This window comes from Amphibalanus amphitrite, unplaced genomic scaffold (genome assembly GCF_019059575.1).
Source record: "Amphibalanus amphitrite isolate SeventyFive unplaced genomic scaffold, NRLGWU_Aamphi_draft 001607F_arrow, whole genome shotgun sequence".
NCBI classification, from domain to species: Eukaryota; Metazoa; Arthropoda; class Thecostraca; order Balanomorpha; family Balanidae; genus Amphibalanus; species Amphibalanus amphitrite.
Window position 1 is genome coordinate 2,343 of NW_024883100.1, and position 67,641 is coordinate 69,983.

General features: G+C 54.2%; 6 protein-coding genes across 18 annotated transcripts in view; 4 read left to right on the top strand and 2 right to left on the bottom strand.

Moving 5' to 3' along the window:
• Positions 1 to 2,309: 2,309 nt before the first annotated feature.
• Positions 2,310 to 3,434, top strand: LOC122374111 (circumsporozoite protein-like). Its single transcript, XM_043352670.1, has 2 exons — positions 2,310 to 2,869; positions 3,425 to 3,434. The coding sequence occupies exons 1-2, from the start codon at positions 2,310 to 2,312 to the stop codon at positions 3,432 to 3,434; spliced, it is 570 nt and encodes a 189-aa protein (XP_043208605.1).
• A 5,521-nt stretch (positions 3,435 to 8,955) lies between these two features.
• On the top strand, positions 8,956 to 23,817 carry LOC122374113 (integrator complex subunit 7-like). 2 transcript variants are annotated; one of them, XM_043352673.1, is made up of 16 exons: positions 8,956 to 8,973; positions 12,855 to 13,027; positions 14,330 to 14,459; positions 16,222 to 16,345; positions 16,661 to 16,951; positions 17,427 to 17,543; positions 17,754 to 18,091; positions 18,282 to 18,618; positions 19,474 to 19,610; positions 19,900 to 20,101; positions 20,582 to 20,779; positions 21,402 to 21,580; positions 22,069 to 22,294; positions 22,646 to 22,834; positions 23,163 to 23,253; positions 23,482 to 23,817. In XM_043352673.1, exons 2-16 carry the CDS (start codon positions 12,955 to 12,957, stop codon positions 23,628 to 23,630), a joined length of 2,781 nt encoding a protein of 926 aa, XP_043208608.1. In that variant the 5' UTR covers positions 8,956 to 8,973; positions 12,855 to 12,954; the 3' UTR covers positions 23,631 to 23,817. The 2 variants fall into 2 exon arrangements, with proteins under 2 accessions (XP_043208608.1, XP_043208607.1); XM_043352672.1 differs by having other exon boundaries at positions 8,960 to 9,112.
• A 2-nt stretch (positions 23,818 to 23,819) lies between these two features.
• On the bottom strand, positions 23,820 to 27,846 carry LOC122374114 (RNA polymerase II subunit A C-terminal domain phosphatase-like). Of its 2 annotated transcripts, XM_043352675.1 has the most exons (2): positions 25,230 to 27,846; positions 23,820 to 25,161 (listed from the first exon to the last, which is right to left on the bottom strand). In XM_043352675.1, the coding sequence occupies exons 1-2, from the start codon at positions 27,495 to 27,497 to the stop codon at positions 25,057 to 25,059; spliced, it is 2,373 nt and encodes a 790-aa protein (XP_043208610.1). In that variant the 5' UTR covers positions 27,498 to 27,846; the 3' UTR covers positions 23,820 to 25,056. The 2 variants fall into 2 exon arrangements, with proteins under 2 accessions (XP_043208610.1, XP_043208609.1); XM_043352674.1 differs by having other exon boundaries at positions 23,820 to 27,846.
• A 518-nt stretch (positions 27,847 to 28,364) lies between these two features.
• Positions 28,365 to 34,360, bottom strand: LOC122374116 (germ cell-less protein-like 1). 6 transcript variants are annotated; one of them, XM_043352676.1, is made up of 3 exons: positions 34,259 to 34,290; positions 32,873 to 32,920; positions 28,365 to 30,072 (listed from the first exon to the last, which is right to left on the bottom strand). In XM_043352676.1, the coding sequence occupies exon 3, from the start codon at positions 30,026 to 30,028 to the stop codon at positions 28,550 to 28,552; it is 1,479 nt and encodes a 492-aa protein (XP_043208611.1). In that variant the 5' UTR covers positions 30,029 to 30,072; positions 32,873 to 32,920; positions 34,259 to 34,290; the 3' UTR covers positions 28,365 to 28,549. The 6 variants fall into 6 exon arrangements, with proteins under 6 accessions (XP_043208611.1, XP_043208612.1, XP_043208614.1 ...); XM_043352677.1 differs by lacking the exons at positions 32,873 to 32,920; positions 34,259 to 34,290 and adding an exon at positions 34,307 to 34,360; XM_043352679.1 differs by lacking the exons at positions 32,873 to 32,920; positions 34,259 to 34,290 and adding an exon at positions 34,303 to 34,360.
• Positions 34,361 to 39,800: 5,440 nt separating this feature from the next.
• LOC122374118 (histidine protein methyltransferase 1 homolog) lies at positions 39,801 to 51,281 on the top strand. 5 transcript variants are annotated; one of them, XM_043352688.1, is made up of 8 exons: positions 39,801 to 39,845; positions 40,317 to 40,436; positions 41,369 to 41,457; positions 46,473 to 46,623; positions 46,951 to 47,111; positions 47,699 to 47,937; positions 49,763 to 49,878; positions 50,345 to 51,281. In XM_043352688.1, the coding sequence occupies exons 2-8, from the start codon at positions 40,385 to 40,387 to the stop codon at positions 50,383 to 50,385; spliced, it is 849 nt and encodes a 282-aa protein (XP_043208623.1). In that variant the 5' UTR covers positions 39,801 to 39,845; positions 40,317 to 40,384; the 3' UTR covers positions 50,386 to 51,281. The 5 variants fall into 5 exon arrangements, with proteins under 5 accessions (XP_043208623.1, XP_043208621.1, XP_043208620.1 ...); XM_043352686.1 differs by having other exon boundaries at positions 39,810 to 39,911; XM_043352685.1 differs by having other exon boundaries at positions 39,814 to 39,883.
• Positions 51,282 to 52,384: 1,103 nt separating this feature from the next.
• Positions 52,385 to 67,641, top strand: part of LOC122374117 (DNA topoisomerase I, mitochondrial-like) — a 17,464-nt gene continuing 2,207 nt past the window's right edge. The window contains exons 1-13 of one of the 2 annotated variants that reach the window (XM_043352683.1): positions 52,385 to 52,744; positions 53,048 to 53,090; positions 55,171 to 55,306; positions 61,257 to 61,632; positions 62,020 to 62,157; positions 62,582 to 62,719; positions 62,938 to 63,047; positions 64,420 to 64,735; positions 65,002 to 65,181; positions 65,576 to 65,739; positions 65,954 to 66,131; positions 66,481 to 66,870; positions 67,275 to 67,427. In XM_043352683.1, the coding sequence (XP_043208618.1) occupies positions 53,048 to 53,090; positions 55,171 to 55,306; positions 61,257 to 61,632; positions 62,020 to 62,157; positions 62,582 to 62,719; positions 62,938 to 63,047; positions 64,420 to 64,735; positions 65,002 to 65,181; positions 65,576 to 65,739; positions 65,954 to 66,131; positions 66,481 to 66,870; positions 67,275 to 67,427 (2,322 nt within the window). In that variant the 5' untranslated portion in view covers positions 52,385 to 52,744. Of the gene's footprint in view, positions 52,745 to 53,047; positions 53,091 to 55,170; positions 55,307 to 61,256; positions 61,633 to 62,019; positions 62,158 to 62,581; positions 62,720 to 62,937; positions 63,048 to 63,289; positions 63,957 to 64,419; positions 64,736 to 65,001; positions 65,182 to 65,575; positions 65,740 to 65,953; positions 66,132 to 66,480; positions 66,871 to 67,274; positions 67,428 to 67,641 lie in introns of those variants that run through there. The other variant, XM_043352684.1, reaches the window with a different exon arrangement.

The window sequence follows — 67,641 nt, forward strand, 5'->3', positions numbered from 1 at the left end:
TACCCTACCCTACAATACCCTACCCTACTTTTCCCTTCCCTACCCTACCCTACCCTACCCTACCCTACAATACCCTACCCTACCTTTCCCTTCCCTACCCTACCCTACCCTACCCTACCCTACTGTGGTATCGCGAATTGTCCCCCTCCGCCCGGGAGCTGGCGACGCCACTGGCGGCGCCGGCACGCAGACGCGGCGGCTCAAGAGAGTCGGTCTGGCGCGCGTGTCGGGTGCGGTCGTGCGCCGTGTGTGCCGTGTGCGGTGGTCGTCGCGTCGCGGTCAGCACAGACTAGTGTTCGTGTATGAGCCCAGATTGCCTCAGCAATAAACTTGTCTCCACGAGCCAGCCTGTGTGAGGCAGTGCGGAGTAGAGACGTTATACCTGGCGACAAGGAATTCGAACTCGTTGCGGAGGCCGTGGCTGGGCCGTGGGCGACTTCGAACGCTGTGCTGTGCAGTTGTGGACCGCGTTTAGACTGCGACGGAGCCGCGGAGACTGGTAAGCGGCAGTAAACTGCGTGTCCTGCGACTGACGGGGGCGTGGGCTTGTGTTGAGTCCCCCCTGTGTTCAGCGCTGTCCGAGTTTTTGGGCCTCGGCGGCCATTTTCGGACGGGTGCGCTGGTCGAGTTCGCAGGCGCGTGGTCACGTGTCTCGGTGACGTCGCGGTCACGTGACTCCCCCGGAGTGGAAAGCGCGGGAAACGCAGCGGCGGTGCCAGGGATGGGCGGCAGGGAGCCCGAGTCAGCTGTGTGCTGACTGCTGAGTGACCTTGGCCGGCGCCAGCTGACGCTTCAGTCGCGCGGCGGCGGCCGCGGCGTGAGGAGGCTTGAGGGGACCACGAGTGGACGTCAACGGCGGACGGGATGGCGGCGGCTTGACTGAGTCTGCCGGCGGTGGGGCCGTACCAGCCGGGGACGGATTTTCCTCGATGGCTCAACAGCGTGGAGCTGTACATGGCGGCCCTGGACGTCACTGGGGACGAGAGGAAGACGGCGATCCTGTTGCACCTGCTCGGACCCGAAGTGCAGGAGGTGTACGGCACGCTCCCGGAGCCGACAACTGGAGTGACCGGCTGCTATGCGACGTGTGTAGCTAAACTCCGAAGCTACCTGGCGCCGCAGCGCAACGTCATCGCTGATCGACTCGCGTTTCAGCGGTTGCGCATGGTGGAAGGCGAGCTGTTTGACGCGTTCCTGTCCCGTCTGCGCCTCGCGGCAGCTCGGTGCCAGTTCCCGCCCGAGCAGGCCAGCGCGGCCCTGCGGGACCAGGCCATCGCGGGCTGCACGCCTCGCCTGCAAGAGCGAGTGCTGCAGCGGGCCGTGGAGGCGCAGGAGCCGCTCAGCCTCCAAGACGTCGTCAACATATTCCACAATGTGGAGCGGACCGACCGCCTGCTCCGTGAGGTGCGGCAGGACGGCCAGCTGGCCGTACCTCAGGAGGAGCAGCAGGTGCAGGCGCTCGGACAACCCAGCCGAGGGGAGCAGCGCTGTTTCCAGTGTGGCGAGCTGGGCCACTGGAGGGACCACTGTCCCAGCGCGCAGTCGCAGCAGGCCGGCGCGCGGCCCCGGCGGGCCGGTGCGCCGCGCTGCTACCGGTGTGGAGAGCGCGGACACCTGCAACGGGACTGCAGCAAACGACGGGCTGTCAAGTTGATCCAGGACAGCGACCAGGCCGACTGGCAGGTCTGCGCCGTGCATCTGGCGGCAGGAGCGGCGCAGAAGAGCGGATTCTTCCGACAGCCCGGCTCAGCAAACGGCGGTCGGCTGGACAGCCGACGCGGCGGACCGCGCCGGAGGGGCGGAACGCGCCGGTGCTTCAGGTGCGGCGACTCAGGGCACTTGAAGCGTGACTGCCCCGGATGCGGTCAGGTGACGTCTGTGGACACCGTGACGTCCGTGGCGCAGCGGAGGACACAGCGTCAGGACCGGCTGCCACTGGTCACGGTGACAGTCAACGGCCGGCCAACAGAGATGATGGCAGACACCGGGTCGCCAGTCTCGATCGTGGCGGACGGCAGCATCCCGGGGCTGAAGCTGCGACCATCAACGGTGCAGCTGCGCTCGTTTACGGGCCAGACGGTGCCGGTCCGCGGCGAGGCGACCGTAGAGGCGGAGTTCGGCGGCCAGCGGAGGCGGCTGAATGTCGTAGTCAGCGACCGACTCGGACACCACCCGCTGATAGGACGGGACTGGTTGCGCGACATACGCCTCGACTGGCGGTCGCTGCTTCAGGGCAGCGAGGACCGTGGAGTGAGAGACGCCGACAGTCAGAGGGCGCCGTGACACTAAAGGAGCCGGTGGGCGCCGGGATGCTGATGCTGCAGGATCCGGCGGGCGCCAGGACGCCGATGGAGCCGGCGGACACCGGGACGCCGATGGAGCCGGCGGGCGCCGGGATGCCGATGGAGCCGGTGGGCGCCGGGGCGCCGGCGGAGGGAGCGGACACCGGTACGCCGGCGGGAGCAGCGGGCGCCGGGACGTCGGCGGAGGCGGCGGCGACCGGCGGCCCGTCGGAGACGCTCGTGCCAGAAGCTTCGGTGGCGGAGGCCGGATCGGCAGTGTCAGAGCGGCGACCGGCGGCGACGTCCGACGAGCAGGGTTCATCGACGGCTTCACCAGCGGCGGCGTCGGACGGCCCGTCGGCGATGATCGCGCCGATGGCCGCGGTGACGGCGGCCGCGCCGGCAGTGCCAGCGACCTCATCGGAGGGAGTATCAGTGGCGTTGACCTCAGTGGAGGTCGTGTCGGTGCCGGTGACAGCGGAGGTGACCTCAGTGGTGCACTCGGTGACGGCGGCAACGGCGGCGTCAGCCACGCCGATAACCTCGGCGACGGTCGTGCCGGTTATCCCAGCGGAGGCGACGGTCAGGTGGGTGACCTCAGTGATGCCGTGGGTGACCGCGGTGGCGGCGGCGCTAGCGACGCCGGTGACCCCGGCGGCGGCGGCGGCGGCTGCGCCGGTGAGGTCAGTGTGGTCAGTGTGGTGGGACCTCTTGAGCGTGAGCGCGGCGCGCACACTGAGGGCGACCCGCAGCGCCGTTTCGCTCGGCGGCGGAGGCGCCCGAGGCGGCTTACCGGCGTCTGATCGCCGATATTTGAAATGTGATTGGATCTGTGATTGTGATTGTGATTGTGATTGAAAGGTGATTGTTTCACGTAAAGGGGTGAGGTAACCCTGAAGGCGCGCGCCTAAACAAATGATGCTTTGTGCTCATGCCATTGTTTCGTGCGCCTGGGAATATGTTCGTTTAAAGGGCGGCAGGGTGTGGTATCGCGAATTGTCCCCCTCCGCCCGGGAGCTGGCGACGCCACTGGCGGCGCCGGCACGCAGACGCGGCGGCTCGAGAGAGTCGGTCTGGCGCGCGTGTCGGGTGCGGTCGTGCGCCGTGTGTGCCGTGTGCGGTGGTCGTCGCGTCGCGGTCAGCACAGACTAGTGTTCGTGTATGAGCCCAGATTGCCTCAGCAATAAACTTGTCTCCACGAGCCAGCCTGTGAGGCAGTGCGGAGTAGAGACGTAATACCTACAATACCCTACCCTACCTTTCCCTACCCTACCCTACCCTACCCTACAATACCCTACCCTCCCTTTCCCTACCCTACTTTACCCTACCCTACAATACCCTACCCTACCTTTCCCTACCCTACCCTACCCTACCCTACAATACCCTACCCTACCTTTCCCTACCCTACCCTACCCTACCCTACAATACCCTACCCTACCTTTCCCTACCCTACCCTACCCTACCCAACCCGGTATTAGTATATATTAGGTCCGAGTGGACACTTGTGACGCTGTTGATACAAATATGTAACAGCAAAAAAATTTAGGTTTTAGGTAAGGTTAGGTTGTAGGTTTGTAGGGTTTAGGTTTTAGGTTGGTAGGTTTGTAGGTTAGGTTAGGTTAGGTTGTAGGTTTCTATGTTGTAGGATGGTAGCTTGTAGGTAAATAGGTAAGGTTTGGTCAGGTTTGATTATTTATGTTTTTTCTTTTATTTCTAGGACATAAAAGTATCATTTTTGGATTCAGGATGTCAAACAATGTAAGAATATGAAAACTTTATCTTTTAACAGTCACTTGGACTCAATGTATACTTTTACCCCCAACCCTACCCAACCCTACCCTACAATCCCCTACCCTACCCTAACCCTATTCTACCCTCCCCTTTCCTACAATCCCCTACCCTACCCTACCCTACAATCCCCTACCCTACCCTACCCTACAATCCCCTACCCTACCCTTCACTTTCACCAACAGTCCAAGTTTTAGCTAAGTCGGCCCAGAAACGACTGAGATGTTGCAAAAACAAATAAATTGTATTTAATGGCGATTCCCCTTGGCGAGCGGTGCCTTGTGTCGGCCTTCGTTGTCAAAGGTCAATGACCTACCGGCTCAGATGATTTCCACTCAGTTTTTAAGCGAACAACGGAGCCTAAAGCACGTGCCCTCTGCTCGGTGCAGGTCGCGCCCCACCACTTGCACACCGCTGAACCCACACCCTCGAAAACATAAAACGACAATTGAGTGCACGTCGGCTCGACGTCGGCTGGACTTCGGCTGGACGTCGGAACATGCGGGCATATCCGACGTCCAGCCGATGTCGAGCCGAGGTTGAACCAACGTTGGGCCGACGGCGGACCGAGCCTCGGCCCCACGTCGGGCCGACGTCGGCATGTTTACTGGGTAAGGTCACCGATACCATATTTCTGGGATGAATGCTTGATGCTTCCATGCATATGTACTGTTACTTTTATCAATTGGTGACAGTTTCAAGTGATCATTCCATCGGTGTAGCTATGGCGACCAGCATTATTTTCCCGTGAAAGGGTCATCTGACGTGGCCAAGTGACCTGACCTTGAGCGATCGGATCTGAAATCTATAACAAAATGTGCAGAAGAAAAATTCAATTAGATATGCCAAAAGCAGTCCCTATCCGGCGTGGGTTATACGACAGTCAACACAACCAGTCATCAGAAGACAAATGATGACGTCGATCCAGTGTTTCTCAAGGGCGCCTACGGACATGTTTTCTCATTTGAAAGCTCATTTTGATAACAAGCTATGCCGTTTAACCCACCAGCCGCTGGGGGGGCATAAAGTTGCCCCCCCTTTACGTTTTGTGAAATATCTCCGAAACCTGATGAGCTACGAACGTGAAACTTGGCATAGCTTCAAATGAATACCTAGGCAATGTTTGAGGAAAGTTTGGTGGTTGTAGCACCTAAGATGACGTCACAGTGACGTCATAAAGTTTTGTCGTTTTCCGATATGGACCGTTTCTGATGACGCTGAGCATGAAACTCGACTGTAAATGAACTAGACAGCACCTGCTGTCATCCTAAAACATCTTACTACACTTCCATCTAGTTTCTGACCAATAATCGGCCCTTTATATTCGGTCCCATATATGATGTATCGTGAGGAATATGAGAGTCGCAAATCTATAATTTCACTTATGACGTCACTGTGACGTCATTTCAAATGGGATCGACACCAAATTTGGACACAACCTCGGCTAGGTATTCAGGAAGATGTGTGCAAAGTTTCGCTTCTCTATCTCTTCGCGTTGCGACGATATCGTCGCAGAAGTAAAGGGGGGGGGGGGGCAACTTTATGCCCCCCCCCCCAGCGGCCGGCGGGTGGCGCGGAGGCCCAGCGGCCGCCGGGTTAAATTTGAAATACTTTTAAATTTGATTTCCTGTAGGGTACAACAAGCAAAACACAAGACGTTTCGACTTTCGGTGCCATGTAGATTGTAGATATCAATAACGTTGATATGGAGTAAACACCTTTGACGAGTGTGTTGGCCGACGGAATGTGTCCGTACAAGTTTGAGGACCGTGGCGACGCCCCTGAAAACAATTATCGTTGTTTTATCGTTAAACGTTTCGTTATCGCAGTTAAGAAACCATTATCGTTATCGTTTTATCGTTTTATCGCTTTCGCTGTTAAATTTTTGAATATTTTAATCGTTTATCGTTTAACGTTTTCGCTAACATTTCTTATCGTTGTATCGTTATCGCAGGTCCGAAAATTAGTTATCGCGTAAAGCACTGCTTACCAGGGGCACCACCACAGGCCTGTCAGGCACCACCGACCTCGTAAGGGCACCATGGGCCTGTCAGGACCAGCCTCTCTTTGGCAATTCAGGCTTGTCAGGAACTCTAAGGGCCTGCCAGGACTCATGTGAAAAAAATGAAAATAGGGCAACACCTAAATGAAGTGGTCGAAACCAAGATTAGAGATCCGTTGAGTTTTTTTTTTATTTTGGGCTTACGACGGCCACTTGCTATGCGAACACAGACATTGATAAGCTTTGTAGCTGAAGTTGGGCTGCACCATGTGAATACCATATTTTAACTGTACGATCTTTATCTCATACGATTATTTGATGTACGATCATTTTCCTCGACGATCTTTTGCGAATACGATGTTTCGTCCATACGAACATTATGCTGTAGGTACCAGGGCTGCGGAGTCGATGGATTTTCGGCGACTCCGACTCCGACTCCGACTCCGGCTTTCAAAAACCAGCTCCGACTCCGACTCCGACTCCGGGCAGAATTGTCGACTCCGACCGACTCCAACTCCCGACTCCGACTCCGCAGACCTAGCAGGGCTGCGGAGTCGACAGATTTTCGGTGACTCCGACTCCAACTTCGGCTCGGGTTTCTAAAATCGACTCCGACTCCGACTACTCTCGACTCCGACCGACTCCGACTCCGACTCCGACTCCGACTCTGCAGCCCTGACTGTACCTACAATCTTTTTCCCATACGATCATTTGACATACGATCATTTTCCTTGATGATCTTTTGCGAACACGATCTTTTGTCCATACGAGCATTATGTTGTCGTACGATCTTTATCCATTACGAGTTTTTGGCATACGATCATTTTCCTTGACGATCTTTAGCGAATACGATCTTTTGTCCATACGAGCATTATGTCGTACGATCTTTATCCATTACCATCTTTTGCTTACGATCAACTTCCTACGATCTTCTGCATAAGACCTGCTTTACGATCCTTTGTCCGGTAACCCAAATTTTGTTTGATTCAAATCGATTCAATCAAGGGCGAATCAAACACCAGTCTAGCCCGGTCCGAGGTTGGGGGGAGGGGCAAGCTGCTCCGCTTGCCCCCCGTGGTGACGCTTATTAACCCGCGCCCCGCTGGGGCAGAATCTGCCCCCTCCCATTTTTCTGCCAACAACTTCTAAACGCGTTACGCCAGCGACGTCAAACTTTCAGTACCATATCATACATCAATTTGACACGTTCCCTAAAAATTTGAGCGAAATCCGTCGGATTTTTTTTTTTTTAGAAAATGACGTTTTAGTGACGTCATGTTCGCCATTTTCGCCTCAAAAACGGCAAAATTTCAAACGCCGCTAACATCTTCATTTTGAAAGGAATCAAGACGTAACAAGAAAGATAAGGACGTTATTTTACTTTGTCTATCAAATGGCTATCTCGGTTTTTAACTTTGGATTTTCGCCCAAATTTTTTTCTTCAAAAAACTGTTTTTTTTTAAATAATAAAATCCAAAATTTTGAGTGTATAAGAAAACGGGAATATATGTCAGAGTAGTGGTCTGTGCAACTACATACCAATTTTTAGAAGAATCGGCTAAAAAATGTGGGTGTTATTCATAATTTTATGACGTCATGACATACAATTTTTTTGAATTTTTTTTGAAGTTCTAGACCTCGTACGTAAAAAACACCATTCGATTCGCCGTGACAAACTGCATCAGATAGACACCTTTTAGGCCTTCACAACCATCTTCAAAATTTGACCTCACTTGACCTGACCTTGACCTGACCTCGACCTGACCTCGACCTGAAATTCATCCAGATGTGGTCCATATCACTTATTGAGTGTGCCTATTGAAATCTATGAATAAAATGACACATAAAACATGTGTCGCACATTCCCTTTTCTATATTTTTTGTTTTTGGTGACCTGACCTGACCTGACCTTGACCTTGACCTTTGAATGATATTGTATGCAACGAATATTGCCTTTGTAGCATAAGAACACGTTTTGGGCAATCAGTCTCAGTCCATTCTTCGGCAACTACGGTGCAAGCCCCATACTGTAGAAACTTGCATTTTGTACCCTTGACCTGACCTTGACCTGACCTCTGACCAACTTAAGCAAAAAAATGGGCTCATAAGATCTGCCTTGTTGAGAGCTTTCGATTGCAGTTTTCCCCGTCTTTCTACGACCATCGGTTTGGAAGTTCGACAGCTGTCGAACAGCTGTCGAATTCTGCCCCCCCCCCCCCAGCAGGGCGCGTATGGCTGAATAGCCCAGCGGGGCGCGGGTTAATGCCCCCACAACTCTACCCCTCCGAAATTTTATCCTGACTGCGCCTCTGCACATGCACAGTAAGGAACGTGCGGGTCCTTGCAGTTGAACACTAACGCCTCTGCATCAAATGCTTCACAGCTTTAGTTACATGAATTCGCCGACAGATGGCCGTTGATGTCAAGTGCTTGATACACTAGCGCCTCTAGAGCTATCATGGCCCAAATGGAGTTAAGGATATTCTCACTAGATGGCACTGTCAACATGTCGCGCCGTTTTTGTCACAGTTTTTCAAGAAATGTCTACAATATTGCGAACTACGCTAATGTTAGGAATAGCAGGCTGTATGTAAAACGACGTCATAAGTATTAAAAATAAGAGTGTTCAGAATTCCTTCAAATTGAGTAAAATGTTGACAATAATAGCAAAGATGCTCATAAGATCAGCCAAAATTGCGTGAACGAAATTCAAAAGGTCAGAAAATTCTTAGTTACCATTTTATCACCGAAGGTATCGTTCGTTGTATCGATTACCAATGACATCATTTAATACTAGTCTGCAAAAAGAACTTACTTTACAGCACCTATTGTGCACCGTTTGTATTCGTGTATTTTCTTCTTATCTTGATCTGTTGGTTTAGGTGGTTATCTAGACCTAAAGTATTTGCTTTGGGGTCAATATCTGAAATATCCAGTGTAAATAAATTATATCCTGCTAAAATTTAACTGTTGGACAACTGTAGTCTGTCATACCGATATGCATTCGGTTTTATGTTGAAATTTAAGAGAAATCACACCAGTAGGCAGTAAGGCCTGGGCCCTGGGATCAAATGGAAGATGGGCTAAAATAGCCAGGTTAAAGGGACTATCCCACCTTTAACATGGGGTTTGAGTTGAGATAGCCAAGTTTGCAGCGAGGTTCAGAAACCACTATCTATCTAGGTTGCAACCCCCGCTGCCTCTTGGTGTTGAAGAAATTTGTTCCCTTCATTTGAAAATGGGCCTTGTACAAGGCCCTATCTTCAACATGGAGCGACCGTTAGTGTGACGTCACCTCGTTTAGTCATCCTGATTTAAAGGGGTTTGTTCGTTGAAAAATCGCTTAAAACTTGGTCTGAACTTTGTTGTGGTGCCTACAGAGTAAAAAGAATCAGCTTTATGACAGTAATGTGGCCTGGGGAAGGAGGTAATTTTGGGCTGTGACGTCACACCCGACTGGAAAAAATGCCTCCACTACGCTGAAGTTCTCGGCGGAGGTGATGCGCCGAAATTTCGGCGCAAGGGTTTATGCGCCGAAATTATTTTACCAAGCCATGCTTCATGTGCCGAAAATTTTCAAGGCTTACTGATGGCTGCAGGCTGTAGCCACGCACTTTTCGTCGAGGGGGGGGGGGGCTAGCGTGTGTGTGTGACTGTCTTCCAGTGACTACTGTCTACAGACGGTTGTTGGCACGGTCGACGGGATCGGGCAGACAAAAGACATCAGCAGGCCATGCGGGACCGAGCACCAGGGTTCGCTATCACAAAATCTCCTGACTCACAAACTCACTGGCATGTTCCGTAACGTAACCTTTATTTTGTTGCCCGGCTCTGATCAGCAGTAGTGCCCAGCCGGTGACGGACGCCTGACGGGGCCTTCTACAGGCGTGGTGCAAGCACGGCCGATGGGATCGGGCAGATACCAGGCCACGCGGGACCGATTGCCAGCGTCCGCTCACAAACCACACGCCGGAAATACAGGAATCACAACGGTCAATACGCACACGATAGCATACGTTATCTGAACTAGGGGATCCGACAATCCATAACCTCGCTCTGGATCGGTTAACTGTTCCCGCCGTGGGAGAGTCGCAATCAGGTTCACTGAACATGACTTAAATACCCTGAGACGAACACGAGACAAGATAAGTGATATTTAAGATGTTTAACTCCCGAAGACATTTAACCCTCGCCGGCCGAGGGGGGGTTGGTGCCACCCCCGGACGTTTTTTTAGTTAGGTTTCCGACGTATTTTGACCTTTATTTGTTTAACAATTGTTTATCCCATCACTTCCGGCCGATCGTAGCCAGTCCAGGTCAGGCCAAGACAGGTCTGATCTGGGCTGTTTTACCCATGTCAGGCCTGTTTTGGCCTGCGACCGGTGCCTTATCACAGTGGAGGTCATATCCTCTGAATAGTGTGAGGAGTGACCGGTCTCTCCTGTTCCAAAGGGAGGACGAGCCCCACGGTTCTATCGGTTCTTGAGACATGCTCCTTTTCTGTCAAAGAGAATGTTAAGAAGTTGGAGTCAGTCTATCGCCGGCGGGCGAAAGCAGAGGCGAGAGTGTGCATTGAGCTGCACTGGTTTATTGTGCTTTCGGGATGTTCTTCCGTGGGCGCTTCTTCCGACTCTAGTGCCAGTGCCAGCAACAGACTTACCTGGCCGCTGCGGCGCGCACACGGAGGGAACGTCTTTGACGATGGCGACCATGAGAGAAACGTCGTCTCACACTCCCAAGCGCATGTGGGCGAGCGGACGTCCCCAACAGTGAACTGGCCTCGACCGGGCCAAACTGCCCAACCGTAATGTGTGAAGAACACGTGAGCCTGTTATCAACTGCGGCATGGAACTTAGGATACGACTCCGGCTGAACCGCGAATCCTGAATCGCGAGAGAAGGATCGTCGACCGATTCTAGGTCCTGGTGATGGGGAGGGGGGAGGGATTGGGGTGGCCAAGCTCCTGGCCGTTCCCAACCTCCCCTCCATCCAAGCACAGGAGGCCATGCTCACAGCGCTGGGGGCACATGGAACAGCAATCGATAGCTTTTGAACTCTTCTTTTGCTAAGGTCATTATCAAAATTCACCTCAGGTCAACGGTTTAGCCTCTAGAGGTCAAAAACTCCAAAAATAGCTGTTTTTACGAAGTGTTTTTCGACAATAACTTTCGACTACAAAAAGCCACGACATTTCTATTGCCAGAATCGTGTTCCTCTCGACGAGACGCGTCGAATGAACGATAATTTGACCTTGAAAGGTCAACTTGTAAATTTGACCTCTGGTCAAGGTCATGACCTGACCGAAAAAGGTCATGTTGCATATCAGTCGATGCGTCTCAACAAGAGATGCGTCTCAACAAGACAAACACAATGAGACCATCCCCAGCGTTCTATCTCTTTCCAATCGCGAGTTATTGGCAAAAATCTGTTTGTAGCCTCAAATGACCTCGGATGACCTTTCTAGAGGCTATCAACAAAAATGACACCTAGGTCATCACGGGTGGTCCAAATCATTGTGATTCTGAAATATTTGGACTGTTCCTATGCGTACACACGGATCTAGAGGCTTTTTCATTTTTCTCCATTGACTTGTAATGGAAAGGTCACGCCACTGACCTGACCTTAGGTCACGGATATAAAAAATCCGAGATATACAAATTGTAGGCGCCCATAACAGCATGCAATCCACCAAGTTAAAACCTTTCTGACAAACATGCAGGCTGGACATGATTGCAAACTTTTTTAGGCTTGGTCAGTTAACTTGACCGGGTGACCTGACCTGACATGACCTGGGGTCAAAAATTTCACACATTGTCCAAAATTGATGTACCAAAAGCTACCCCAATCGGCGCGGCGCTACGCGCCGCGGTTTTTAATTCACACGCAAAAAACGCGACAGGGTGGTAACATATGCCCCCCCCCCCCCCCACTGGGGCGAAGGTTAAACTTTGGACATTAAATTCTGCCACAGAACCGGAATCGCGCAATCGGAGGTTAGAGGGCATGGTCAGCACAACAAGCTTCGCTTAGCGGGGGCTCTGTCCTTGTGAATCCTTCCAATCCGAAGGTTCGGACTAAATTTATTATAAAAAAAAACGGTGCCCCTCTGCGCCGTGTGCCGAGAAGAGCCTGATGTGCCGGAGCACGTGTTGCTCCACTTGCCGTCCCTCGGTGGCTCCCTCCAGCCTCGAACACACCGCTCCGACGATTTTTGTGGCTCCGGAACTGCCGCCCCCGGCATTGTTTCACGGCACTATGCAAGTGCGCGATGCAAGTGCGCTAAGCGTATTGAGGTATCGGGTTTCCGTGGAAATGAACGACTGATTCGGATGCTGAAACATGGGAGAGCGTCCAAAGCGCCGCAATGCTCTGTTTGGTTGATTTAGCCTTGATCAGCGATCGGTAGACGTGCACATGTGCTTTATTTAGAAGTGGCTTAGTTTTGGCACAAATAGGCGCCCAATTTTTGGCAAAAATCATGCAGAAATTTCAGCTCAAAATAGCTTGCGCCGAATTTCGGCGCAAGAGGGTCTCACGGACGTCTGGCGTAATGTAGGTATGGATGTTTTCCAGTCTGGCCACGAAGTTCCAACTGCCATGGATGATGTTTTAACTCCCATGATTATCACAAATGTCTTTCCTCAGTTGATATAGAACAAAGCTCAACAAGCTATGTTAGGGTGGGCTCCGGGCCGGAGCCTCCGGCTCTGTCAATCCATCCATTCAAACATTTAGCGAAATTGATCACTTTTTAAAGTTCAACTGTGTTATATGTTCCACAGCTCTGAATTGAGTGCGCGGTTCACCGGGTACTCCGACGGCCATCGTTGGATGACGGACAGGCGGACTGGCTGTGCAGCATAGTATTGGAATCCTGCAGCCATGAATGTGGAGCCGACTACTCCTGACGCTGACCAGCTGACTGCCAACACGGCCTTTGTGGCCATTGATAAAGGTTCGTATAAAAAACATCTGTGACATGCAAGATGCTGGAGTTACGCGGCAGCACTCGACCTTCACCCTGAACTATGGGCACAGCTACATTCACCTATCATATGTACTTTGCCTACTACTTAATATATACTTACCAAACAGTTCAATCTTTGATACAGTGCGATAATTCCTTATTCCAGTCAAAAATTAGCTTAAAATTAAAGAATAAGTTAATTATTCATGAACAAGTTAAATGCGCCGTAGTGTGCATTTTCATTTTCATTACGAGCGAGCGAGCGCAGCGAGCGAAGCGAAGTCTTTTCAATATAACGGAAAAATCTCAGTATGAGCGGCCCGGCCCGGCCCGGCCCGGCCCGGCCCGGCCCGGCCTGTAACGCTTTTGAGAGGCTTATATCTCAGCAACCGCTGGACCGAATGGCCTGCGGTCTTTTTTGCTGGGTAGCCCCATCCCTTCTACCCCGTAATTGACTACTTTTGATACATCTCAGTGACCGCCGTGGCACGTGCCACGTGAAAAGTCAAGGGTGTTCAAGCAGTTTTGCAAAAGTAATGATTTTGAGAGGCCCATATCTCAGCAGCGGCTTGAGCGATTGTCTTGCGGTCATTTTTATAGGGTAGCTGCATCCCTTCTACCAAAGGTCGGATACTCTTCATCTATGTGAGTGACCCCCAGTGCACGTGCAAAATACAACAATAAGAGGTGCCAAATTGGTTCCCATTTCAGTAACTCGGTAATTACTGGGGCGATTTCGCTGAAACTTGGCATACAGGTAGGCACCCACCAGGCAATGCATTCCCATGTGTTGCGGTTAGGGTGCTACTGCACGTGCGCACGTGCAGGGGGCGTTTCCAGATCTCGAGAACGGCTGGGCCGATTGCGCTCAAATTTGGTACACGGTTGGGGACCGGTTAGTAGGGTGCCGTGCAAAAGTCATTTTGGACCCCGTTTGCACGTGCGCACGTGCAGAATGGCGCTTCCAGATCTCAGGAACGGCTGGGCCGATTGCGTTCAAATTTGGCACACCGCTAGCGACCGGTTAGAAGGGTGCTTTAAGCCCGTTGGAAGTACCCTATCGCCCTTCCGCACGTGCAGGGCTCACTATCTCGCTCGCTCGTTCTTCGCCCAAAAGGCGTTTTACTGGTGTTATCCTTTCTGAATCAATGGATGGATAATATATATCCATTGATTACCATTGATCCATTGATAATTGATTATCCATTGATTGACAAATGTTATTTGTATACCTAGCTATATGGACGTTTAGTGCACACTGTCCTGACGCCAGTTTTTCCCGTGGCGCAGGACTGCTGTCGGGGAAAGTCAGTGAGCAGGTGGAGGCCATCGTCAAATTTCCATCGCTGTTCGACAGACACCCGTTCCCGCTGCTCATCAACTCGTCCATGCTCAAGCTAGCCGATGTGTTCCGTGTTGGGTGAGTTCTCGCGGCACATGTATATTGTGTATCTACTATCTAGTCTCTCTCTGTCTCTGAAAGAGTCGGTGCACTGAGCACCACCGTTCCAGTCGCGGCTGGGCCGGTAAGTTGAGTCACTGAAAGTTCACTGACCGGATGACCGACTTGCGGCCGGGCGGCTGAACTCAGTATCGACTCACTCCTTTGCAAAGGTCTTTAACCCGCGCCCCGTGGGGGCTCCTGGATTTCCACGCCCTGCTGGGGGGGGGGGGGAACGGGGTGTTTGAACACCCTTTCCAACTAGGCTCTTGGGTCATGTAGCGCTACGGAGAAGGCGGCGTTCGAAAGAACGTTAAAATAATGATTAAGTTACTCCGGTCACAATTTTGGTCAGGTTAAGGTCAGTTACGAGAGGTCATTAAAGGCCAAATTTCGCCGATTTTCAGGTCAAATATCGACAGTTTTCAACAAGCCGACGCATAACTCGGAAACTAATAGAATAACAGCGCCTCGGAAAAGCGCATTTGATACCCCTTTTACCCCTCTTTCTGACTATTTCTCTCAGAGTTAACCAAACATCAACGGTTTTCCCTGCATGAGGCAAAAAATGCCCAAACGGACGATTTTTCTCTTCTTTTTTTGCAATAACTTGACTCAAACCTTGCACGAGCTTACTTTTACCGGCATCGTGTTCCTCTCGTCAAGACGCATCGAATGAACTATAATTTGACATTCAAAGGTCAATTTCAAAATTTTACCTCAGGTCACGGTTATGACTTGGCCGGAAAGAGTCGTGTTGCATATCAGTCGATCCTATCTTCGAGCTGAACACATCTAAGAAATTTTCATCGCTCTAGCATGCCCCTATCAAAAGTTATTCGCGAAAGTCTGTTAGATACCATTTGTGAGTCCGTGACCTGAGATGACCTCAGGAGCATAAGCAGGTGACACTGATCCATTTTCATGTTCATTGCGTGCTAGTTACTTGTAATTCAGTGTTTGAGAGTGATTAGAATGACGTTCGTCCAAAACAGACGGCTTTCAATTTTCTCCTGTTGGCTTATAATGGGAAAATTGACCTGACCCTAGGTCACGGATGTTAAAAATCCGAGAAAATTATTCGGTGCATAATGCTGCTCTGATCAGTCGATGAAAGTTTCAAAGCGATCGGTCACTCGGTGTGGCTATGGTAGACTTGAGGTGAGGTCACTTGAAGTGACCTGGTGACCCGACCTTGAGTGATCTTGGCCTGTTTTTTACAACATGTGCAAAAAAGATGTATGATATGAACGCCGCCATTTTTGAGACATTCGCGAGAAAACCACGGGGGGGGGGGGTTCAAACACCCCACACTCCACAGCATCGCGCGGGTTAACCCCACCGGCACATGGGGGGTGGTTGCCACCCCCCCTCCAGGTAGTTTTTCTGCTCTGCACTGAACATTTGTATTTGGATGTCGTATCCCACCCAAACGACAAATTTTGAGACACCGTGCCAAATCAAACTAAGTTTTATTGTTGAGAATGTGTTGATATTATGGATGTATTGGCCAGGCCTAACAAAATGAACAGTTTTCCACCCGCAGAGCATTGCTGAAGGGTAAGAAGGTCCTCTCTCGACCACGTCCCTGAGTCTGTGGGTGATGGTGAATGTGTTGCCTGGCTCGAAGGACCGGCCGAACCATGCGGCCAGCACCAGCTGCTCTACCCTGGTCGGGCTGGTCTCCGGCTCGAGCGGCGCGCTGACCCACCTTTCCCTCTTTGACCCACACTGCCGGCAGGTCCAACTTCACCCGGCTCTGTATACTGCGGGTCTGCCAGCAGAGCGAGCGGCACCTGGACAAAATCCTCAACGTAGACGAGGTGGTGCGCCGCATCTTCTCGGTCATCCACTCCAACGACCCGGTGGGTGCGCGCGCCGCCCGCGGCCGCCGCGCGCTGCGACTGGGGCACTGGCAGCTGCCGGGTCCGGATCCGCGCTCTGTGACTGAGGGCACTGGCAGGGGCCGGGTCCGCGCTCTGTGGGAGGTCAGACGTATGAGAGCGGTGATACGCGCCCCCGGGACGCCCTCCCGGTCCGTGCATCAGCTGCCCCTCTGTGTTGATGCCGTTCAGCGTGATGGACGGTGGGTCGCCGGCTGCCCATACCTGGCCTGTTGTACCTACCTGTTGCGGGCGGCTGCCCAGTGCTGACCTACTCTCGGGGACGGTGTCCGGCAGGTGGCGCGCGGTCTGGCGCTCAGCACGCTCGGCAGTCTGAGCGCCATCATCCCGCAGAGGAAGCAGGTGCACCACAGCATCCGCCAGTCGCTGGACGCCCGAGACCCGGCCGAGCTGGAGGCGGGCATCCTGGCGGCCGGCCGGTTCGCGGCCGTCTCCAAGACGTTCGCCACTAATATTTCGGAGCGTGTCTCGGAGATGGTGCAGAGCGTCACCACGCCGGTGGACACCAAGCTGAAGCTGCTCAACATCCTGCAGCACATGCACCACGACACGCAGACGGCGGCCACGGTCAGTGCGGGCCCACCGGCGCCTCCCCAACGGACCATCAACAAATCCAACTTAGAATGGCCGCTGTTTTCCTGGACCTTTTCAAAATCATCTTGTTGCTACTGTGGCCTAGCCTCCTAATAAGCACTCGAAATTTGGACAAGAAAATCACTGCATCAGTAACTTCAAGCTCTCAGCGCTCGTTTAACGTCGGGCCAGGTCAGTAGGTACCGGACAGGGCAGCACGCACATGATGTACGCGTCCCTTATCAGCCGCTGAGGCCTGTGCGCGACGGCCCCTCCGACCTCTGACCGATCTGACCGCCTTTCTGATCAGTCTGCCCGTCCTTCTGACCGGTCTGCCGGACCCGCTGACCGGTCTGCCGGACCCGCTGACCGGTGTGCCGGACCCGCTGACCGGTGTGCCCGCCCCTGTGACTGATCCGCCGGCCCCCTGTGCCCGGTCTGATGGCCCCCGTGCCCGGTCCGCCGGCAGGTGCGTCAGCTGTGCGTTCGCCTGCTGCCCAGCTTTCCTTCGGAGCAGTTCGTCACCACCACGCTGCGGGTACTGACCAAGCTGGCGGCCGAGACTCTGGTCGACATCCCCGAGCAGGTCGGTGCTGCGCAGCCGCTGCAGCTCGAGGCTGTAGCGACTATTGCGAATCGACAACAGCCATTAACAACTGCTGGCTGGCATTCATGTATATTTTGAGCCATATGCTCTTCGGGCTCATAACACTCGGCGGGACTGTGATGAGTCAGCTGGCGTGCGGCCCGCTGCGCGTCCGCCGCTGCCCGTGACGCCGAGCTGACCGTGCTGCAGGTGGAGCTGCTGCTGGGCTACCTGACGGGCGACGTGCGGCGCGCCGTCAAGGCGGCCGTGCTCTCCGAGCTGCTGCAGCTGTCGCGCCGCGCCGCGCCGCTCTGGTCGCCGGCCAACCACGGCGCGCTGATCCGGTTCGCGGCCGAGACGCGGCGCACGGCCGAGAAGGCGGCCGCGCTGGCCGTGCTCGTGGAGCTGGCGCGCTCAGTGTCCGTGCGCCAGTTCGACCTGGCGCCGGACGGGCCGCTGATGCGGCTCTGCCAGGCGGAGGCGTACCACGAGGAGGCGGCGGTGGCCGGCAGCGCCGTGCAGCTGCTCACCGCGCTGGCCGTCCACTGGTGAGTGGCCGCGCGCTCCCGGCTCCCGGCGGCGGTGGGATGGCTCCCGGTGGTGGAGGGCTGGTTCCCGGTGGTGGAGGGCGGGGCGGTGGGCTCGGTCAACTCCCTGTTCGGGCGACACTCGGGGCTGTGGGGTGGCCGCCGCAGTACTGTCGACGCTGACGGCCGTGTTGGTGTTGCCGCCTCTCAGCCAGGAGCGCGGCGTGCGGCCGGACGTGACCGGGTCGGCGGTGGCCGCCTGCGACTCGCTGCTGCTGCTGCTGACCTCAGCCGGCGGCGCCGAGGGCGGCCGCCGGCTGCGCGCGCCGCTCCGCTGCGCCGTCTCGCTGGCCAGTGACGACGCCACGGCCGCCCTGCTGCTGGAGTCTGTGGGCGGCCTGGCGCGCGCGGCGCCGGCCGGCCCGGCGCGGCGCGCCCTGCTGGAGGCTCTCTGCGCCGTCGGCAGCCAGCGGCCGCACGTGCTGGCGCCGCTGGCCTCTGACGTGCTGGCCCTGCTGGAGGCGCCCGACACAGACGGCGACACCACGGTGGGTGCGGGCGGCGGCGGCCGACCGGGCATAGTGGACCTTACAGTAGTGCAGTGCATTTCGGCCATTTTGCTGTTTGCACCAAATTCAGTCAATATTGACTTCTATACAAAAAAGGCACGGCATAGGTTGTCTTAACAGCCAGTTTGTTGAAGCCCTGCCGTGTGTTTACAGGGTGGAAAGTAATTAAACGTACATACTTTTTATTCTAGCAATGAAAAAACGGCGGCGACATGACAATTTCATGTGCTCACATATTCTTATTTGTGTGTGATACGATCCATTTTGCCAGTTTTTTTTTTTTTTGGTCGACTGGCGCCGTTTTGCTGCTAACATGGTGACCACCCGTTCGGCAACAGAGTGTTTTTTTTTTGTCGCAATCGGAATTATTTTTTAAAGTCCTCTCCAGTCTTATCGTGTTTCAGCCAAACGTATAACTGAGTAAGGCTGTTGCCAAGACCGGTGCGAGGCCTTTCCGCTACAGTCTAGTCAAAATCATCACAAACGCTCTCTCTGACAACTCCAAATTGCGCTCTTTGCCCATTTCTTGTCTTGTGCAGCGCATGGCGTGTGCACCATTCGAAGTCGAGATGTGTTGAGACCTTCCAGGCCATCATCCAAAGTCAGGTCACTTTTGGCAGATGAGGCGACAACAAACACAACTAATCATGGTCAATGACATCCCGCATTAATACGAAATCGACGGGCGACATTGTAGGACACTACATGTTCGTGTAATTACCTACTTTCCATCGTGTAGTTCCCTGTGGTGTGGCCGCGCTCCGGGCCGGAGGCGGCACTCTGCATTGGGTGCCGGCCGCGCCGTCAGCTGACGGCTGGTCTGTGCGCGCGCAGGTACAGCTGTGCACGCTGCTGCTGCAGTTGCGCGGCGGCAGCGCCGTCTGGCCCGACTCGGAGCAGCGTGCGCTGGCCGCTGCCGCCGTCCGAGTCTCGCACTGGCAGGCCTATAAAATCGCCCGCCAGGCCATGAGGTGAGGTGGGGTGTCCGGATCCCCGCAGAGAGGGATAGGAGGCCAATGGGAGCTGACAGTGGTAGAGTCAGGGGCCGATGCTACACTTGTTTTGTGCCGGTTTTTGTGCTACTTGTTAACTCCAGTACGATTGTTTTTGCCGTTTCTTGTGGCACCTACATTTGAAAACAGGCTGGCCGGAATAGTCGTGTCACTTGCCTCGGACCAGGCCGTGTGCTGAACGGAGTGGTTGTGTCGCCGTTGGGACGGTGCCGGCGCCGTTGGTGATCTGACGCCCGGCCTGTCCCAGGTACGGCCACCACGGCGCGGCCTCCCGGCTGCTGGGGCCGCTGCTGGCGCACGTCTCCACCGAACAGATGCAGTTCTGGCTGAGCGCGCTGCTCGAGATCAGCGAGGCCGAGGCGCTGCTGGCGGCGCCGCCGGCCGACCGAGACATGAGCGTGCTCTCAGAGGCCTCCCAGAGATACGCCCGAGGGCTGGCCACGCTCAGGGTGAGAGGCGGGGCGTCCAGCTGACCCCGCGACCAGCGGGTGACAGAAGGGGCCACTTACTAGCCGCTGCGGGTGACAGAAGGGACTATTACCCGCGGGTGACAGAAGGGCATATCAGCCGCGGGCGACGGGAATTACTACTATAAGCAGCAGATAACGGGAGGGACTGTGATCCGTGGGTGACGGGAGGGACCTTTGTTGCATGTCATGGTGCGGTGAGATCAGAGATGGTCAGTTTTAGTAATCTGCATCAGTAATATGTAAAGTTATCTAATCATTCGCTGTTAGATATTTCTTTGCTTGAACCTAAAATAGCATGAGTGACGCCTCGTTTCGCCGTCAGCCGGTCAGCTCTGTTATTTTGTGCCCTGACCGCAGTCTGGCGCCAGGGTACTGTCGGAGTCGGCTGCCCGGCCGGTGTCCAGTCTGTCTGGGACTGACTACCACCTGTACTGACCTACCCGCGTCGGCCGTCTCCAGGCCTCCACCTCGCCGACGGAGCAGCTCGAGTTTCCCGTCGAGTTCTGCCGCCTGCGGTGGCGCAGCCTGCAGGCTCACATCCGCCTGTGGTCCGCGTGCCGCACACTGCAGACCTCGCCTCCGCCGGCGTGCGTGGCCAACGCTGGCGCGGCCGGCGCGCGCGACGACTCGCAGCGGAGCGGCCGCGTCACTGCTCAGGTGGGGCCGCGGGCGGCGCTCGGCTGGAGCATCGTACTCGGCAGCTGACCGGCCCAAAGTTCTCGTGCCCACCCGACTTTATTTATACATAAACCTTTGTAAGGGACTGAACTGCGTTTAGCCGTCTATAAATCTCGACCCGATCGGCGCACAGCTGCAGTGTTTGTTTTGTTTTGTTTTGTTGGGTTAGGCCCTTTCGGTCCATTAAGACCATTTCAGAGCCGGGAGGATGATAGGATGTAGGGGGAGACATTGGTCTGGGCAGGCACCCTAGTGAGTCACCGGGGCTGAGCCCGTCCAGAGGACAGGCCACTCAGCCCCAAGGTACTCACTGCACCCGGCTACGGGGTGCGCTCCCTCGGGAGCAGCGGTGCCGCTCCAAGGGAACAGCCCGCATGAGATAAAGTTGCCTGTCCAGCCCGGAGGGGGGTTGCGGCGTGGAGGAGAAGGATTTCAGTTTCCTGAGGATAGAAGCATGGAACGATGAGCTGCAGTGTGATGTGTTGGACAGGTCGTGCCCGCAGCTGCAGGGCTGCAGGGCTGTGTATGGCCAGTCGGTGCCCTTTTCCCGTCAGCTGCGGGGATGTCGGCACTCCGTGACCCATCCCCACCCGTTTCTCAGCTGCAGAAGTCGGGCGCCGAGTTCTCCAGCCTGGCCGACGACTACGGCCGGCTGCACCGCGCCTCGTTCGACGCCGACCCCGACTCGCTGGCGGGGGTGGAGCGGCTGCAGCGCTGCTGCCACCTGGTGGCACAGGCCGTCGGCTGGGCCGTGCGGCGCACCAGCCCCGAGACGGTCAGGTGAGCTGCGGGCGGTCCGCGCGGCGCGGCAGCGCACCGACACTGGACGGCCACGGCGCCTCCGTCCCCAGAGCCCAGGCTGATCCGGTCCCCTCTGGGAACTACTCTCGTGGCATGCAGTCTCTTATTGTTCACTATTGTGCGCATCTCAATGGGAGACATAACGAGCAGTGGTCCTCGGGTTTGGAAATACAGCCTCACGGTGCCTTGCATTGTTTTGTTATCTGTTGTTGTGGGATAATGTGTAAGCCTTCCAGAAGCAGAGTTACAATTATACCCTTGCTTACCTAGCCCATCATAATGCATCAACCACGTCCTACTTCCTGGCTATGTCTTGCCACTTGGAACTTAGCGCCTTTGGCGACTTGCTTAGTATTCACAACAATGCCCTCCCGTGAGTCGCATGGGCTGCAGTGCAGCGTCCCCTGGCCGTCAGTCCTCCGGCTGCCGCTCGCCCTGACACCGTGCTCCGTTCCGCTCCCGCGCAGTGCCGCCGCCTGCCCGGCCGGACCGGCGGCCGCCGCTCACCCCGCCGAGGAGGCGTGCGCGCGCGCGGCGGCCGTGGTGGCGCGCGCGCACCAGCTGAGCGGCGCGGCGCGCGGCGTCGACCACCGGCACACGGCGGCGCTGCTGGCCGTCAGCCGACTGCTGACGGCCGCGCCGCTCCGGCTGCCGCGCCGCTTCTTCCAGACGCTGCAGAGGACGGTCATCTCGGTAAGACCGGAGCCGGCCGATACACACGCTGGGGGCTGGCAATGAAGGGCTTGGTGGCGAGTCTCTCTAAATGACGTTCGGGCGTTTTTTTTTGTTGTTGGTTTGTTTGTTTTGTTTTTGTCAATGCTAGCCGGGCGAGCGTGAGAGTGAGCCCTGTACAAACAGAAGTGGGAGGGGATGCTTCCGACTGGGTACCTACTTACCCTCTGAGTTCTGACCGCTTCTGTGCTCTCTGAGTACCGCTGTTCCCTCTCCCTCCGAGTGCCGCTCTTCCCTCTGAGTACCCTCTGAGTACCGCTCCCGTCCCTCTGAGTACGGCTCCTCAGACGGCCCCGGCTCGCCGTGTTGCAGCTGTCGGTGCAGCCTCAGCCGCGCTCGGCCTCTGAGCCGGTGATCGCGCACCCCATCACCAGCCAGCTGGTGGTGAAGATTGACGGCGTAGTGGGCCACGGCCGGCGCGGCGCCGTCTTCCGCTCCATCGCCCAGGTGCAGCTGCGGGTGACGGCCGCGCTGCAGGGCAAGCCGCCGGCCGACTCCAAGGTAGGCGGCTCTGACCACCGCTCGGCGGCGCTACCCTCGGCGGACACGGCGTTTGTTGTTGTATAGGGAGGCAGCGAGTGAGAGGTGGTATTTTGCTGAGTGTCGTGTGAATGTATGTGTGCTTCATTGGGCTCGTCGCAGAATATGTTTTAGTGAACGGATTGCGATTGAAAGAAAGTACGACTGTTGCTCATCCTCTGCAGTATTCTGCAGAACGTGCCAGCATGATAAACGGTCACAGAGGGTTTGACAGTGAGGGCGTTTGATCTCGCCGTCGTGGCGACCCTATCCGCCATTAACTCTGCTGATTGTGCGGTTCGGTCGGCAGGCCCAGGACACGACCATCGCCATGAGCCGGACAGTGGAGCCGCACAACGACTACTTCCACGGCCAGTTCCTGCTCGACCTGCGCCTGCCCGGTGAGCGACGGCATGGCCCGAAACGGACCGACTCGGGAGGACACGGACCGACACGGGAGGACACGGAACGACACGGGAGGACACGGAACGACACGGGAGGACACGGACTGACACTGACCGTACCCAAAGTTAAAACTTTTCGTACCTTGCAGACTCGAATTGGCCCAGTGTCCCCTACTATCCCCAGTGCCAGGGCCTCCGCCTGATGACGTCTACCCCTGTCCACAGGGATCCACGTGGTGACGGTGGACGCCCACATTGTGGATGCGGACGGGATCCAGTGGTTGACGTCATCGACCGAGCAGCTGACGGTTCGCGCCATCGACGAGACGCAGCAGTCGCGACCGTCACGCGCCAACTCGACGCAGCCGCACTGAGCGCCGAGCCGGCCGGAGAACGTCCGGCGCGCGACACCCGCCTCCCAACGGTCCGGCCACGCACACGTGCGAGCGTCGATTGCATTGTTCCTCGGCGGTCGCTCTCCCTGATGGGAGTGCCGTCAGTGGGCCACAGCGACGACTCGGAACGGTATTTCGCGGCTAGTTGACGGCGAATAGACGCCCCGCTTACAAAACATATGTATTTCATGTGGCATCGAGTTCGTTTGCGTTGCGCTGTCTCACGTGCCCGAACAATACATAGCGCTAGAAGCGACAAAAGCTGTTACGTGGGGCTTGCAGTTATTGGCGCAGCGGAACTGGTACAGACAGGTGGCGGAAAAAAGCGGTCAAAGATCCACGCAGCGACAATACAGCGACAAAAACACGCGGAGGCGGCAGCTACCAGAGCCGGTGCCGCAATCGCCGGCGGGAATGGGCCACGGTGAAGCTGGGTCACTGCTGCGATGAAGCGTTTGAAGATGATAATTACGGACAGAAATCAGTAGCGGACTGCGCTAGGCCAATGTGACGCCATGGCCCGACGGCCCACGAAGCACCCTCCCCGCGAGCATGACGCAAAAGATGAATGCGCAGATGATTTGTGGAGATCATTCGCCGCCGGAGCGATGGGCGAGCGTCTCAGTCATACAGGTACCAGCAAATCCAGTCCAATCGTACACGTGACGCCGTCACTCGAGCCATTCTAAAACGAGTCCGCATACACCTAATCGACCGAACACTAGTGTTTTACATCACCAATCTTTCGAAGAGCTAATAGCGCACATCTGACGCGCATCAGCCCCATATTCATTGGCGCAGGATACCCCTGGTCGCCTTCGGGGCGCTTGGCACGGTCCAGCGAATCTGCGCGCCAGAGACTGCCTGAACACAAAATGAAGATGAACGGCACGCGGGGCGCGGCGGCTCCGCTCGTGCCGCTGTCCGATTATTGCGAACGAATTGAGGTTGAATCGGACCCAAGTGTCCGGGTCGGGCCGGCCACGCCACACCACACCACACCACATTCAAACAACCATCGACACAAGGAACAGCGCACTCCGACTGCAACCGAACGCACCGCGCCTGCCTTCCGCCACCACCACCGGACTCGCCATCCACTGTCACCGCGAGCAATCCTCGCCGCCCGCACGGAGCACACTGCTCGGCGGCAGACGGCGCTGGGCCGCGCGCGCCACCGGCCCGAGTTCAGGTCCCACAGAGACGGGCTAGCGGCTAGTCGGCGCCGTCGCCGTCGCCCAGCTCCCGTTCCAGCTCGGCGCCCATCATGCTCCAGTCCTCCTCCAGGTCCGGGCCGTTGCCGTCGCTGTCGTTGCCGTCGCCGCCCAGCTCGTCGTCACTGGGCAGCGGCTCGCCGCGCCGGAACTTGACGCTGGGCGACTCGTCCTCGCTCGAGTCGCCGCCGTCACTGGCGCGCCGTTTGGCGCCGCGCCCGGTGGCCGCCGGGTGCGACTCGTCGCCGCTCGAGCCGTCCTCGCTGGGCGCGCGGTGCGCGGCTGAAGACGCGCCGGCGCCGTCATCGTCGCTGCGCTCGCTGTCCGAGTCGTCGGGCGGCGGCGGCGCCGGCGCCTCCGGCCGCGGCGGCGGCGTCTCTCGCCGCGCCTCGTCGTCGTCGGCGTCGTCGTCCTGGTCCGAGCCGCTCTGCAGGATGTCCTCCACCTCCTCGTCCATGCGCGCGATGTCGTCCGGCGAGAACGTCAGCAGCGGGTTGAGCGTCTCCTGAAAGCTCTGTCGGCGCGTGCGCTCGCCCTGCGGGTCGGGGCTGGAGCAGTGAGCCGGCGGCGCCCGGCTGACGGCCGTGTCGGCGCGCAGCGGGAAAAGCCGCTCGTCCACGCGCTCCCAGCGCTCTGCGCACGACCACAGCCAGTCGAGCGTCACCAGCTGGATGCGTTTGGAGCGCAGCGCCTCGTTAACCTTGGCGGTGCCGAGCCGGGCGGCCACCAGGTGGGTGGTGAGCTCGTCCCGGGGCCCCTTCCTCACCAGCCTGTCCTGCACCACGGCGCCCAGGTTAGTGGCCACCTGGTAGGGCCGGCTGCTGCTCAGCTCCTGGTTGTTGGGCACCACGCCGCTAAACACCAGCCGCACACCCTTGAGCACCTTCTTCCTTACGTAGGGGATCAGCAGGCGCAGGTCGGGCGGCTCGCCGGCGTCGCTTTTCTTCAGCATCGAGTAGAAGGCGCGGTGGATGAGCAGCAGGATGTCCTCCAGGTGGCTCAGGTAGTCGTCCGTGTCCTCCACCTCGAGCTCGCGCGTCTCGGAGGCGGCGGCGCCGTCCCTGACGTCGGACGGGAAGCGCTGCTCGCCGGCGGCGTCTGCCTGGCTGCCGCCGGCCGCCTCCGCCTCGCGGGCGGCCGCAGGCGACGAGCCGGCCGCCGCCGCGTCGCCGGCGGCCGGAGACTCGGGCGCCACGCCCGGCTTTGGGCTGCCGGACACGCCGCCGCCACCAGGCTCGCCCGCGCCGCCCGAATCGCAGCCGTCCTGGTCCGGAGCCGAGCGGGAGTCGACACCGTCTGGCTCACGGCTCTGCTCTGCGGTCGGCTCCGGCAGTGATGTTATCTCCGCGGTGTCTTTCTGTCTCGAGTTGTCCGCCGCTGGCTCACTGCCGTCGGGCGATTTGGCATTTGGCGACAGGTCCGCGGTCCGCTTATCGTCCTCGGCGGGAAGGGCAGCGGGATCCTGTGGGGATGACCCTGCCTCATCATCGTCATCGTCAGAGATGTTGAGATCATCACTAAGTTCCTCTGCTACTGCTGGAGTAGCCTGTTCAACGGACGAAGGATCTGGCTTATCATTGGACCCCTCATCCTCATCATCGGAGAGGTTGGGCATTGAGTCTCGTCTTTGGACTGCACCAGCTGGTGGTCTTCCATCTTCCTCTGGTGGTTCTTCTTTTGTAGTCTCCAGCTTTGAAAAGTCAAAGCCTTCCTTGTCATCCTGTTCAGCCTTCTCCAGGCCAGGTGGCGCATTGATGTCACCTGTGTGCTTGAAGAAATGGTATGGCTTGACATGGATCAGATTTGGAGCATAATTCCAAACATCTTCCCTGTCATCAATGATGCAGACCATTTTGTCCCCACAGGGGAAGAGAGCTCTTAGATTAGCCGTCTTGCTCTGCTGGTTGAAACACTCATCTCGTGAGAGAATCCTGTTCGAAAAGTACACACCATCTGGATCCAGGAACTTGGCAATGGTATGGGCATACAGACGTGCACCAAATGTGCAGATGTGAAGCTCATAGTACTTTGAGATGTTTTTCAGGAATTCCTGCGTACCTGGCCGAAATCTGGTGTGATACCAGGGAGAGTTGCTTCCATACAGCTGGAAATGATACACATCCTTGATATTTGCAGGTATTTCATCATTGGTTGTATGGATCAGTGTTTGATCCAGATCTACCAGCAAAACCAGTTTCTTGTGCTGCAATAGAAGTTCCGTATCCCTTTTCCCAATTGTTTCAGCTTGCTCTTTGCTCACACGAAGCTCAGGTATGCTGTGAAGCATTGCCACAGACGCGGACCCTTGGCTATCTTCCGTTCTCAGGTCAGCTCCACACTCTGCACACATGTCCTTCATAACAACAGGATGGGGACAGGCTCCCATTTGTGCCACCTCAATGCCGGGCTGAACTGTCTCACCAGCCCTAGCAGCAATCTTTTCCAGATTTCCATATGCATCACTTTTGAACTTCAGTTCAGTTGAGGCATTGGAGCCAGACCCAGCATCTCCAATTGGTGCATATGTAAACAGAATGGCACCAACAGACACAAAATCGCCCTCTTTGGCTTTCCATCGCTTGATGGTTATAGGCTGATTTCCTGAGTACCTTATCACCTTGCTGGTACTCATTTTAATGAGTGACTGGCAACCTTGAAAATGGCCAAACGACGCCTTTCTTGGCCTTTATAAGACGTCAAATGATATCAACCAAAGTGGAAATTGCAAAAAACAGTTGAAGTTGGAAATTCAAAGATTTGAACAGCTTCTGCAGCTTTAAACAGACCTCATGCTTGTGCAGTTCCAGTTACACCTGTAGCCAGCGCATTCTTCAATCAAACAAGCAAAAAAGGTGGGTTATAGCTTGGCAGGTGATAATTTACGAAAATATCCAACCATTGCACTGAAGCCCTCTTCTATCCTCCTCTTTGCGTCAATCGTAAAATAAAACAGACGACGCAGGCAAACACCACAATCGACAGAACTGCGGCATATATGTATGCCTTGTACTACTACCGCTTTCCCATCGTAAAATTTGGTAGCAAAAGGCGTGACGTCATGTGGGTGTAAGGCTCGCCGTCCATCATAGGTGTCGTGTCCAAATATATAGATGGCCTTGCCAAATTCGCAAAAAGGCAGTTCAAATATCAATTAGTCCTGTAATTACATCCATATTAAATCCATCAATTTCTATGCCTGCTTTTGTGTGTTATTGTTCCGATCTGACTGAATCAAGATATAAATATGCAATATTCAGGAAGTGATTGACTAGATCATATTTACACAAGCTAGCCATGCTTTATTGGTGGGATTTATCACATCACATTCCGAAGGTATGGCTACTCTGAATCGCATGCAGTCACGAAGTGGAGGAATGCGTCCAGCGGCTAAACAACCCAGATACAAAATCTCGTGAAAAAAAAAACGATATCTGCGCATCAAGGGCATGAAATCTTAGGAGGGAGACACAGGATACATATACAGAGATCAATTATGCAGACAAAATATAATACAATACAGGTACCACGTTGATATCAATTACCTCACGACCGACACATGAAAGCATTGTACATATGAGTCTACAAAACATCCAGCACAGCACGCATAACACGAGTCACAGCGGCATTGGACGGTCGCTGGCGTAACCTCAGTTTGCACAGCCTGCTGAGTGCTGATCAACGACATCAGCCTGACGCCGGCCGGCCGCTGGCGGCGCAGGTCGGCGTCCACGAGATCGGCGCTGTCATGATGTTGACAGAGAGCAGCAGCGGGTAGGCTACCTCGGGCGGCACGGTCAGCACGTGCACCTGCTGGCCGCGCGCCAGCTGAACCGACCGCAGCTCGGTGGCGAGTTCGAAGCGCACGGCGCGGCGCTCGTCCAGACCGACAACGCGCACTCGGTACAGCACGGTGCGCCGGTCGGCCTGGCTGATGAGCAGCGGCAGCTCCTGGCGCGAGTTGCGGCGCAGCGCGATCTGGCGCCGACTGTGCGACATCACCAAGTCGAGCCCGAAGTTGAAGCCGGTCCAGCGCCAGGTGCAGCGGCGGTCGTCCAGGGTGCGGCCGCAGCGCAGCGCGCACGCCTCGAACTGCTGCTGGGAGACGGCTCGGCACCAGTCGGGCTGCACCAGACCCTGGTCGAGCCGCAGCAGCGTCAGCCAGTGGCACCGGAAGAGGCCGCCCAGCCAGCCGGTCGGCACCACACGGTCAGAGAAGAGCACCTCCATGTCGAACGGGTGGAGCACCAGGTGCTGCAGGCGCATCCGGCCGAACGGCCCCGCCAGCGGCGCGCCCTGGGCCGTCTCTAGCAGCGTTGGGCCGCTGACGGAGGCCGCGCGCTGCTGCACGAACCGGTGCGCCTCGGTGACCGCCTCCCGGCCGGCTCCGCGCCACTCGGGGTGCAGGCGCAGGAACAGCCACGTCTTGAGCAGCACGTACAGCGAGAACTCGGTCTGGTGCACGAGCAACTCCGGACTGGCCACCAACCGCGCCAGCTCTGGCGCCGGCAGCTGGCGCAGCACCTCCGGCAGATCGTTGACGTGCGTCATCAGGTTGAGCTGCAGCCAGCGGCGGCAGCAGCGCTGCACGGAGTCCAGGCCGTAGGCGGCCGCCGCCTCCAGGAACGGCACCACGGTCCGGGCGGCCACACAGGCGCACATTACCTCGGCACACTGCGCCAGCAGTCCGTCCATCTGCAGCAGCGCCGCGGCCGCCACCACGCTCACCACGTCGGCCGGCGGCAGGCACACCTCGTCACTGTACAGCGAGCCCAGCGCCAGCTCCAGGCCAGCCAGCGTGATGTTCGGGTCCACCATCTCGATCGTCACCTCAGCCGCGCGGGACTCGAGCCAATTGCTTGAGAACATGCTCTTAAAGTAGGCACTCTGTGACAGATAGAGACGATGCAGGTGCCACTTACGGCCGAGCGCATGCAGAGTCACGTCGCTGCCCGCACCTCCTTTGAACATTGTTTCGTACACATAAGCCATAGTGGAGGCCATCCTCCTCCGCTTTGGTGTTCGCATGAGTCGTTCAAAGTCGCTATCTGCATCAGTGTCTTCACCACGCCCCTCTTCATCAGATAACTCTTCCAGAGGCCTCTTTAGACCACGACCAGCCAGAGAGCCGGCAGACTGAGCCAGGCGGCCAAATGCAGCACCCATTGCTGGGGCAGGTCACAACTCTCTGAAAATTTTTGGTCTGTAGTCTGTGGGCATAGTCATAGCGGGGAGGCGTTGATCAGGGATTTTATCTAGTACAGTCTATCTTAAAAATACCGCGCAAAGTAACGGTGGATCCATCAAGCCTGACCGAGGAAGGGCCTGAAATAATTTGAAAGTCACCGAACCAATTGACCTGGGGAATGGACAAAGATGTCAATTGCGTCGGTGACTCAAATTTAGCAGGCCCTTCATCCAAGGCTCAAGCTTGATGGATCCACCGTTACTTTGCGCAGCACTTTTAAGACAGACTGTACATCTCATAGGTAGTAGGTACATGTATTTAGAATTGACATATTTTGTGCCTTAACCCTCGCCGGCACAGGTTTTTTTTTCGGTTGTAAGGTCTTTCGCGAATAACTCGCGTAAAAAGCGGCCGATCGCGACGAAACTTTCAGTACCCTCGCATTGATCGATTTTACACCTACCCTGAAAATTTCATGACCCTGAGCCCAATGACCTTTGACCTGTGAGTGTGACCTCTTTTCCGTGACCATGTTTGGCCGAAATCGCGATTCGGCGTATGTCGGCTCGCATTAGCCGCGCGTTTGCAAGCTTTTCGTGGTTTCAAACGTTCAAACATGTGATTTGATGCTGCTCCCATACATTAGGGTGGGTGTCAAGGTCACCTGAAGGTCAGGTCAGGTCATTGACCTTCGGTGACCTCGGTTCACTTTTTCGAGTTTTACATGTTTCTAGGCTAGTTTCTGGAGCTGAATTCGAATTTAGCAACCATTTGTGCATTTACGAAGTAGTCTTGGTGCCTTCGTAACATGTTACGAAGCTGTCAGAGGCGGTTGACACGTATTACGAATACCCGTCACAACCCCTACCGGTTGACCTGACCTGACCTGACCCGAACTGGTCTAAATGCTTAAATACATCATCTCTGATCAAAACTAACACGATATTCGTGATCAGCACCCCGAAAAACCACATAGCAGCCACACTTTACGACTTTCTAACCGGTCCCGATTTTCCCAGTTTTCGGGTCATTGACCTGACCTGGAAGGTCACCCGATGACCTGGGACCTTAAAAATGGGTATCATCGGCTTCCTCTCGTGACGGGCAGCACGCTCGTTTTTCCGCGAAGCTCTAGCTCGATCAGGGGCCAAACGCGAGGGGGGGGGGGGTCGTACCAACCCCTCCCTTGTGCCGTCGAAGGACGCAAAATGGCCTGTGCCGGCGAGGGTTAATTCTGGCGTCAGTTAACCCGCGCCGGGCCGGGGGGGGGGGGGGTGTTTGAACACCCCCCAGTAGCGGCGGAACACCTTCAATTAAGGGGGGGGGGGGCACTGCCGACTTTTGGTCCCATTCTTTCCATGCAACGCCCATAGGGCTAATGTTAAAATGCCAAAATCAAAGGGGGCATGGTGCCCCGGTGCCCTCCCCGTTCCGCCGCCTATGCCCGATATCTCAAAAACGGTGGCGCGGAGCGCCGCCGTTTTTGGCACACCTGTTCGTGCATGTTTTCCGCACATGTTGTGAAAATTTCAGACCCAGGTCGCCTTAGGTCAGGTCACCAGGTCACGCCAAGTGACCTCACCTCAGAAAAAATAAGAATGCTCGTCATAGCTACACCGATTGATCGATTGCCTTGAAACTTTCAGCGATTGATTAGAGCAACATTATCTATAAAATGTATATCTCGGAATTTTGATATCGGTGACCTAAGGTCAGGACAATTTTGCGGCCTCTCCATTATAAGTCAATGGGAGAACATTGAAAAGCGTCTGTTTTGCACGAACGCTATTCTAGACACTCTCAAACATCGAGATGTTGGTAAAATTGACACACTGAACCGGAAAATGGTAACTGTGACCCCTCGTCATGTCCCCGAGGTTATCTCAGGTCACGAACAGAATCTAACAGTTTTTCGCTAATAACTTCTGATAGAGGCGTGCCAGAGCGCTGAAAACGCCTTAGATGTGTTCGGCTCGACGTTGCGGATAGACAGATATGCAACATGGCCTTTTTCGGTCAGGTCATGACCTTGACCTGAGGTCAATTTTTCAAGTTGCCTTTCAAGGTCAAATTATAGTTCATTCGACGCGTCTCGACGACAGGAACACGATGCTGGCAAAAGTAATGTCACGGCTCTTTTGAGTCAAAGTTATTGCCGAAACAACACTTTTCGTAAAAACGGCTATTTTTTGAGTTTTTGCCCTCTGGAGGCTAAACCGTTGACCTGAGGTCAAATCTGAGAACATTACTCAGAAAGGTCTGTAAAAGGGCCATCGAATGCGCTTTTCCGCGGCGCTGTAGCTCTATCGGTTCCCGTGATAGCCGATGGCAGTTTCCAAAATGTTGAAATAGTCAACATTTTACCTTTGGTGACCTCCATGGTGACCTGACCTTTGACCTGACCCAAAAAATGACCGAAGTGTTTTCGTCCTTATTTTGGACGTTCTTTCGATTGCCGCTTACCGCGTGTCGCTACGTGGCCCAGGAGCCGAGTTAGAAGGGAGGGGGGGGGGGGGTCGTCAGACTCCCCCCCCCCCGGCCCGGCGCGGAATCTCAGAGCACCGGCCCGGCGCAGGTTAATATGTGTTAATCATAAACATAACATCCAGGCTATCTTGAGCGCAAGTAATGCACTTTGCAAGTCCCCAGTGTCACTCAGTACATAGGGTCTTGCCTCAGCCCAAGTCCCAACCACACAATTAGATTAGGTGCCAGGTGGGGCAGTTGGGGTTAATTAGCCTATAACTAACACGGCTGGCAAAGTTGCCATTGATTGGTGTCCTCATAGACCAAGAGAGGTTTACCTGGGTTATACAACTTACATGAGCAAGTCAAGGTAATGGTAGGTCAGGTTCGTCAGGCCAAAAGCCCTAAATACACCAACAGCCTTCTATTGTAAACGCTCAAGGTTTGATGCATTGTTGGGGCCCATGGCATTTGTGTGAGATTACCCACAGGCCACAATGCTTACCCCACGCTCAGAGTCTCTAAGACAACAAAGATTTGCGTCGTCCGGCTCCGGCAAATCCCGTTCAGTCCGGGGGGCTTGGTTGCGGTTCTGGAACGAGATTGGCCGGACCGGCCGGACGACGTAGAATCTCCATCGTACGAGACTCTGAGCGCGGGGTTACACACATGACGTCACTGGTGTTTCAGGCCCTGAAACAGGGCTCTGGGCTCTGGGCCCTGTTTCACCGGTGATAGCAGCACGCTGCTTTTACACGTGTCAAATTGGGTTTCCATGGAAACATCAACAGGCCCATTGCTCCAACACTACCACAAGTGTGACGTCAGCTCACGCAATTTGATAGCAGCGTGTTAGCAGCGTCCCGTGAAACACCGCCCAGATGTGTGCAGCGTATCCCTTATCTGAGGCCAGTTTTACCAGAGTGCTGTTCACGGGCACCTGCAGTGACTGCGGTAGCTGCGGTAGATCGCAGGCTGAAAGCCCCGCCCACTTGTGTATACGTCATCACGCGTTCATCTGCGGTGGCTGTGTCAATTTTGCGCCCAAGTAACACGAATGCGCAACTGCCGCGCCACTTTGTATGACAAATGGTTCCTGCAGCCGCTGCGGTCGGATCGTTTCGACAGCATGAGACGCAGGCGACCGCAGCCGTATGACGTCACACCACCCGCCCCATCCCCACTTTCTGTGACGTCATTACCCGGCTGACCGCCTAGCCGCAGCTACCGCAGCTACTGCAGGTGCCCGTGAACAGCACTCTGTAAACCATCATATTACCTATGGACTAAAACAATGGGGAAGTGGGAAAATCTGAGGCCAGTTTTACCAACATAAAAATAGCTGCCTGCCTGAATTTTTTGCCTTAAGACCGCTTCACATACAGAGCATAAACGCGATGGGCACATTAGCGGATAGGGCTTTACCGTTTACGCTTCGTACCTATGTGAAGTGGTCTTCAGGCCAAAAATTCTGACAGGCGGCTATTTTTCTGTTGGTAAAGATGGCCTCAGAATATATTTTCCCACTCCCTCCTTGTTTAAGTCCGTAGGTAATATGCATTTACTCTGCTAATGTCATGTAACACCCCAGCCCAGTATAGTCAGAGTTCAGATTCTAGGTACTTCTCCATGCTAAATAACACGTAGACCATCATGAAAATGCTGAAATGGACAATTATCTTCAGTTTATCATAATAATACTACGAACCAAGGCAGTAAGTATATATAGGTATCCTACCAACCAAGGCTATATAAACAATAAACCCAACCAAGGCCCTAACCCTACCAACCGAACGTTCCGAACAATGAATTACACAACCGACGCCATTTCTCGATGTTTACCCGCGCGCCATGTGTGCGAAGTGCGGCAGAATCGTAATTCGTAACGTACAAAGCGTTCTAGACTTTCATAAAAAGAATACAGAATAAATTGATTGAAAATGAAATATGAACTGATAAAGACCAACGTATATATATAATTATTAAAAATAAAAAACCTCATCTTAGCTATGATTTCTGCCTACCCGGGGTTTTAAGGAAATGAAACATATGCTCGCATAAATAGATTGCAAGCGATGCTAGTTTAGTCAAATATTTAGGGGTAAAAGGTTCTTTTTTTTTGCCCAAATTAAGCCAGATATACAACCACTCAACTTAAAAATAAAAGTGGGTGCTACCTACTTCATATCTATGCCTACTACTTACGCCCCGAGGGGCAACAAGTTTGTGCAGCATTTTAGTACACTTTCGGGTGAGACTAAATGCTTACTTCGAAATCTAAGCTGCGTTGCGGCATTGGCGGTTATGTGCGGCGTGTATGCCGCATGATTAGTAAGCGGCGACCACTAAATTAAAAACTCAATAGCTTTAACCTGTTTTCAATGGATAACACTGCATACCAAAAATGTCCATCGCTCTCGTCATAGGATATTTAGATTTAAATAACTAACTTATCTACATCATCGTTTTGAACCAAATTAATGCTTCCAACTTGACCCTTGCCCGTATTGGTGTTTTTCCAGCCGCGAACGTATAAGGTACCAGTATAACGCCTTTTGGGGCGACTAACGGAGCGAGCGAGAGGGTGGGCCTTGCACGTGCGAAATTGCGAGGGGGTACCTCCAACTGACTTGTGCACGGCACCCTACTAACCGGTCTCTAGCGATGTGCCAAATTTGGGCACAATCGGCCCAGCCGTTCTCGAGATCTGGAAGCGGCACCCTGCACGTGCGCACGTGCAAAATGGGTCCCGACTGACTTGTGCACGGCACCCTACTAACCGGTCCCTAACTGTGTACCAAATTTGAGCGCAATCGGTCCAGCCGTTCCCGAGATCTGGAAACGACCCCTGCACGTGCGCACGTGCAGAAGCACCCCAACTCTGGCACATGTATATGCAGTGCCTAAAGGGTGCCTACCTACATGCCAACTTTCAGCGCAATCGGCCAAGTAGTTACCGAGATATTGCAACAATTACAAAACTGACACCTCTTCGTTTTGCACGTGGCACGTGCATAAGGGGTCACCCACATGCATCGGGAATAGTTCAATACTTGGTAGAAGGAATGAAGCTACCCTACAAAAATTACCGCGTGTAAATCGGTCAAGTGGTTGCTGAGATATAAGCCTCGCAAAAGCGTGACCACGGCCGGCCGGCCGGCCGGCCGCTCATACTCAGAAATTTCCGTTAATCTAAGGAAAGACTACGCTCGCTTCGCTCGCTCCGTAATAACCCCTTGCCGTTTCGCTCCTGATCGCTAGAGCTTCGCGGAAAAAACGAGCGTGTTGCCCGTGACGAGAGGAAGCCGATGATACCCAATTTTAAGGTCCTAGGTTATCGGTTGACCTTCCAGGTCAGGTCAATGACCCAAAAGGCGGGAAAATTGGGACCTGTTACAACGTCGTAGTGTGGCTGCTATGGGTTTTTTCGGGGTGCTGATCACGAATATCATGCTAGTTTTGATCACAGATGATGTCTTCATTCATTTAGGCCAGGTCGGGTCAGGTCAGGTCAGGTCAACCAGTAGAGGTCCTGCCGGGTATTTGTAGTAGGCGTCAACCGCCTCTGACAGCCTCGTAACATGTTACGAAGGCACCAAAACTACTTTGTATACGTTTATGTGGTTGCTAAATTCGAATTCAGCTCGAAAAACTGGCCTAGAAACATGTCAAACTCGAAAAAGTGAACCGAGGTCACCAAAGGTCAATGACCTGACCTGACCTTCAGGTGACCTTGACACCAACCCTCATGCATGGGGGCAACATCATATCACATGTTTGAACGCTTGAAACTACGAAAAGACTGCAAATGCGCTGCTAATGCGAGCCGACATACGCTGAATCGCGGTTCCGGCCAAACATGGTCTCGAAAAGTAGGTCACAGGTCAAAGGTTATTTGCGTCAGGGTCATGAAATTTTCAGGGTAGGTGTAAAATTGATGAACGCGAGGGTACTAAAAGTTGCGTCGTGATCGGCCGCTTTTTACGCGAGTTATTCGCGAAAAACCGAGGGGAGCCCGTTCGACCCCCCCCCCCCTAAAGGGCGAGTCCGAACTCCGAACAAGTTCGGTCTTGTTTGTGAATTTGTCGGAGCATCACCTACTAGTAGAGATGATGGAGGGAAACTATGCTTTTAAGGAGGGAAGGGAGTCGGTGACGGTCAGGGACACTACAAGCGTCAAGCAGAGTGCAGTCATAAGCTGGTGACAGGGCTGACATACCATGTTTTGATAGCATGACTGAAACAGACTTTTTGGGTAGCCAGGAAATCGCATGCGAGAGCCTATTGAAATTCTTACATCGGCCTTTATATGCACCAGTCGTATACAGGTGCGCAGGGGCGTCGTTTTGTATAGGCCTGGGAGTGCCCGAGCACTACCAATGTTCAGCTGTGGTTCAGCTGAGCACTACCAATGTGTTGTTGAGCACTACCAACATTTTTCTTCACTTATTGAGAAAATGGCATTCAAACATGTCATACAAATAAAATGAATGAGGTTCTTATGTATAAAATCAACATGATAGCAAGTAACTTCAATGGTAAGTGGTAACTATTGATGAAAATCTATAGACTTACTCCACAAGTAGATTGAATTTGAATTGGTTGACCAATTCAATCTTCTTGTAGCGTACCTAAGTCCATAAATTTCCATCAATACCTATTACCTAGGTATCATTTTCACTTTCCACATCATGTCATTACGTCAACTGGTGCGGGATTTGGCATACGATTTCCAGACAATTGAAAGACTGTTTGGAGCCAACGAAGGAAGGAATGAGTGAGTACTAAGTTGAAAGCGTAATGACATGATGTGGAGATGGAATTAAATTGATGAAATACTAGGACTTACTCCACAAGGAGATCGAATGGGTCGGAGCGCTTTCAATATGTATTATACATATCGTCGTCAGCGAATCAATAACGGGTCGAATCGAGTCGGGTATCGAAGAGGTTCGGGAGCTGCGCGGCAGAGCGATCACATACTATTCGAATTATGCATTAAAGAGAATAAAAAACACGTGAGAACAATCATGATACACTAGCTGCTAAAATGAATTAAAATGGGGTGCTAAAATGCATAAATGGCACGTATAAAAATACAATAAAGGGGGGGGGGGAAACAGGATACCTATGGTGATAAAGACTGAGTAGAAAAGACTATACAAAAATGAGTGCAAAAACTGTAAAAGGACGAGTACAAATATAAATACATACAAAGGCCGAACTAGACGTAAACACTACTGACAAAAACGGCGGATTATCGGCAGCCAGCGGTCATGCAGCAGGGCACCCGAGTTCCTGTTCACGTTTGCGTCATTCGGCGACACCAGGACGGCTTCACGCCGACCAACAGTCCGAATATAGGCCGATTCCAGGAGAAGTCGCATCTGGTGATGACTGGCTCGATTCAAGATCTTGATGGCATCGAAAGCAGGTGAGCAGTCTCTATGGGTACTGAAGGCCGATGTATTGGCTCTCGAGCGGACTGCTCCAGTCCAGCTCTCCCGGTGTTCTCGGAGTCTCGTGCCCAGCTCACGATCTGTCTCGCCGATATAGACCATTGGGTCACCGTCCACTTGGCAGGAGCACTCGATCCGATAGATGACGTTGCTCTGTTGTAGCTTAGGCAGATGGTGCTTAGCCTTGCTGCAGAGCAGCGAGCCGATGGTGACTGAAGGCTTGGAGACGAGCTGGATCCCGATCTTGCTGGCCTCCCGTTTGAGTTGGTAGAACAGGGGGCCGGCAAACGGAACAGAGACTCGGACAGGCGCCGGGTGTGAGTTCGCGCTAGGTGGCGCTGGTAGGGCCCTTGCCTTCAGTCTGAGATCGGTCCGAGTCTTCTGAATGGCCGAGTCGATGAATGATCGTGGGTAGCCATGATGATGAAACTAGCCATGATGATGAAAAGAGAGACCGCCAGCAGGAGCTTGACTTCATCCGCCAGAAGTTTCATCATCATGGCTACCCACGATCATTCATCGACTCGGCCATTCAGAAGACTCGGACCGATCTCAGACTGAAGGCAAGGGCCCTACCAGCGCCACCTAGCGCGAACTCACACCCGGCGCCTGTCCGAGTCTCTGTTCCGTTTGCCGGCCCCCTGTTCTACCAACTCAAACGGGAGGCCAGCAAGATCGGGATCCAGCTCGTCTCCAAGCCTTCAGTCACCATCGGCTCGCTGCTCTGCAGCAAGGCTAAGCACCATCTGCCTAAGCTACAACAGAGCAACGTCATCTATCGGATCGAGTGCTCCTGCCAAGTGGACGGTGACCCAATGGTCTATATCGGCGAGACAGATCGTGAGCTGGGCACGAGACTCCGAGAACACCGGGAGAGCTGGACTGGAGCAGTCCGCTCGAGAGCCAATACATCGGCCTTCAGTACCCATAGAGACTGCTCACCTGCTTTCGATGCCATCAAGATCTTGAATCGAGCCAGTCATCACCAGATGCGACTTCTCCTGGAATCGGCCTATATTCGGACTGTTGGTCGGCGTGAAGCCGTCCTGGTGTCGCCGAATGACGCAAACGTGAACAGGAACTCGGGTGCCCTGCTGCATGACCGCTGGCTGCCGATAATCCGCCGTTTTTGTCAGTAGTGTTTACGTCTAGTTCGGCCTTTGTATGTATTTATATTTGTACTCGTCCTTTTACAGTTTTTGCACTCATTTTTGTATAGTCTTTTCTACTCAGTCTTTATCACCATAGGTATCCTGTTTCCCCCCCCCCTTTATTGTATTTTTATACGTGCCATTTATGCATTTTAGCACCCCATTTTAATTCATTTTAGCAGCTAGTGTATCATGATTGTTCTCACGTGTTTTTTATTCTCTTTAATGCATAATTCGAATAGTATGTGATCGCTCTGCCGCGCAGCTCCCGAACCTCTTCGATACCCGACTCGATTCGACCCGTTATTGATTCGCTGACGACGATATGTATAATACATATTGAAAGCGCTCCGACCCATTCGATCTCCTTGTGGAGTAAGTCCTAGTATTTCATCAATTTAAGTTGAAAGCATTAATTTGGTTCAAAATGATGATGCAGATAACTTAGTTATTTAGATCTAAATATCTTATGACGAGAGCGATTGGCATTTTTGGTATGCAGTGTTATTCATTGAAAACAGGTTGGAGCGTTTAAGTCTTTAATTTAGTGGTCGCCGCTTACTAATCATGCGGCATACACGCCGCACATAACCGCCAATGCCGCAACACAGCTTAGATTTCGAAGTAAGCATTTAGTCTCACCCTACACTTTCATCTCTTCTCTAATTATACATAATTGGCGCAGGCAAGGCCATCTATGGCGCAGTTCTCTATACAGGGTAGTTTCTATTCTATATATCAAATAAACCTACCCAAGGTATATACTGCCTTGCTACCCACTAGAGGTATCTTGATTCTTGACTATACCCAGTAAATACCCACAGTGTATATCTATACCCAATCTATACCGTACCGTGCATACCGTGCATATCAAGGCCATATCAATATATAGTGCTTATCGTGTATGGCGCATGGCCACGCTGTGTGACGTGTGTAGCTCCGCACTAGAGGTATCTATTAATTTTGTATATTATGCCATTTTACGAGTTCATATCCATCAACTACCGTTGATGGATATGAACTATGCTATGGATAGCTATGAGTTTATATCAATAAACTCAAAGCAATGGTTCGTATCTAAAAGGTCGCTTTGCTCAGTGCTGCCCTGCCGCATTTTGCAGTCTGACAAGACCGTCCAAGACCAGACTGACTGCAAAATGTGACTGACTGTATTATGGGTTCCTTCACAGAATTCTCAGAAGATAACATATGAGGTGTTTAATGCTCTGGTCTTTTAAGCAGCTTCCTTTTGCCAACAATGTTCAAGTTTGGTTTTTGTGATGAAGAGAAAGGAGACTTGCCAGGTCAAGGTAGGTATGAGTTGGACCACAATAGTTATTTAATTTTTGGAATTACGGATAGATCCATTGATAGGTACAAAGATAGGTTTGTACGGTAGTCGGTGTCACACTTGTTTTTTGCAAGCAAGGAGAGTTGCTATACCCAGGGATGCTTTCTAATCAAACCAAACCAAACCTAACCTAACCTTACCTACAATTTAAAGCCTACAACCTTCAACCTAAAACCTACCACCTACAACCTAACCTACATCAACTCTCCTTGGTTGCAAAAAAGCAAGTGTGATGCCTGCTCAGTGTTTCATTTTTCAGCCTTTTTGGTGGCAAATCACACCTAATGGGGAAAATATTTTCATCTCTAAAATATGAATGACCAACTTTACTTCATCTCTGAAAAGAGTTTCATGTATTCCCAACAGCCAGTTCACTTGTCACTTGACAGTTGATGCACCCACATCCTTTTGTTCCACACCCTGTCAAGATCCTGACATGAAATCCTGGTTTATCAGTTAGCGTAAAAATTGGCATTACACCATTTTACAAAAATACTGCAGTTATTTACTCTCTTTTTTTTCATCCTAAGATTTTTTTCTTCATCGGCACACCCAACCAATATCCAATTTTAGAACACTGTGCCTGCTTTATTACTACCGGTTTGTGCTGCGTTCTAAAATCCACTAACCCCGCATTTGCAGTCTCCCAGACGAAAAAAATTCTATGTCGTCCGGCCGATAGTGTTCGATAACCTTGGCCCAGCCCCCGCCGACCTCGGAAAGGGATTGGCCGGACGGCGTATAGGTAATCTTTGTTGTCCGGCCTCCAGGAGACTGGGAACGCGAGGTAAATGTTTATATGGTGATGCAGTTGCTTCAACCCAACATATTAGTCTCATAAGCTCAGGTGATGGTATCAATTTGGATAATTCAACAGCTGATGTTTTCCAGATATTGACAATGCATCTGGAACCTGCGGACCCAACAGGCCTGCTCTGCAAGAACATGCCATACTTGGGCCACCAGTGTCCACACAAGAGGTGAGAAGTGTTGTTTTCCTGACATGTATAATGTATTGAAAGCAGGGATGCGGAGCCGGAGCCGGAGCCGGAGCCGCCGGAGCCGGCATATTTTGCCCGGAGCCGGAGCCGGAGCCGGAGCCGGAGCCGTGAAACAATATAGCCCGGAGCCGGAGCCGGAGCCGGAGCCGTCAAAAAAGGGGACGTCTCCGGCTCCTTTTTTTTTGAAGAGGAAAAATTATTTACCTAGTTCGGTTTGACAGTACAAGGCGTAAAACAATGTGGTAGGTATTCAAAATAGCCTTGTTATACAAATACAGAAGCAACGTGTACCAATCCCATCGCCTTTTTTCTTCCACCCGTATTTAAAGGTAGTGTGCCACCTTTGAAAGATTTCCCATTTTATTTTTCCTAGGATAAGAAGCTTCTGTTTTTACCTAATATCGCAAAAAAAAAATCAAAAATGGGCCTGGAATAGTGCCTTTTTCGCCTAAAACTTTATCGGTTTTTCGATATGTATAACAACTGTAGTGGGCTGACCTGCAAACAGGCGTCGGCAACAATCGCGAATGGGGCGCGGCACAGCAAAGGTCATTATAGAGTTACGACGTACGGGAATGAGTTATCAGCTGTCTAATCGTAGACAACACAATGTCGAGCCTTAAACTGTAAGCCTGTATTGGTATTGTTTCTTTTATTTGGCTGTCAAACATTATTTATGGTTTGAAATATGATTTTATGTAAAATAATTGATATGAAAAAGCCGTCTCTTAAGTTATGACCCCATTTCACCACACGCAAGTGGCAGAAATGACAATGATCAGCTGACGCATTTGTCTTGGCCGAAGTCAGAGCGCGCGGCCCGACGCACCACCACCGCACCAGAATCAGAATCAGAATATATTTCATAACGAATCCATCGAATATGGTTTTTCATCGTCACACGTCAAAGGTTGAAAACATACGAGGTAAAATACATTCAGGCCAATACAATACACCGCGATACTTGATCAGGTCAGCCATACAGTTCTCTGTGTAGGTAGCGTCTCAGGGTTGATTTGAAGTGGCGAGTGTTTGTGTCGAATGGCAGCTGGTTGTACTGCTGGACAGCACCGTAGCTGAGACGCCTGCGACCCGACTCAGAGTGTATCCTCGGTAGCGTGCGCTGAGAGGAGCCTCTCGTCTGATACACGTGGTCTCTACTGGGGCCGATGCACATAGCGATGCATTCGGGACTACCGGTCGTGATGGCAGCATGGGTGAGACACAGTCGGTGATACGTGACAAGGCCACGCGCGTCTAACCAGTTCAGGTCACGGAGAACGTCCGCTACATGGTCGTGCTTACGCCGGCCGCTAACCACTCTGGCACCAAAGTTTAAGAGCTTCTGTACTCTATGTAGCTGCGTTGCATTACATGTACCGTAAACCGAGATGCAGTATCTAATGATTGATGTCACAAGAGCCTGCACGATCGTCACGACAGCACTTTTCGGAACTACATGTTTGGCATGCATCATACCAAGAAGAATGCCCGTGCACTTTGATGTTACATGGTCCACATGCGACTGGAAGCTCAGATAATTGTCCATGATGACACCCAAGTTCTTCACTACTCTAGAGTCGGGTATGGTGGTTCCTAGGAAGTCTAGTGCCACTGGCGGTAAACCTCTCAGCATAGCAGGTGTACCGAGCACAAGTGCCTGGGTTTTGGACGCGTTTAGTTTCATCCCGTTTGAACAAAACCAGTCGTACACACTGACAAGGGCCTGCTCCATGCGGACAATTAAAGCAGGTAGCTCACTTTTCTTGCCGCTGACAAGCAACTGTGTGTCGTCCGCGTATTGTACCACTCGGACCCCGTCGGGCACAAACAAACTGAGCTCGTTCGTGAAGATGGTGTACAAGACACAGCTGAGCGAGCCGCCCTGGAAGACCCCGATGGAGTTGGGCTTAGCAGCGGAACACATGGGAGTGCCGTCACCACCGATCACTTGCACTTGCTGAGTGTGGCCGCGCAAATAGTCTCCGAACCACTCTGTGTCTACGCCATACAGCGCCAGCTTATCGAGTAGTCTGGCGTGCGGTACCACATCGAAGCACTTCGATAGGTCTAGTAGCACGAGCACAGATATCTCGCGACAGTCCATAGCGCAGAGGACGTGTTCGGTGATGACGCTGAGAGCGGTCTCCGTGCTGTGACCCTTCCGATATCCGTGCTGGGCGCTGGAGAGCAGCTTGTTGGTCTCCAGATACTGAGTGAGCTGGAGCTGCACTACTCTCTCAGTAATCTTCATCACTCCCGGCAGAATCGAGATTGGGCGGGTGTTGGCTGGAGCTGAAGGTCCTTTCCCCTTCGGGATTGGCGTGACAAGCGCGTGTTTCCACGCCGCCGGCACCTGACAGGTCACCAAGCTCGTGTTGATCATGTCGAGCAGAATCTGTCCAGTACCCCAGAAGTATCTCCTGAACATGTCGACACTGATCCCGTCAAGTCCGGTTGCTCTAGACGGCTTCATGGACCACAGGACCAGACACAGCGTGTCAAGATCGATGGGCTGTGGCCGGAACCCACTTGTCGTCACTCGTGGCAGGCGGACGGGCACCGGTGCAGCAGGTCTATGTATGAGCAGAGTATGAGCAGAAGCCGCGCCCAAAGCCAGGGCCCCGGTAACGTGAGGTAGCCGAGTCGGGGCAGCGTGCGCTGACCCAAGCCGGGGCCGCAGCTTTGGGCGCGGTCTACCGCATCCCCGCGGGCAGCCCCGGGCTATCACATGACACCTGGAGGACGCGCGGCCCCGGCTTGGGTCAGCGCACGCTGCCCCGACTTGGCTACCTCACGTTACCGGGGCCCTGGCTTTGGGCGCGGTCTACCGCACCACCTAACAGGCGTGTTCGAAACCGCAGGAGATGATGATGAACGGGTTTATCGAAACTTGATTGGATGAGCATATCGGTAATAGCGATTTCAGTGTGTGCATTTATTGTTCATAGTGGTGTGAAATGTGGTTGGGGTACGACCGACAACCCGTCGGGGCGAATTTCGCACTGGGGTACTCAAAATTTGAAGAATTTAAGACGTTTCCATGAGTTTTGAAGGTATGGATAAGTTCTAAAAATCCGGTTCTCCTTATCTGGGCCATTAACTCCATACGGTCCAGGAAAGCTGGCACACTACCTTTAACCCTCGCGGGCCCGGGGAGCGTTTTTCGCCCTCCCCCCCCCCCCCGGCGAATATTTGCGATAGCTCCCGAACGCTTAGGGATTGGAAAGCGAAACTTTCAGTAGCTTTTCTCCCATCAATTTGACATCTTCTGAAGTAAAAAATTTGGACCTAGCCCCCTTGATGACGTCACAGACTCGATTTTTCTGGACCCCTGCACGGCAAACTTCGGCGTCACAGACGCAAACTTCAAATAGCTGCTAAAAATAGTTTTAGAAATAAAGACAAATTACGAGCACGGTTGTGTAGCGTTTGACCTAGAAAAAAAAAAAAATAGAAAATTAGTTTTGGTGACCTGCGGTCAGAGGTCAGGTCAACGACCCCGAAATGTGGTTTTAGTTTTTCGCAAATAACTTCGACAAAAAATGGTCCTAGAGCTACGGCAGTGGTATCATCGCATTCGCCTTGCCAAGCCGCGTCGAATGATATATATTTTGTTTGGAAAAGGTCAAGTTTTATGTTGACCTCATGTGACCTCGAATGACCTTTGGTTGACCTTAATAATGTGAAATAGCCTCTAGAATCAGTGAATCAGTGAAATAGCCTCTAGCAAGGATACTCTTCTGTGACCTTGACCTTTTAGCAGCCTTGTATCGTAAGATGAACCACAAATAGGGACCTGATAAGCCTCAAAACATTTCAAAACATCTTGGAAGTTAGCACGCAAGATGTACGAAAAAGTGCAAAGTTTGAGGCCAATTTTGAGCATGACCTTGACGTTGACCTTTGATTTTGAGCACATTTTCGGAATCCTCAGATTCTCTTCTTTCGTTTGACACCCAATTTTGCCGGTTTTATGCATCCTGCCGTCCTCTAGAACGCTTACTTTGATATCACTACACGTGCCGGTTTTTGCCTTTGACCTTAACCTCTGACCTTGAAAATTGACCTGAGGTCAAAAATTTTAGGTGCGTTAGAATCGTCTCGTAAGTTGTAAGGACCTTTCGTTTGGTATCGCTTTTGTTTCCGTAGCTCCCTTATTTACGGAGTTAGACAGGGGGGCGAAAAACGCCCCCCGGGCTTCGGTGGTTGGGACGCCCCCCGGGCTACGGTGGTTGGGATTAACCCCCCCCCCCCGGGCCCGGCCGGGTTAATTGATCGCATAGGGGATGTACTGAGTAGGAGCCGGAGCCGGAGCCGCCGGAGCCGGAGCCGCCGGAGCCGGACCATTTTACTCGGAGCCGGAGCCGGAGCCGGAGCCGCCATGACATTTCACCCGGAGCCGGAGCCGGAGCCGGAGCCGATTTTTTCTCCGGAGCCGGAGCCGGAGCCGGAGCCGTCTGAAATTTTCACGGCTCCGCATCCCTGATTGAAAGTGTTTACTGTTTCAAGTGATGAGCACCGGAGCTCTCCATTCAGTTTGTGAATGGTGGGACTGAGTGGTCGGCCTCATTGATGACTCTGCATTGTGGACTTTTTCCAGGGCTGAGATTGGACATACCATCACTAGTTGTTCTGACGAGTATTGGCAGATTGCTCGGAGGCATTATTACAATGCTTCAACTTACAACTTACTATGTTTCAACTTATTCATATGTACCTTTTGGCAAAGGTAATTGAATGTTGTGTATGTGTGAACTAGAAATGGTTAGAGCTTGAAGTCTTGTGTGGATAGTTTATAGTTTCAATTAGACGAATCTGCATGGTCAATATGCATGTCGAACAGGATCCCCTTCGGCAAAATAGTGACAAACAAAATCTTGATTTGATTGTGACCGTGATTAGCGTCTTGCGTACGTGTTGTCAGCCTCCGAGGCGCGGAGGCTGACAAGTGTGCGCGTGCGTGGTGTGACGCATGTGATTGTATTTGGCAGAGCGAGTTGGTACCTCTCTCGCTGTGCGGCCAGAAGATGCTGTTTCTGAATGGTGACCTGGTGATGCTGCGGCTGCAGAGGCAGGGGATGGCCGGCGACCTGGGCCGCGCCTCGGAGGCACACACCGATCTCATCCCCGACGTGTACGAGGGTGAGGCCAGGAAACAGTGTGGACATAACAAGACATTTTTTTCGTGATTTTTCATTCAAAGTTAAGAAGCCCAGAAAACTTTATTATGAACAGGCTTGGGTCGCTCACAAAGCAGAAGTTCTCTCAAAATCGGTGCTCGATCACCCAGTGAGCATTGGGGCACGGTGAATAATGGGCGCTCAAAGGCTGGCGAGCCGCGCTAGGTGTCGCAGAAACAGCCACTGTCGACTCATAATACTACAAAATACTGCCAAAAACTCCCCTGGCGCCTGCACACCATCACTCTGCGCGCCCCCGTGTCACGCTCGTGCCGCGTCCCTGCCGCAGGCGGCATGAAGCTGTGGGAGTGCTCGCGGGACCTGGTAACCTTTCTCAGCGCCGGCGAGCCGCTCGAGGGCCGCCACGTGCTGGAGCTGGGCTGCGGCGCCGCGCTGCCGGCCGTGTTCTGTCTGCTGCGCGGCGCCGCGTCCGTCACCGTTCAGGACTATGTGAGTCGGGGCCCGGCCGGGAGGGGGACGGAGGGGCTCCGACCGGCCGGGAGGGTGACGGAGGGGCTCCGACCGGCCGGGAGGGCGACGGAGGGGCTCCGACCGGCCGGGAGGGTGACTGAGGGGCTCCGACCGGCCGGGAGGGCGACGGAGGGACACCGACCGGCCGGGCGGGGGCGTTCTTCCGCCAGTCTGGTCGTGCCTGCCCTAAATAACAGTCATCTTAAACCCCTGCTCTGTTTTTTTTTCTTTTCGCGACGACAGCGCACATCGTGCTTGTTGTTTATTTACGGTAGGTTTATGTGCAAAGTAAATACAACATTTCCAAGAGGTGGCGGATGTTCAATATCAGCTCCATTGGTAATGCGAATCGACTGGCTCGCGTAACTATGGCGATTTGGGTGTAATGACATTACATGCTGATGTCTATGTGGGGGATTGCGTATCGTCAATGTTCCAATAGCGAAAAAGGATTCGCTGGACATTGGCAGCGCTGAATGATTGGTGATCAGTGAGGATGGGGCACTGAGCGCCGCCCTCAGACTGATCCGGCCCCTGCTCTGACGTCCGCCGCCGGCCACCGACAGAACCGAGAGGTCATCGACCACCTGACGGTGCCCAACCTGCGCCTGAACGTGCCCGAGAGCCGGCTGGCCGGCTGCCGCGCGCTGTCGGGCGACTGGGCGGCGCTGGCGGACCGACTGCGCGCCGAGCCGGGCCGGCCGCGCGCCCACCTCGTGCTCACCTCGGAGACCATCTACCGGCGCGCCAGCTGGCCGCGCCTGCTGGACGCCGTGGACGCCGGCCTGGCCGACGGCGGCACCGCGTATCCTCGGACGCCGGACGGGCGCTCACTGGGAGCGGTAGACGGGCGCTCACTGGGACTGCGGTAGACGGGCGCTCCCTGGGACTGCGGTAGACGGGCGCTCACTGGGACTGCAGTAGACGGGCGCTCCCTGGGAGCGGTAGACGGGCGCTCACTGGGACTGCGGTAGACGGGCGCTCCCTGGGAGCGGTAGACGGGCGCTCACTGGGACTGCGGTAGACGGGCGCTCCCTGGGAGCGGTAGACGGGCGCTCACTGGGAGCGGTAGACGGGCGCTCCCTGGGAGCGGTAGACGGGCGCTCACTGGGACTGCAGTAGGCGGGCGCTCACTGGGAGCGGTAGACGGGCGCTCACTGGGACTGCAGTAGACGGGCGCTCCCTGGGACTGCGGTAGACGGGCGCTCACTGGGACTGCGGTAGACGGGCGCTCACTGGGACTGCGGTAGACGGGCGCTACCTGGGAGCGGTAGACGGGCGCTCCCTGGGAGCGGTAGACGGGCGCTCACTGGGACTGCGGTAGACGGGCGCTCCCTGGGAGCGGTAGACGGGCGCTCACTGGGACTGCGGTAGACGGGCGCTCCCTGGGACTGCGGTAGACGGGCGCTCACTGGGACTGCAGTAGACGGGCGCTCCCTGGGAGCGGTAGACGGGCGCTCACTGGGACTGCGGTAGACGGGCGCTCCCTGGGAGCGGTAGACGGGCGCTCACTGGGAGCGGTAGACGGGCGCTCACTGGGAGCGGTAGACGGGCGCTCCCTGGGAGCGGTAGACGGGCGCTCACTGGGACTGCAGTAGGCGGGCGCTCACTGGGAGCGGTAGACGGGCGCTCCCTGGGAGCGGTAGACGGGCGCTCCCTGGGAGCGGTAGACGGGCGCTCACTGGGAGCGGTAGACGGGCGCTCACTGGGACTGCGGTAGACGGGCGCTCCCTGGGAGCGGTAGATGGGCGCCTCACTGGGAGCGGTGGGGCGCTCCCTGGGAGCGGTAGACGGGCGCTCACTGGGAGCGGTGGGGCGCTCACTGGGACTGCAGTAGACGGGCGCTCCCTGGGAGCGGTAGACGGGCGCTCACTGGGACTGCAGTAGACGGGCGCTCACTGGGACTGCGGTAGACGGGCGCTCCCTGGGAGCGGTAGACGGGCGCTCCCTGGGAGCGGTAGACGGGCGCTCCCTGGGAGCGGTAGACGGGCGCTCACTGGGAGCGGTAGACGGGCGCTCACTGGGAGCGGTAGACGGGCGCTCACTGGGACTGCAGTAGGCGGGCGCTCCCTGGGAGCGGTAGACGGGCGCTCACTGGGAGCGGTAGACGGGCGCTCACTGGGACTGCGGTAGACGGGCGCTCCCTGGGAGCGGTAGATGGGCGCCTCACTGGGAGCGGTGGGGCGCTCCCTGGGAGCGGTAGACGGGCGCTCACTGGGACTGCAGTAGACGGGCGCTCCCTGGGAGCGGTAGACGGGCGCTCACTGGGACTGCGGTAGATGGGCGCTCACTGGGAGCGGTGGGGCGCTCACTGGGATAGGTGGGGCGATCACTGGGATAGGTGGGGCGCTCACTGGGATAGGTGGGGCGATCACTGGGATAGGTGGGGCGGTTATTGGGAGCGGTGGGGGGCTCTTTGGGAGGGTGGGACGGTCACTGGGAGCGGTACTGTTACATCAGGCCCCTCGCCCTCTGCGTGACCCTTTTCCATCCGCGCGTGTATACGATCTCGTGCAGCCCTAATGTCGTGTCGCCACTCTTGTGACCCCTCTCGTCATATTCTGGTGTGCTCCTGTCGTTCTCGCTCTAACGATTGGCCTCGAACGACCTTAACCCGGCTGGGCGCGCAGTCTGGTGGCCGCCAAGACGTTCTACTTCGGCGTGGGCGGCGGAACGCGCGCCTTCGAGCAGGCCGTGCTCGAGGACGGCAGGTTCTCCTCGGAGGTCGTGTTCAGCACCAAACAAGGTGGGCGGCGGGCGGGGATTGGGGCTTTGCTCGCCGCTGGGGTGGCCGCTACCTATAGTCTCCTTCGGTACTCGCTGTGGTTCCTATCTAGTATTTGTAGTCGCTCTGGCTCCTGCCTGAAGTCGCAGTGGTCCTCGTCTATTGTCGCTGTAGTCCCCTGTCTGTAGTCGCTGTGGTCCCCTTCTATAGTCGTTGTGGTCCCTGTCTGTAGTCGCTGTGGTCCACACGACTTTGCTTGCATGTTGTGTGGTCTGATCCGGTCTGGTCAGATAATTGGAGATCTCGAGTCGAGTCGCACTGCTTGCTGTTTGACCCGGCCGTCCATTAGGCAGCACACTGCTGGTCCCTATAGATGGTGGACCGGACGCCATGTATCATGTGACATGATATGAGTACCCTTTTTACTCGTACAGGCTGCATCTCCCGTGTTTTGTTCCGCGGTACACTGATGTCTGCCTGTTTTCAGGGCTGCATCGCGAGATTTTACGATTAGTGAGGACGACATGAGGCGCCTGCTGTTCTACCGTGGGGCGGTAGGTTCGTCCCGAGGGCCGGCGCTGTGGGCTCCTCAGGACTGGTGTCGTCTGCTCGCGTCGACCGCTGTCCGTTCACCGCGCTGGCTGTTGATGAGTTTGATGATAGGAGCGGCTACCGCCGCACCATCGGTCTCCGCGGCAACCGTCCCCGAGACTATCCATGTAACAAAAACAACAGAGGCGTTGGGGTGGCACATGATCGGCGTTATCCAACGCACGAGGAGAGTATGTTTTGGAGGTGAGCTAACTATCGAAAATGACCAATTTCGACATAAAACGTTAACCGGTGGAGCGAGCATCCGCACACATTGTAACGCGCGGCAGGTCCTGGGGTCGCTCGGCTGGTCGAGGTTATCGCGGCACTTTTGTCTCTTTTAGCGCAGACCCGCTATTTGGGTCTGCTGGGTTTATTTCCATCTGTTTTTGCTTAGGCTCGGACCACTTGTCTGGTTAGATAGGGTTTGCTTCCCGCCATTCTTCATTAGAGCTCTATGGGGATCATTTTTATACGAATCTTGCAGTGTCAATGTATCACGAACTGACAGATTGAGAAGCGTGTGTGACCGAAGGCCCGATCTGGCTAGCTGGCCATCTTAATTTCCCTTCTCTGATTTCAAAGTGTCGTTGGTTTTCCTCTCGCTGTCGCCCCTCTCCGTTTCCTTCTCTCGTCTGCTGTTTCAGTCACTCGACTCTGTGGCATCGGGAGCACAGGGACGCCCTCTAACTCTCTGAGGGAGCCTGCCGAGGGACCAGTGTTCGCTGGGGTCGAATGGCACGTGACGGTCAGACCCAATTAGGGCTTTCATAGATTGTGTTCTCAGTGTGGTGTTCCAAAGTCGTACATCGATTGTGAATACATGTATCCAATAAGGACGTCGATTCTCAGTCCCCTTGTGTTTCTCGGCTCAGATTGTGTACTGTGCGGTGGAATAATTTCTCATTGTCTGGATGTCTACTAGCTACTTCCCCAGTCGTCTTGCCATCGTGGTGGATTTTGCGTCAGCCCTCAGCAGATAACGCCCACTTATCTGGCCAGTCGCGGGCGACCTCCGTGGTTCGGAGATGTCGATTTGGCGCGGGCAGTGGCCTCCTCTCTCCCCGTGGGAGCCTCCCCCTCCCCCTCCCCGTCTCCGCCCGCACCCGCCCACGGGCCGTCCCGATCCGGAAAACACCGGGACGGGATCTGCCCTCACCATTATTAGACTCTCCGTATGGAATTTACGTCTGCTCGGCTATGAGCCACAATTTTACGTCATGTCCAAGTTGGTTTGTGATTTTCACTTTCGTACAGCGTTATTGACAACTCACGGCCGGTCACCTCATACCCTGGGTCACCTCGGCCCCGTATGTGCTCGTGTCTCTGTGGTGTTTAGCAGGCGTCCCGACTATTTTTACCGCGCCTCACTCGCCACCACCGGTCCGCGATGGACGTTATCGCGCCGTGTATCGATCGCTGAGAGAGGCCGTCTCACGGACGGCCGAGAGCGCCATATGGGAACTGGCCCCAAGCGCCCGCCTTTCGGCAGAACATCGGAGATAGCTGTTAGGCCGCTCATACGTCTAATTCGACCGCGAATGGCAGTCGAAACAGAGGAATCCTTATGTCTGGAAGTGAGGCACGGAAGGTCAGGGTAATTATGGCAGAGTCAAGTTGCGACTGTCTCGTGACCCCGGGGCGTTGGCGGTGCGTGCCGGCCCTGCGATCCGGGCGGTGACCTCCCTGCAACCGTTGCCCCCTCGAGCTGTGGGCCGCCGCCGACTCGTCATCGGGGCCGAGCAAGGCGGCCCGGGCCGGCGCGGCGCGCCGACTCTGTCTGGCTCAGAAACCAGTCCTCGGATATCAGCGCGAATGCCAGCAGATGAGCATGTAGGACTGGTGTTACTGAGTCGGAAATCGTTCGATTGTCTTCGTGCCCGCTGTTTCCTTACGGTTAGTTACAGCGCCTACGCAGCCGGGTTACGGCTGTACTAATCCAACTACGCTGTAACGTGACACGCGTCATTCGAAACCTCGCTCCCGTCAGCGTCATTCGTCATCCCCCTCAGCCTCCCCCCCCGCGCCCGCCGCCCCCGCACCGCTCCGCTACCAACCAGAACTCGTGACGTCAACACACGCGGTCACTGGCACCAGCTGCAGCACAACACCCGACGCATGCGCAGAGCGGACCTTCGCTCAGAAACAATCACCCTGCGCATGCGCAGAGTGGCAGTCACCGGACTTGGGATTCCGTCGGGGCCCGGCGTCAGCTGCCTTTCCGTTCTGGGACTTAGCCGCGCGCGGTCGTCAGTGTTCAGCGTGGAATTTTCCGGAAATTACTGGATAGTTTGAGGTAAGTGTGTAAAGAAAGTTGCTCGATATCACTCCCTGTTTCATTTCCATTAGTAAGGCTATGGCAATATGTGCATATTTACTTGAAGGAGGATGTGATCTCGTTGGTTGGTCGGTCGAAAATTTTCTAAGTGCCAACATGGCGTCTGCGGCTATCTTTCGCAATGGCGCCGGCCGGCGTGGGCCTGAGATTTGTGGGGTTGGTGCGCCAGGGAAGCTGCGGGGTCAGCTCAAAATTACTTGTCGGCAGCATGCCTCATGCGCCATTACATTGCATTGCTTTTCATACAGACATTTTTTCCAGATGGAGAACGGCAGCGGTGATGTCCCTGTCAACGGAACGGGAGGTAAGTCAATCTGTTAAAAATCGTCACCCTATTCATTGGCTGGTTGTAAGGCTGATCAGCCCCTGCTTTTGTTATCGGTACCCACTAAATTTGCCGGGATCTCGGGCTCGCGAAATTAGGTAGAAATGCCGTGACCGGGCCCGTCCTTTGTTCCGGCTCTTATTCGCGGTACGATCCGATCATTCGAAAATCCCCGCATCTCCACTACATTACTGGTATGATTCGTACCTGGTGATGTGCATATTCGATATTACTTCTCATCTCAACCAAGCTGAGTTTCTCAAAAGTCTGTGGAGCCTGCAGCCGGCCCATTTAAATGGCGCCCGGCGTCAACAGCTGATGTCGCAATCGGCGTGCGGCGGTCGGTGTCGGGCCTCGGGACCCGTTCCGGTCTATCCGTCCCGCTCGCGACTCGGGTCAGCATAAGGTGACCGGGGAGCATGCAGGCGAGGAAAGCCGGCATGTGTATTCTGTGCGGCACTGCTACAGTAGCATCGGGCAGCGAAAACTGCAACATTGTTGCTAACTCTGGACTGCGAAACACATTAGTTTCCCACAGTTCATCGTCATTGATTTAAATCATTGCTAATGCTTACCACCGTTTTCGTGAATTGCATATGAACGAAAAGGGAAACAAACCAAATGTCACTAAAACGTGCAATTTTGATCAGAGTGTAGCTGTAGCAATTGTTTTTTTTTGCACCAAATGTTGATTTAAATAGTTTTATTGAATCATGCAATTCAGTTGAAGATAAGGATGTATTACGGAAAGAGCAGAAAGGGCAGACAGGACGGAAAATGTGCCGGCCTGTCCGTACGTCCACTGCCTAACCATTAAGGCCGATACCTTGCGTACCATGTGCTGGCGTGGTGTCTACAGTATAGTCCGTATAAACGACATCTGTTATTCGATAATCCGTAGTCCCTAGGATTAAAACATTTTTAGGCTCCAGTGCCGTGAAATGTGAATTCATTTACGCAGAGGTGGAGATCTCGGGGGGGGGGGGGGGTTCGGGGGGTCAGGACCCCCCCCCCGGAAAACGAATTACTGCTATGTAAGTCAATGGTACTGCATCCAGCCCGCCTCCATCTGCCCAGCCTGGACCCCCCCCCCCTGAAATTTTGACAGATCTCCACCCCTGCATTTACGGTAGTATGAGAAATGGTCGCATTTTATTCGTCACGTCAGCCGTAGCCACCCTTTTACCGTCCATTGGCTTCATGGTGCCCCGAACGAAGCTACACGAGCTCATGACCATTTAATCGCTCTTATTAATACACATCAGCGGTTCGCCTAATTTTTAGCCCGGAATTGCATTAAGCCTTCAGCTGAAAGAAAAATACTCTGTCGCTGGTTCCTCTTACACTTCGCCCGCGATGGCCGCGCTGTACCAGTGCGTGTTTAAAGTCTGTCAAGAGACGGCGCTGCTTCGTGCCGTAGGTGGCGCTGCCTTCGCATTATCGCGGCTGGCTGCTACGCCACGTGAACGGGCCAGAATCTGACAGCCGTCTGGCCGCGCAGGCTGTGGGCTTTGGCGCGATAGCTGGCCGAAAACCAGGTCCGGTATCCCTGGGCCCCGCCTGGGCCAATAGGCACCGGACCGTCAGTGTCTCAGATGGAATCGGACGCATCTCAATTGCTCGTTTTTACCCGGCATCCCCGCTCCGTCGTCATGTCATCCGGATATCAGCTGTTTTGGCCCATATGGTACCGTATAGTTGCCAGCTTCACTTCTCGTACTGTCAAACTCGTCAGCTGAAGTATTTATTCACCATTAGTTAATGGTGCCATTGATATTGATATTCAAAATTGTTCTGTTCTCACTTCTCACTAAACCCTCGTGGGTCGTGTAGCCCATGAAGCTCAACTCGTGAAATACACTGAGTATGAGTACCTATGTATGACACAGAGTTGGCCTGTTTGAAATTTTAGCCTCAGTTGCATCGCGCTGCAACGCCGGACAGAGTTTCGCATTGTTTCATTGGGACTAGCTCGCAGCGCGATTTATATGGGGCGTCTCCGTAGCGGTGGCACATATGTGCCAAAGCGGTAACGTGGGCGTGCTATGTCCCTCTTCAGAGCTGAGCACCGTGAACGGGGAGTCGAAGGAGCACAAGTCGGAGCACCGCTCCAAGGAGCACAAGTCCAAGCACAAGAACAAGCACAAGGACAAGGATAAGGACCGGGAGCGCAGCCGCGACCACAAGTCGTCACAGTGAGTGCCGGCGGCGCGCCCGGGGCGCCCAAATCGTCACCGTGCCCCGTACTTGGAGCGGAGCTGGATTTATTATGTGACGAAGGCTAGTTATTTTTCAATGCATACCGTTGCCCATTAAGCTGTCGCTAGTCTCTTCGAATATGATGCATCTCTGACACCGTTAACCCTCGCCCGGTCGAACGGACCCCCCTCGGTTTTCCGCGAATAACGCGTAAGAAGCGGCCGATCGCGACGAAACTTTCAGTACCCTCGCGTGCATTAATTTTACACGAACTCTGAGCATTTCATGACCCTTACCCAAATGACCTTTGACCTGTGGCCTACTTTTCGGGACCATGTTTGGCCGGAATCGCGATTCCAGTAGGTGGAACTATGGTCATGAGTACCCAAATATAGGAACGTTCCCATTTTTGGGTACGGAGTTCCCAAATATGGGAACGGGCGTTCCCATTTATGAGAACGCAAGGTAATTTTTCGGCCGTTCGCCCACTAAAACTCATTAGTGCACCACCTCTCAAAAAAGTGCACGCTAATTTAAGTATCTACTAAGTCTCTATAAAATTATCTTTAATCTGACCGTTGAACAAGGAAATTGACCGTGGAATGATATTTTTAATGATTTTTTGAAATGACGGAATGGTGAAAACATGGGTTATACTACATTTAACATGCAATGTTAAGGAAAATGAAGCGTTTTTTACATATTGAGGTCAAGTATAATAATTTTCGCCTGGTTACGAAGTTCAATACTAGCGACACCCGATGCTGACATATGCAAGCGAACACGCGGACAGTCCCGAGGTAATATTGTTGACTTTTGGTGTCGGGGCGCACGACCGCGTAGAACGTCAGTGATTTTACCGAACTACTGTTGTAAACTCAGTTTCAGTGGTTGAAAATCATTCAGCTGTATTTCATCAGCCCGGAAGACATATTTTATTTCGATGCTAGCTGTTTAGCGTTGTTCTATAAGGAGCGTCATGAGTGTGGTTTTTGTCTTCCGTGTTTCTAAGCATGATCGTTTTGGGGGAAGTTCTCTTGTATAGGTCGCTCTGTGTGGCTTATTTATAATTTTTATGCTGATTTCGATCATTCCTCGTGCCCATCCTACCAGGCTTTTTGCCGCTTACACTCATTAAGTATAAGGAGCGTCATGAGTGTGGTTTTTGTCTTCCGTGTTTCTAAGCATGATCGTTTTGGGGGAAGTTCTCTTGTATAGGTCGCTCTGTGTGGCTTATTTATAATTTTTATGCTGATTTCGATCATTCCTCGTGCCCATCCTACCAGGCTTTTTGCCGCTTACACTCATTAAGAAAGGAAAAAAACTAGATTTTCATTGGGACTATGTGTTTTGAGGGTGTAACATATTCAGCGTTCCCATTTTTGGATACTTCCTTGTGCTCGTCAACTATCGGTGATAAACAGACAATTGCTTGACATGTCTCCACCCTCGGCGCGGACGGTGGATATAGGTATGGAAGACCTTGTTGAACATCGCTGAGCGTTGTGAATTACGTAATCCTGCAGAGGGGGCGTGCCCGCTGCGAGATCGACGGGAATAAAAGCGCAGAAGACCGGGCGAAACATGCGACGGTCTTGCCGGAAAGGTCATCTGATGATTGTTGCGTTAACAATAATTTGCGGCGTTGGACGTGATGCTTGTTAATGAAAAGAGCCCCTGAAAGGCGTCGGTGAAATCGTTCCCAATTTTGGGTACGCCGTTCCCATAATAAGGAACGCTTGCAGCGCCAGTGTACGAGAGCGTTCCCAAATTTGGGCTCGCGGCCCGGATGATGGATTGCTTTAGAAATAGGGGAACGATTAGAAACTACGATGGGCCTTACAATATCAAACTCTTTCCCAACAATATTGAGACAAATATCAGGCGGCTCACGATCGTTTTATATTTTTTGGACGTCATTTAACGGTTCTTTTTCTTGTTTTAAATAATGCCTACATGGCGTTCCCATATTTGGGTTTATCGTTCCCAAACATGGGAACGAAAATGCGTTCCCGAAAATGGGTACGCTTGACCATAGTTCCGCCTACTGATTCGGCGTATGTCGGCTCGCATTAGCCGCGCGTTTGCAGTCTTTTCGTGGTTTCAAGCGTTCAAACATGTGGTATGATGTTACTTTCCATAGGCGTAGGAACGTTTTCGAAAGTGGGGGGGCCAAGGTCCCAGAGGTCCAAAACCTAACCTACCCCCAAAATCCGATTTCTCCTCGGATTTCGGCCACTTTGTTTTCGCAAACATGATCAGAGATAAAAAATCGAGACAAAAACAAAAACAAAATTGGTTAAAATTTCAGGGAGACTCCCGTCCATAAACTCAAACTGATGGACGCGTTCCCCTGTCCTCCGCAGCCGTTGGCACCCATGCAAATTCCAGAGGCATCCAGCAACTTTTTCATTACGAGCAAGCGTGAAACGTGCAAAGCGAGTCTTTTCAATATACCTATAAAAATCAGCATGAACGGCCCAGCTAGGCTCAGCCAGACCTATAACGTTTTTAAGAGGTTTTATATCAGCGACCACTGCAACTGGGCTGATTGACTATCAGAGGCCGGTGTGGGACTTTTAGAGGTCGGTCTGGGCCATCAGAGGCCAGTTTAACCCTCGCCGGACCGGACCTATAGGTTTTCTGGGGCGGGGGGCGGGTACGACCTTCCTCACCGTTGCGCCCCAGGTTGAGCTAGCGCGTCGCGGAAAAACGAGCGTGTGCGCTGTTACAAGACGCAGAGATCGATACCCGATTTTAAGGTTCTAGGTCAACCGGTGACCTCTGAGGTCAGGTCAAGTGCCTCAAGGCACGGTTCCGTTTTTGGTGAATAACTTCGCAAAAAACGGCCGCAGAGCCGCGATTTTGCCAGCATCGTGTTCGCCTCTCTCAGGCGCGTCGAATGATGTACTTTTTGTTTGGGTGAGGTAAACTGAGGGTGTTGACCACGGGTCACGGTCAGGTCAGCGCCCCCAGGTCACAAAATTGGTCGAAGGAGGTCATGTCGCATATCATTCGATTCGGCAGGTCTTCCTGAGTCCATTGATGGCTTCCCCGACTCGCTAGCTCAATTTGATCGGTAGTTCTTGACGACAAACTTATATGACCCTTATAACTTCATAAATGACGTCGCGCAAGGTCAACATTGCAAAAGTGACGCATCGAACCTTGCAAGGAGTGCATGAAAGATTCAGTGTGCTTGAGATAGTTGAAGATAGTTTACGGCGCCAGAAAAAGTTTTCAGTTTATCCCCATTGACTTATACCTAATGGTGAGGTCACGAAAATGACCTTAGGAAAAATCCGAGATGTACAAGTTGTGAGACTCCTAATGGATACTAGGTCCTCCAAGGTTCATTTCCCTGTGAAATCTCCTCTGGCAGTGAGGGCGTTGCGAAGTTGCGACATCTGAAGACCGTGCAGAGGTTCACTTATGACGTCATAGGTCAGTGACCTGACCTGACCCAAAAATGTGGTTGGTGTCAAAAGATCCGGCTTGGATCAAAGGTCAGGTATGCCAAGTTTCAGCTCTCTATCGCTAGCGTGTTCGGAGCTATCGCGAAAAAAAACCCTATGGGAGGGGCGGCACCCGCCCCCCCCCCCATCGGCCGGTGAGGGTTGAGGCCCTCAGAAACCAGTACAGGGCCTGCAAAGGGCAGGATGAGACATTTAGATGCCGACTTGGGCCATCAGAGGCTAATGTGGGCCCTTACAGGCCAGCATGGGCCCTCAGAGGTCAGTGTGGGACCCTAAAATGCCGGCATGGGCCGTTGTTGGACCCCAGAGGCCAGCAGAAGGCCCTCAAAAACCAAGATGGGCCTCAGAGGCCAGCATCGGGTCTTCAGAATCCAGTGCAAGGCCCTCAGAGGCTAATGCGGGTCCTTACAGGCCAGCATGGGCCCTTAGAGGTCAGTGTGGGGCCGTAACAGACCGGCATGGGCGGGACCTGGAACCTAGAGACCAGCGGAAGGCCCTCATAGGCCAAGGTGGGCCCTCAGAGGCCGATGCGGACCCTTAGAGACCGGCATAGGATCTTCAGAATCCAGTGCGGGGCCCTTAGAGGTCAATGTGGGACCCTAAAATACCAGCATGGGCCGGTGTTGGACCCCAGAGACCAGCAGAAGACCCTCAAAAACAAAGATGGGCCTCAGAGGCCGGCATCAGGTCTTCAGAATCCCGTACAATGCCCTCATAGGCTAATGACGGGTCCGTACAGGCCAGCATGGGCCCTTAGAGGTCAGTGTGGGGCCCTAAAAGACCGGCATGGGCCGGCGTTGGACCTCTAAGGCCAAGACGGACCCTCAGAGGCCGATGCAGACCTTAGAGGACGGCATCGGGTCTTCAGAAATCAGAATTCAGTGCAGGACCCTCAGAGGCATCTAAAGGTTAGTCTTGGGACCCCAGAGACAGAAATGAGGCCACCAGAGGCCGGTGTGAGGCCCTCAGACGCCGACTGGGCCCTTGAGGCCGGTTTAGGGGCCCTCAAATGAGGTTAATGTGGGTTCTCAGCGGTCAATGTCGGCGCTTGACCGCCACTGAAGTGCCCTCCAAGATCAGTGTAGGACCCTCAAAGACTGGCTTGGGAGCTGTTAATAGCTAGCGTGGGATTCTTGAGCCTCGTGACAATCGAATAAGGGCCAGAGCCCCATACGCCCATGGGGGCCCATTGGTTGTTTGGGGGGGGGGGGGCAAATGATATGATGGCCCCCTGATTAGCCTTTGGAGGGGGGAAGGGCATGGCCCTGACCCCCTCTCTGCGACCGCCACTGCACTGAAAGTGGAAGGGAAGGGGCAGATACAGACATTGCTGGCCCCCAGCCTGTTTGAGCCGAGGCGGGGGCATGGTCACCCTGGCCCCCAGCTAGTACGCCTTTGACGAACTATGCCGACCCCAAGCAGATCCGGTCAAGCGTTGGTCGTTTGTATACGCATTCTCATGCACCGTGCTAGTATTGTCTTATGCCTTTTCAGTGCTCGCTGTCCCGTGCCTCGTATTCAACAAAATGCTGTCACCAGGACCCACAGTCTTGTCTCTGATATGGTTTCCTTCATTGAGTGAAGGAAATTGCGGTCAATAACGCTGTAGAAACAAAAGGGAATCTTCTATAAAGGGCAAGCTGAATTGTTGTCAAGTTACCGGGTGGTAGCACTGGTACCTAGGTACAGACAGACACTTAAGTCAGCAAAAAGTGGGGGGGCCAGTTAACATTGCTGGCCCCCCCACCTCCGAGAGTGGGGGGGCCATGGCCCCCCCGGCCCCCCCCTGTTCCTACGCCTATGTTACTTTCATGCATTAGGGTGGGTGTCAAGATCACCTGAAGGTCAGGTCAGGTCATTTACCTTGATGACCTCGGTCCACTTTCTCGAGTTTTGCATGTTTCATGTAGTTTTTGGAGCTGAATTCGAATTTAGCAGCCATTTGAACATTTACGAAGTAGTTTTGGCGCCTTCGTAACATGTTACGAAGCTCAAAGGCAGTTGACATCTACGAATACCCGGCAGGACCCCTACTGGATGACCTGACCTGACCTGACCCGACCTGGCCTAAATGCATGAAGACATCAGCTGTTATCAATCATGATATTCGTGGTCAGCACCCCGAAAAACCCCGATAGCAGCCGCACTTAACGACGTTCTAACAGGTCTTGATTTTCCCGACTTTTTGGTCATTGACCTGACCTGGAAGGTCAACCAATGACCTAGTGGGTATCATCGGCTTCCCCTCGTCACGGGCAAACGTTTTTTTTCCGCGAAGCTCTAGCTCGATCAGGGGCGAAACGGCAAGGGGGTCCAGCGGACGCTCCCCCCCCCCCTCCCCTTATACATTCGCGGCTGGCAAAACACCAGTACGGGCGAGGGTTAAGTCACATGAAGTTATGTTATGTAAATTTGTAACGGTTTTATGTTCTGCTTTGAAACTATTTATTGGCTTGCATACTTTTTTCAGCAAAGATAAACACCGAAGCAAAGACCACAAGTCTCACAAGTCGAGCTCGAAGGACAAAGACCGTCACAGCAGCTCCAGTAAAAGTGACAGAGACAAGGACAAGGATCGACACCGGGACAAGGACAGGGATAAGGACAGACACCGGGACAAGGACAGGGACAAGGACAAGGACAAGCACCGGGACAAGGACAAGCACAGGGACAAGGACAAACACGGCGATGGCAAACACAGGGACAAACATCGGGAGGACAAGGACAAGCCCAGGCCGGTCGAGCCCAAGGAAGAGCCAAAGGAGGAGCCGATGGATGATTTCAAGATCAACACTGATTCAGCTGATGATTTCAAGATCAAGTCAGAGCTTGATGAGGAGCCCATGGTGAGTAAACATGTCTGCACTGCTGGAGTGTTGACAACTGCCTTTTGCACACTTTGTGGTGCGAATGCCACGAGTCAATGCAGTGTTTAGGAAAATCGTTTAAATAATGCTACATAAAAGCCACAATAGAAGATACTGCAAAATCCAACTTGCTTTTTTCAATAATTGAATCTGAATTTACGGTTATCTCACAATGTGGCGACATTTTACAGTCGCATCAGCTTGCGTCCTTTTACCTCGACACTCGTGCTATTCAGCTGTGCTCGTGGTCCCTCCTGGCTTGTTCCTGTGCACCAATGCGTGCGCCGCGCCCTCCGCTGTGCCCGGCCGGCTGTCTCCCCTGTAACACGTCCCACCACTGACGCTCTCCCCCGGCCGGCCGCGCAGGACACGGCTGAGTCGTCCCCGGCGGCCTCTGCCGACCAGTCGGCCGCCGACGACTCGCAGGACTTCACCGACGGCGACGACGAGCCGCGGCCGCTGGTGATCAAGGAGGACCCAGAGAGCGAGGATGACGCGCCCCTGGTGAGTGCCCCGCGGGCGCAGCACACTCGGCCACCAACCGGCCGGGCTCCCTGGCCGTCGACTGGTGGTGTGCTGGTACACTGCCCCATTTCCGCCGCCTGGCGCCCGCTCTCCCGTCGGCGCACACAGCCGTACGGTCAGAGTGCGCCATACTTGCACACGGTGGGACGTACGGCGTACGGCCCGAGTGCGCCATACTAGCACACGGTGGGAGCTGAAACTCGTCAACTCCAAAGCATCTCTGGACTCGGGGTCACCGCAGGTATCTGGGACTCGGAGTTCGGTACCAACTATCAAATTACTGCGCTAAACATAGTGCTAAATGTGTGGAGTTCTTAGGATGGATGTGATCCGGGGCCCCTGCTGGCCCCCTCTCCCGCCCAGGTCGCCCGCTCCCCCCTGACGCCTGCCCTCTCCACGACAGTCGGCTCGTGTGAAGCCGAAGCCGTCCAAGGCGGACTACGAGAGCGAAGAGGACGTGCCGCTCTCGGCCCGCATCAAGCCCAAGCCCAAGGCGAAGCGGAAGGCGGCTGATACTGACGACGAGTACGACGCCAAGCCGGTACGTGGCCGAGTGGGGCGCGACACTGGCCAGGGACCGAGTAAGGGGGATGGGCGCTAGGGTCTTCAGGCAGGCCAAGACTAGATGTATAGAACATCGTCTAGACCCTTCCTCGAAATGCTCTTGATAATTCAACGATACTCCTATTTTCTTTCCTGTCTTCCCATTCTTACGCCGCTATCGATATTTAATGCTGAAACGTTTTTTATCACTGGCAGACCAAGAAAGTAAAGAAGGAATCAGTGAAACGTACCCCGGCAAAAACCGAGACGCTCAGTCCGACCAAGAAGAAGAAAAAGGAGGAAGAGGAGAGGGAAGTCTGGAAGTGGTAAGCAACGCCCTAATCCTCTGTATTCACCGACTGAATGTTCATGTTCGTTTGATTGTAATGTTCAAATGGCATCCCTTAATCCTTTGCATATGCATTTCCTCTACCAGTATCCTTGTCCCACCACGCCTGCACCAGAAGTCATGCTGGTGGAATGGAATGCGCGTTCTTCGTGACCAGGAAGTACAGTATCTTTTTAGCAAAGGATCCTATGCAAATAAATCATGTTTTATCTTCAGATTTCAAGTGACCTCTACGCTGAGTTTTGTCCACGTGTAGAAATCGCTAGCTTTTTTATTACAATTCCTGTTACGTTTCTATTTTATTTTCGTTTTTTTTTTTCATTTGCGCGCATTTTCTTTGTGCAGTCATTCCGTGTAGCAGCGGAGGTTTCCCTATCGGATGCATGGTACATCTGTTCGGCACTGGAATGAGGACGAGAAGCAGTGTGTCGCTGTTCGCCGCGCCCCCGCCGCAATATGCGCCACCACCGCGAGCCGCCCCGTGTCCGTCGAGCGCGCGATTGTGCCGGCGAGGCCGCGGCGGCGTTTCCGTAGAAATGTCCCGGGACCTAGCCGGGGCCGTCCCCGGCGGGCGGGACGCGACGCCGGCGCGGTCGCAGTCGTGCCGGCGCAGTCGCAGCTCCATTTCGGTTGGCCTGCACCGAGAGTCGTCCACCGCGCGAGGGAGAGACGCGACGCCGTCAAAAAGCTGCACCTTCCAGCGCGACCGGGAGCCGTTCAAGGTTCCGGCCGCGAGCCGCAGGTCGCCGCCAAGGCCACGGAAGTGCAAGAGTCATCAATGTGTTGTGAATGGCGCTGGTAGCGGCTTTGCCGCTCCCCCAGCAAGACAGTTGCCGCCTCGTAGAATCTGTCCATCTAGGAGAGGCAAAAAGCGGAAGTTTAATTGGTAATTTCAATAAGGTGTCCCTGGAGTATGTCCAGGATATCTTCTGGTATATTGATCTCTTTTATCTTCATCTTGTATCTGTTTTTTTTTGCGCAATCACTTTGCATAGTCCCTAGCAGTTTTTTTCTGGACGTCGGACCGTACCTCTCCTCATGGAGTTCCCCCCACCTATTATCGGTTGTTTGCCCGGCATTTTCCACACACCCCTGTCTATTATGCTGGCACACCCTGTCACCTCTTCACTGCTTCATCGTATGGGACTCATCTATGTGCTTGTTCTTTTTCTCCGATTCCAAGTGTCCATGCAGTACATTTTCGTCCCTTTGTTTGGCCATTTTCCGTTGTGCGGTGAGGTGTCTCAGTCTGGTATCTCCGCCGTACTCTAGGTGGCGTCATCATTTCCTGTCGGTGCCCATCGTTCCTCGTCCGTTCGCTCCCTGACCGTCGGGCGGCCTCTCCCCAGGTGGGAGGAGGAAAAGGTGAACGATGGCGTCAAGTGGCGCACGCTGGAGCACAAGGGCGTGCTGCTGGCGCCGCCCTACGAGCCGCTGCCCGGACACGTCAAGTTCTACTACGACGGCAAGGAGATGCGCCTCTCGGAGGAGGCCGAGGAAATCGCCACGTTCTACGCCAAAATGCTCGACCACGACTACACCACCAAGGAGGTGTTCAACAAGAACTTCTTCCACGACTGGCGCAAGGCCATGACCGAGAAGGAGCGCGAGAAAATCACCCACCTGAAGAAGTGCGACTTCACCAAGATGGCCGCCTGGTTCAAGGTGGGTGGGCGGTCGCTGGCGCCGGCCGGGCTCGGCCAGTGTTGGCCATGGAGTGGGGTGGGGGAGCGAGGCTGTTAAAGAGATCACGGAGCTCGGGATTGAACCCGTTAACACCAGACTAACGGACCAGCAGTATGTGTTATGGCTTTCTTTCAGTTTTGCTCTATCTATAGATGTCCTGTCCTGGCCCATTTCCCCCGCGTTGTCTGCTTGGCTGCGATTGCTGGTACGGCTATCCCACTGACCGGAATGTTTTCCGTCCGCAGGAGAAGACCGAAGAACGCAAAAACATGAGTAAGGAGGAGAAGAAGGCGCTGAAAGAGAAGAACGAGGAGATCACCAAAGAGTACGGCTTCTGCATGCTGGACGGTCACAAGGAGAAGATCGGCAACTTCCGCGCCGAGCCGCCCGGTCTGTTCCGGGGCCGCGGAGAGCACCCCAAACAGGTACGGTGAACGGGGGGCCGGCGGAGAGCACCCCAAACAGGTACGGTGAACGGGGGGCCGGCGGAGAGCACCCCAAACAGGTACGGTGAACGGGGTCCGGCGGAGAGCACCCCAAACAGGTACAGTGAACGGGGGCCGGCGGAAAGCACCCCAAACAGGTACGGTGAACGGGATCCGGGCCCGGCGGAGAGCACCCCAAACAGGTACGGTGAACGGGGGGCCGGCGGAGAGCACCCCAAACAGGTACGGTGAACGGGGTCCGGGCCCGGCGGACGGCCCGCCGCCGACGGCGCGATACCAGCTCCGGCTCTGTGTGTTAGGTAGGCGGTGTGTGGAGTGGGTGGTATGGGAGCCGCGCCCTGAGGTGACCGGCCCCGCTCCGCCCGGCCCGCAGGGGAAGGTGAAGCGGCGCATCCAACCGGAGGACATCATCATCAACATCGGCAAGGAGGCCAAGGTGCCGGAGCCGCCGGCCGGCCACAAGTGGAAGGAGGTGCGCCACGATAACAGCGTCACCTGGCTGGCCTCGTGGACGGAGAACATCCAGGGACAGATCAAGTGAGTGGCGCGCACTCAGGGTGGGGGCGGGGCATGGGTGCTGCCGGCCGACAGTTACATCATGTCAAGGAGGATTTATAGTTTGGCTGCTAAGTTACTCCACCGTGCTGTTACATTTATAAATTGTGAGCACGAAGCTGCCTGCCAGCTGTGGTGTGAGGACGTCTCCCTCCCTCCCTCCCTTCCTCTCACCTCTGCCGTGCTCTCTCCTCAGGTACGTGATGTTGAACGCCGCCTCCCGGCTCAAGGGCGAGAAGGACTGGCAAAAGTACGAGACCGCCCGCCGGCTCAACAAGAGCGTCGACAAGATCCGAGAGTCCTACCGGGACGACTTCAAGAGCAAGGAGATGCGGATACGACAGCGCGCCGTGGCCATGTACTTCATTGACAAGGTGCGCGGCCGAGGGGGCGGAACTAGAGTCGGGCGCGGCGGCTTTGTTCTGAATTTAAGTAGGAACAGCGAGGTGTTGATTTTTGTTCGCCTTTCTGATGCGATGATTGATTAGGTACTCCTGTGATTAGCCATGGTGGCGACATCTCAAACTGTATGTTGATGTGCCGACATCTCGGCCTGGTCCTGCCATTCGTCAGCGTGCCATTCATTGCTCGCTTACCATGATGAGTCAATCCCTTTTGCTCTCATAGCTCTGAGCTGCTGAGACCTCTCTTTGTCTGACCGTCGCCGGGCCGCCCCTCCCGGTGACCTGTGCCGTCGCGCGCTGACCGCCCGCTGCCGTGCAGCTGGCGCTCCGAGCCGGTAACGAGAAGGACGAGGACCAGGCGGACACGGTGGGCTGCTGCTCGCTGCGCGTCGAGCACATCACGCTGCAGGAGGAGCTCAACGGCAAACAGTACGTGGTGGTGTTCGACTTCCTGGGAAAGGACTCGATCCGCTACTACAACGAGGTGGCCGTCGAGAAGCGCGTCTTCAAGAACCTGCAGCTGTTCATGGAGAACAAGAGCCCCGGCGACGACCTGTTCGACCGTCTCAACACGGGCATCCTGAACAAACACCTCAACGAGCAGATGGAGGGCCTGACGGCCAAGGTGTTCCGCACGTTCAACGCGTCGCGGACGCTGCAGGAGCAGCTGGACCTGCTGACCGAGGAGGACATGACCGTCAACGAAAAGGTGGGCGCGCCGGCCGGCCGGCTGCTGGGGCCGGCCGCCGGTGGTCGGCGCCAGCGACGGCGGACCCGTCTCCGGCATTGACGCTGGTTCCGCCATATTTGGGGTTTCGGGGGTGCTGTCTTTGAACTGCCTTCTTCGTGGCAGTTGTCTAATTGACGATTTTCGGGACTGCCTGCATCTGATGGTGAATTTGGAATTAAAGTATCGAGATGATTGTATTTTGCGTGGTCGGTGTATTTGTATCATTATTTTCCTTTGTTTTTAGCTGTTTAATTGTGATTAATGTTCTAAAGTTACACAAACTGCCAAAGATGTCAAGCTCACTTTTGCGTTTGCGGGGACTGTCGGCGTTTTTGTGTGCAGAAGCAAGCCTGCTGCTGACGTGTTTTCCCCGTTGTGTGCAGATTTTAGCCTACAACCGGGCGAACCGAGCGGTGGCAATTCTGTGTAACCATCAGCGCGCGGTGCCCAAGACCTTCGACAAGTCGATGGAGAACTTAATGAAGAAGATCGCCGACAAGAAGGAAGCGTTAGAGGAAGCTGAGAAGGCGTACAAAGTGGGTTTTATCCGCAATGATTCTCAAACGCTAAAATAAGTATTCGATAGATAATTGCTCATTGAAAGACTATGTTTAATTTTGGTGTAGGCCAGCAGTCGTGTTGTGGGGAGCCGCTGCGCGCGGCAGTGCGGCCGTTTCGCCGGCGGCCCAGTGGTGACGCGCCGCTGACCGCTGACTACTGACCGCTTACCGTGCTGACCGCTGACTACTG

Coding starts and splice junctions, on each gene's coding strand:
- LOC122374116 (XM_043352677.1), bottom strand. CDS start 30,028: ATGGGTGCTGCATTTGGCCGCCTGGCTCAGTCTGCCGGCTCTCTGGCT.
- LOC122374111 (XM_043352670.1), top strand. CDS start 2,310: ATGCTGATGCTGCAGGATCCGGCGGGCGCCAGGACGCCGATGGAGCCG.
- LOC122374118 (XM_043352688.1), top strand. CDS start 40,385: ATGTTCAAGTTTGGTTTTTGTGATGAAGAGAAAGGAGACTTGCCAGGT. Junction 40,437..41,368: donor AGGAGACTTGCCAGGTCAAG/GTAGGTATGAGT, acceptor GATGTTTTCCAG/ATATTGACAATGCATCTGGA. Junction 47,938..49,762: donor CTGGCCGACGGCGGCACCGC/GTATCCTCGGAC, acceptor CTGGGCGCGCAG/TCTGGTGGCCGCCAAGACGT.
- LOC122374113 (XM_043352673.1), top strand. CDS start 12,955: ATGAATGTGGAGCCGACTACTCCTGACGCTGACCAGCTGACTGCCAAC. Junction 13,028..14,329: donor CTTTGTGGCCATTGATAAAG/GTTCGTATAAAA, acceptor CCCGTGGCGCAG/GACTGCTGTCGGGGAAAGTC. Junction 14,460..16,221: donor GCCGATGTGTTCCGTGTTGG/GTGAGTTCTCGC, acceptor CACTGCCGGCAG/GTCCAACTTCACCCGGCTCT.
- LOC122374114 (XM_043352674.1), bottom strand. CDS start 27,497: ATGAGTACCAGCAAGGTGATAAGGTACTCAGGAAATCAGCCTATAACC.